The sequence below is a fragment of the Cavia porcellus genome, unplaced genomic scaffold (genome assembly GCF_034190915.1).
Source record: "Cavia porcellus strain 051 isolate PalLab524CR breed Dunkin Hartley unplaced genomic scaffold, mCavPor4.1 scaffold_8, whole genome shotgun sequence".
In the NCBI taxonomy this organism is placed as follows: domain Eukaryota; kingdom Metazoa; phylum Chordata; class Mammalia; order Rodentia; family Caviidae; genus Cavia; species Cavia porcellus.
Genome location: NW_026947491.1, coordinates 21,640,746 through 21,712,834, shown reverse-complemented (window position 1 = coordinate 21,712,834; position 72,089 = coordinate 21,640,746). Strand labels below are relative to the sequence as shown.

At 41.9% G+C, this 72,089-nt stretch overlaps 2 long non-coding RNA genes, 2 pseudogenes and 2 gene segments (V, D, J or C); 2 read left to right on the top strand and 4 right to left on the bottom strand.

Annotated features, from left to right (window-relative positions):
• Positions 1-1,310: 1,310 nt before the first annotated feature.
• Positions 1,311-2,866, bottom strand: LOC134477258 (uncharacterized). The gene is made up of 2 exons (XR_010049180.1): positions 2,704-2,866; positions 1,311-1,946 (listed from the first exon to the last, which is right to left on the bottom strand). It is a non-coding gene; the product is annotated as an uncharacterized LOC134477258 (long non-coding RNA).
• A 1,537-nt stretch (positions 2,867-4,403) lies between these two features.
• Positions 4,404-4,808, bottom strand: LOC134477257 (uncharacterized). The gene is made up of 2 exons (XR_010049179.1): positions 4,692-4,808; positions 4,404-4,593 (listed from the first exon to the last, which is right to left on the bottom strand). It is a non-coding gene; the product is annotated as an uncharacterized LOC134477257 (long non-coding RNA).
• Positions 4,809-5,205: 397 nt separating this feature from the next.
• Positions 5,206-6,777, top strand: LOC100731370 (UDP-N-acetylhexosamine pyrophosphorylase-like; annotated as a pseudogene).
• Positions 6,778-43,118: 36,341 nt separating this feature from the next.
• On the bottom strand, positions 43,119-44,899 carry LOC134477454 (immunoglobulin heavy variable 3-49-like). The segment is given in 3 exon segments: positions 43,119-43,175; positions 44,156-44,661; positions 44,760-44,899. Coding segments are annotated over 3 exon segments (609 nt in total).
• Positions 44,900-45,527: 628 nt separating this feature from the next.
• Positions 45,528-71,180, top strand: LOC101787923 (UDP-N-acetylhexosamine pyrophosphorylase-like; annotated as a pseudogene).
• Positions 54,780-69,233, bottom strand: LOC134477189 (immunoglobulin heavy variable 3-72-like). The segment is given in 3 exon segments: positions 54,780-54,835; positions 68,635-68,997; positions 69,096-69,233. Coding segments are annotated over 3 exon segments (465 nt in total).
• Positions 71,181-72,089: the final 909 nt, after the last annotated feature.

Below are 72,089 nucleotides of genomic sequence, written 5' to 3'. Positions count from 1 at the left end.
CAAGTGATTTCGTGCTCTTCACTATGTTACGGGTCACAGGAAACTGTAACAATAAGTGTGATATTAGTAACCATGAGGTATATTTGGTTGTTTTAGAAAAATTTACAAATACATGTGTGACTGTTAAATACAGAAATTATTGAAATAAAATAAAATACATCATGGTAGAATCACACGAATCCACTTAGGAAAAACCATGCCCATTGGGAGAATAGAGATTTTCACCTCATTTATTTTCCATTGTTTTCCCAATAGACTGAAAACTGAGAAATGAGTAAAAAAGAGACAACACTTACAGGAGAATGGAGAAGCCGTGAGCAGCAGAGGAAGATCCTCTGCTTCTCATCTGCTGTCCATACTCGGGGCTACAGCAACATGAGGGAGAGCAGGATGACAGAGGTGGGGCCCACAGACACGGGAAGGGTCGGACCCTTGGGTTGAAATCCAGAGAATTCAGGAACCCAGCAAGAATAAGAGAGCCGGGTTGGTGGTGTGGTTGGATGAGGAAAATAGCACGAAGCATTGTAGTCGCCACACCATATGTGTTGGCAAGGCCCTGTCAGGTGGGGAGAAGCAGCAAGGTAGCTGTGCAGCCTCCCCCTTCTCCCACCAGTAACACACACACACATAAGCAATGGGACGGAGTGCAGGCTAAGATGTTACTAACTAAATTAAGGCAGCAACATTTAAATTATTTGATCAACTTTGCAAGCCTGGGACAGGGAGCCTGAGCAACTAATTAGAGGATGAGATTATCTAATACAGTAACAACAGTGAATTGCCCAGTGTCCTAACACTGTTTTATTTTGTTTCACTTTAATGTTCTATTTTTCTTTTTTAAAATAAAATTAAAAAAAAAAACCAAAAAGTTAAGAGAGAGAGAGAGAAATGGAGATTTAGAGGATGGTTTTGTTGTATTTTATACATTTTTTAATTTGTAAGGTGCAAAAGAGAGGCACAGGACCAAGTCCTACTCAGCCCTCTTGTCTAGAAAGAGCACATCTAGGTCCACAGACACTGCCCTGAGTCCAGTCAGGCTGCCCCTCTCCCTCCTCCCCTGAGCTCAGGGTTCCTCATGGTGCTGGGGCTGAGCCTGGGGACCAGGTCTCCTGAGGTGACCAAAGAGGGGAGGGAGCTGTGTGATCTGAGACCCCACAGAGAGAGATGAGAAGGATTTAATTTCCTAATCTGAAGCATTTATTACTGCGTGAGACAGTTCCTCATCACCCTACCTAAACCAGCAGACCCACTTTAGATGGTGAGGATTTGACACTGAAAACAAAATTAACTTCACAAAATGCACAAGTTACTTTGAGATGGGTGCAAGTTTTGTTTACCCATAAGTACAATTCATACACAGGAAATGAAAAAAATCAGTGTTTCTTATGTACTCATGCAATTACATTTAACAGAGAATTTTTCCTTGAACTTTGGTACTTCAATGTGGGTTGGTTCAGGACCTAAAATGTTAAAACAGAAGAGAACCTCAGAATCCCCAGGAAGAGCTCCCTCCCCTGCTTTCTTCTCAGCTCCTGCTTCTGGGCCCTGCACATGATTTTGTCATCTTACACCGACTTCTGCTGGGCATAAGCGCTGCTTCCAGGAGGTTTTGTCTGGGCTCACACTAATGTTCCTTCACTGTGTGTCATGGACAGTAATACAGGGCTGTGTTCTCCCGTTTCAGGCTGCTCATCTACGGATACAGCATGTTCTTGCCGTTGTCTCTGGAGATGATGGATCAGCCCTTCACAGAGTATGCATAGTATGTGCTACCACGAGTACCTATGTATGAGATCCACTGTAGCCCCTTCCCTGGAGCCTTTGGATCCAGCTTATGGCACAGCTTCTGACAGTGAATCCTGAAGTCATGCAGGAGAGTTTCAGGGATGCCCCAGGCTGCACCAAGCATCTCCCAGGCTCCACCAGCTGCTTGTCAGTCTGGACACCTGCAAACACAGGAACATTCTTTTGCTCTACAAAATAAAGTTTAAAGCCAACCTAAGATGCAGAATGAAACCCTGTCTCAAAAAGACACAAGAATAGATAAATAAATAAAATTTAAGAGTCAAACGAAAGAAAATACAAGTTATCTAACGTTTCTCTAAAATCCCATTTTCTTTTTAACAGTGCATGCTGAGGAAATGGGTGAGAGAGCCTGAGTTCAAAGTAGTTGTTTTAAATCCACAGAGCCCTCGGTGATAGGTGGTCACTAAACAGCTGAATATTTCCCGGGCTCTGCTTATTCATAATTAGCCCTGGCTATGGGGCAACTCACTTGGGACACTTCCAGAATCAGCGCGCTATTATTCTTCCTACTTCCAATAAACTCTCTGCTAACATTTTTCCTTTGGTTGCAACCTCATTCTTCAATGCTGTGAGACCAAAAACCTTGTTCCTTCAGTAACATCACTGCAAGTGGAGGAATCACGTGAAAAACTACAGTGATGGTTTGCCCAAATCTCTTGCTCCCTGCCCAGTGGTGCAGACACAGCTGCGCCAGGGCCAACCAAGACATCCTAGGTTAGCAGTGTGCGAGCTAGCACTGTGCACTGGGGACCCAGCACTGTCCCTGCCCGAGCAAAGGAGGAAGTGTTAAGAATGACGACGTAGCACCAAGGACCAGGGAGACCTCGGCGTCTGGAGCTGAGCAGGGAGGCTGTGCACTGCCACAGCTGTTTCCGACCACTTCCCTCCAGAACACACCTGATTTCGTCCCATCCCCGGCTCCCGTCCTACAACGTCACCATTGTGTGGCTTGAGGGTCTCTCGGGAGCCTTCGAATGCAGCGCGCAACCAGGCGATAGTACACAAAACCCGGTCTAGCCAGCAGGGACTCTCAGCAACACCAATGAAGCCCACTGTACGCCATGACACAGGAAGTGCCCGTCCCCTCGGCCCACCTGATTGGGTAGCTCATCCAGGCGCCGCCTTCCTTGCTGATTGGCTCCTGCTCTATTGTCTGACAGCTGAGCTGCCAGAGAAGCAATTCTCTTCTGGACTATGCTCTCCTGTGTAACTGTCATCTCCCCTGACCATATTAGCATTTAAGGGCTTTACTCCTGGCTTTTCAAAGCTTCCCTGGTTTTCTTAATGGACGCGGCGAATTCTTCCGGCAAATTGGTCGTAAACGCTCTCAGAAGATTCCAGAGTCGCTGTCCTATAGAATAATCACTCCCTCATTGCAATAATTTAGATTCCCTCCAATGATGCACTAGGGTTTCATTTCTTCAACATACTTTATTACACTTGCTATTATTCATCTTGTTATTAGTTTAATTATTCGTTGAAATAAACACGTCTAGTCAACTACTGTCTTACGCTGTAAAAATAAATTGCACAGGTGTGGATGGGTCTGTTTCTAGTTATGGGAGAGTAGTGAAGGTATTCTACACATGGTATTAGAGTCAGTGGTTCTTGGTTTACTTTGTCAAGATCATTTTCTTAGATGAAGGAGACGTATTTGATATATTGATACGAAAATTTCAAAAGATGAAGTTCTGTGGTGGATGCACCTTCAGTTCCTGTCAAATATTTCCTGGCAGCTCTTTCTGATGTCCTGCTCTCCGTGCCTTGGATACCACTGGTCTCCTAGCTCCCTTCCTGAGGGACCAGGGCACACATGGGTGGACACTGGTGAGTCCATGGGAGATTTTGTAGGAAGGTCTTGTCTTTCATTCTAAGAAAGTAGATTTAAAAAAACAGATTGGAGAATAAAAACTAGGTGAAAAATACATTATTTAAAAAGATAATTAAATGAGCTCTGAGTTTGATTTATGCAGTTATACAGCACAAGGAATGTAAGATGTAAGTTTTCCAAAGTTTTATCCATTATTAATCTCGGGTTATCTCTCTTCTGCCTCTAATCTAAATACCAAAACTGGTGGTGAAAGAGAACATCAACAAGGTCCTTTTCAATGGAAAAAAGTTTGAATTACTGCCTGTGTGTCCTCAAGTTCCAGTCCTGTGATCACAGAAGACTGATTTGTACCTTCAACAAATACACTTGAACATTTGTACAGATGAGAATATATCTTACTATTGAGTTAAATTTTTACTTCAGGAGCATGAAAGATAAGCACAGACTCATGAATGCAGAATCTCCCGGGAAATACGTCACGTGGACCAAAGCCTCACATCTCCACAGGAAATAATTCTGCTCCATCCTGTGCTCCTGCCCTGCTAGGTGCTGAACTCCGTGTGTCCTGTGCGCCCCCTGCTGGTCCAGAGTACCACAGCAGGGAGGTTTGTGTCAGGGCTCACATTGATGTCCTCTCACTGTGTCTCCTGCACAGTAGTAAACAGCGGTGTCCTCGGGTTTCAGTTTGGTCATTTGAAGATACAGTGTGCTTTTGGAGTCATCCCTGGAGAGGGTGAATCTGCCTTTCACGGATGCAGCGTACTCCGTAGTGTGACTCTTAGCCGCGTTTCTGATTAAACCAACCCACTCTAGGCCCTTTCCTGGAGCCTGGCAGATCCAGTGCATGTAGTAATTGCTAAAGGTGAATCCCGAGGTCACGCAGGAGAGTCTCAGGGACCCCTCAGGTTGCACCAAGCCTCCCCCAGACTCCACCAGCTGCACCTCAGCCTGGACACCTGCAAACACAGAGACATCTTGCTCAGGAAACTGTCACATATGTCTACCATTTATCCCACTCTCTCCCACTAAATATCTCTTGTTCTTCACTGATTACCTTTTAAAACAGCAACAAGGAAAACCCATCTCAGCGCAAGCTCCATTGTGGGCTGTCTGTGCTCAGTCCCGATCCCCGAAAGGAAACACCTGGGACTCCAGGGCTGGGCTCCTCTGCAGAGCTGCAGAGTGAGGGCTGGGCTCCTTTACATTAGGACAGGGAGGCCCTATTTGCATGGCCTCCTGCTATATAGAGAGCTCTGAGGCCGGGAAGTAGAAATCTTCAGTAGCAGATTACATGTAAGTCTGCGGATCAAGTTTGGTGAAAATAATATCATTATGTAAAACAAGAATTTCATGTAATTTTTATGACACTCAAGTCTAATTCATAGCCTTAATTCATTTTTACACATTTAAATACATTATACAGGTGTCAGTTTTTGCTCCATTGTACAAATGTTGAATTCATTACAGAAACACAAGTGAGTGATTCAGTGTGACCAAGTGTTGATACATGGTGTGAGAAGTCCAGGGGAACCAGGTCCTCCCTTGTGATCTGCAGAATAGAGCTGGGCATGTGCAGTGAGATTCACAGAGCCTCTTTCCTGTAGTTAAAATTTGCTCCTATTTCTCTACCTGTAGACTTAATCTGTGCTTCAGGGATGCATCCCCCTGTGCACATCCAGGTCAAGCAGCATTGAGGAAGGCTGTAGGTTGCCTGGGAGGCAGCCTTGATTCAGATCAGGTGAAGCAGGTATGTGCAAATGTATCAAACACCAACCTAAGGATTTAACTAGTTCTATTAGCATGAGAGAGCAGATGCACCAATGAAAACTGCCCCTGGAGAGGCGGTGGCGGTCCTACCAAGACCAAGATCAGTGCCAGGCCTGGGACAGTGACTTTTCCAGATTTCTCAGAACAAAGGAGCAGTTCCCCTGCTAGCAGATGGACAGAGGGCAACAGTTGAAATGGCAAATCCCTGAAGGAAGTGTGATGTGGGTTCACTATCCCATAAGACATTTTCAGATTCCAGCAGAGCATGTCCTGAAGCTACAGCTGTTAGCTAAAGCTATCATGGCTTCAGATGGATCAGTCCATGGTAAATAGGGGCCAGTGGCAGAAAAATAGAAGAGACAAAGGAGTTCTTCATAAAGCACAAGCACTTGGTTGAAAAAAGAATATGTAATCTATTTTTATGAGGGCATGCTGCCTGCTATGAGTTTTAATGGGAAAATTACTTTGGAAGAAAAGCACAAAATTTCTAGGGCCCCAGATGGAAATGTGGTTTTTTTTCAGGCTTTTGCAGCCCAGAATGTGGTGGAGGATGTCGAACAAAAAGGCACCTGGTGCACTTGCATCTGCTATGTGGATGATGTATTGGTTAAAGTGAAGCCAATGGTTATTGAATTCCACGTTGAGAAAGGGCAGACTGTGGAGCAAAGGTGATAGAGGAGAGAACACTACAGAACCAGGTGGAGTGGTTCGTGCGGTGAATGGTGAATAATGGGTGGTAGAATACAGCAAAATTTCCCTGGCAACATCTCAGGTACGGAGCTCAGATGGACAAGTGCTGTTCTGTGTGGGCTGCATCACCAATCACATCTCATTGTCCCATGTCTGAGAGATGCTGTTGGTGTTGATGAACCTCAGCTTCAGCGCCATCTGGCTCACAGGAAGATTCCATCTGTGAAGTACTGGGGTGAGTTAATTATGCCAGACAAGTCATGTGGAATGAATTGCCAAAAGTAGCTTCTGACATCTTCCAGGTTGCAGAGAAGCTTGCGGTGTATGAAGGTTTATTGGAGGATGGATTTTCCCTGCTAAAGGATGCAGACAGTCACAGTGGGAAGGACAACCCAAGTGCTTTGTTGCCCTACACCACTGCTGGGTATGCAGTGCTCACAGGTGGAAATGGTTCTCCCCTTCCAGCGATTCCCCACTTGAATGATGCCAGTGATGCACAGATCCAATGTGAAACCTCTCCTCTTATTTCCTATGCTGGAGAAGAACTGGAAAGTGATGTGGCAGGTAAGGAATTCCATACAGCTTTAATCACTGATGGTGATGGAATCCATGAGCTGATAAAGAATGGCTTACGAGTCACTTACCACGTTCTGACACAACAGGTCACAGCTTTTGATTATTAATAGACCAACTGGGAACCTACAGGACCTGTCCCAGCAGACTAGAGGGAAAACAGTCACAAGGTATTATGCTGCTTGATGAACTCTTGTATCTACTGCAGACACCCAAGGTCCAGATGACTGAGCTTCTGACAGCATTTTCATGGTTCTCAGCTCCCTGAGAGTTTGATTTATGTTTTTTATTGTCTGATTTATTTCCAAGTCAAGGAAAACATTGGCCATCAAGGAAATTTCTTATAGCTTCCATCAAGCTTAGTGAGGACGTTCAAGAACACTTTCCTTGGAAGTGGAAGCCTTTGTTTTGAAATTGTACATAGTAACAATATATTATTGTACTACTTAGAAGGTACTTATGGTAAAAACAGTTCGTTTTATTTTATCAAGCATTAAACTTTCTTTTTCTTCTTCTTCTTCTTGTTTTTTTTTTTTTTTTTTGGCTTTTTCGTTTTTACCAGTACCAGGGATCGAACTCGAGACTGCCTGCTTTCGAGGCAGGTGCCTATGCCGCTGAGCTAAATCCCCAGCCCCATATTAAACTTTCTTAAGAAAATAATTGGACAACAAAATAAACACCTTAAAAAAACTAAGGGGACTGCAGTCAGGTGAGTTGTAATCAATAGTCTTTAAAAAAATTAGTGTGCAACAGACTGTGATATAAAAATTTGAAAAGAAAAAAGAAAGAAACCTCATTCCATGTAAGCATGACACTGCCTCACCAGGGATATAGGAGACTTTTGGGAGCTCTGTGCCTGGGACCACTGAAGGGCATGCAAATCAAACGAAGGGAAAAACCTCTCAACTTTTTCTCCTTATTTGCTGGGAAGGTGCTTCCTTACATCAATGTGTTCTGCATGCCCCCTGCTGTTCCTTGTTTTCCCTGCAGGGAGGTTTATGTCAGGGCTCATGTTTGCATCAAAGCACTGTGTCTCTTGCACAGTAATAGGTGGCTGTGTCTTCCTTGGTGACAGAGTTCAGCTGCAGGGAGAACTGGTTTTTTGCCTGTGTCTCTGGAAATATAGATGCGGCTCTTGAAGGAAGGGCTGTAATCAGTGCCACCACTGATACTTATGTACCCCATCCACTCCAGGCTCTTTCCTGGAGGCTGATGGATCCAGCTCCAGTGATAACCTCTGGTTGTGATGGAGAACCCAGAGACTGAGCAGGTGATTGACAGGATCTTTGAGGGATTCACCAGGCTAGGCCCTTACTCCTGAAGCTGCACCTGAGACAGGACACCTGGAAGCAAGGGTAAAATTCCTATCAGCCACCTGATTTTCTAATCTTCCCATTGACCCATGTCTGACACTGAGCACACTCACCATGTGGACCTGTCACAGGCACAGGGGAAGACCCAGAAGTTTCATATTCTAGGCCACACCTCTACTTTCTGCAGAGATTTTAGAGGTGTCTGAGGAAGGAGCTGTCCATTCCACCAGTTCAAGAGGGGAATTTGAGTCTAGATTTGGGAGACAAATTTGCATTAGGGAGGCTCCTTTTCTTTATGATGGTAACGTACAGGTCAGGATGTCTCTGGTCCTTGTGATGCAGAAAGGAATCTCCTCCCCTGCACTCATGTGGTGTCCACATCTGTGAGAGGTGGGAAGCTGCCTTCCCTGCAGTGGTGGAAGCATGGCCATGACCCCTCCTTCCTAATCCTACACCAGCTTCCTTCAGTCCTGCTCCCTTTTTGTTTCCATACTGACTGTGCCCTCGTACAGGAGCTCTGGTGCTGCTTCCACAGGATGAAGACGAGCATAACTCCCTCCACCTTTCCCCGACCTCTCGCCTCTGTTGTGGTCTGTGTTGCTGGAGAGCTCACTTCACCACCATTAACTTTGTCAGGAGAGGTCTTCCTGCCTCCTGCTCTGAGACACCAGGTCTCACTGATCAGAGCCCACAGAGACTTGAGATGAGGATGTGTGTCCTGTGCCTTCCTCACAGAGAGCCTCACTGGGGGAGGGAAGGAGGTTATCTGTGCTAAGTGTCCCTTCCCTACCTGATCTTGTGTAGGTGCTGGCTATCTTTTCCTTTCTAGCTTCCCCTTCATCTCTTGTTTAGTGATTCCTAAATTCCAAATGCTTATCTAATTACAGTTGTCCCTTTTTGAACAATTATCCAGTAGAAACACTATGCTCATCATGACAATGTACCTAAAATTAAAACTTACCTCTGACTTTCCAATCTTTTTCAGCCAGAAGCCTGCAGTACTTGGTCACTGTTGGTACACTGGGGATTCGGTGAAATGTTTTCCAGTGCAGTGCAGCAAGCACTCTACTGATTTCTTGCCACTCAGTTCCATAGCAAACAGTTTATAAATTTTCTAAGGTTACCACAAAGAGATGGAATCTACCAATGTCATTAATTAGATCTCCCAAATTTATTCCTGTGTGACCTCACATCCTTATCAATTCATCTGTGAGTCAGGAAAGTGGGGCTGAGGATTCCTGAGTGAGTCATGATGGAGATGTGAGCCCAGCTCCATCCCACCTAACTGGGAGACCCTGAGCATGGGGACTGTGCATTCTGACCTCCAGTGTGCAGAGGAGCAGATTCTGGATGAAGGGGTCACTCTGTGTGTCGGACCTCTTCAGCAGGGAGACACAAATGTCCAACATCATCACCACTGCCTTGAGTACTATTTGTCTACTTTGGAAAAGGAAAAGCCCCATGGAAATCTTACCTGTGATCTACAAGACACTTGGTCTGCTGTGCTATTATGTAAAACCTGTGACTGGGATGGGACCCTGCCCTTCAGTGCACTGTCCTTTCAATGCATTGACTGATCTCTATCCATGTCCTCTGAAAATCTTATTTCATCATGTCACTCCCTGGATAGAGACCTCAATCTAGCTTATACACTCTGTTTACATTTATCATTTTTAAAGATATTTTTCATTAGTACATATTTTCAGGATATAATGATTATATTCATCAGGGTTAGTTAGGCAATACAGTATGCTTTTTACCCTTTTTATCTCCTTCCCCAAATCTACTCAATTCAGGTAGCCTGCATGCAGGTAACAGTCCAGTCAATAATAATAAGGAGAAGTAGATTAGCAGGCTGTACATGGACTCTCAGGGTAGGATCAGGTCAAGCAGGTGGAGTTGTTCTGAGTCCTAGTAAGAGAGCACTGACCCTGACATCTAGAAGTAAGTGTGTCTGTACCTCTCTGGGTAGGAACTGGTTCTGATCTTTGATACCAGACCCCTCTACCTCCCTGCTCTGAGGTCATGCTTAGAGTTACTCCTGCATCCACGGTTTTGATCTCTGTTCTGAATTACACGACTTTGATGGATTTGTAGGAAGACAAATATATGCCACAGAGAGAAGAATAAACATTTAGTTATGCATAAGCTCTCATGGTGGGGAGGGGAGGTCACAGGCTCTGGTAAATCCTTGGGAGGCCAGTGAGCATTTGTTCACTAAGGTTAGGAAAGTGCCTTTTTCACTTGTGGGTTTTTAAACTGACAAGCATTGCCTGTAATCTACATTGTGTTACAGTTCTGGTGGGAAGATCCAACAATTAACAGACACTGACACAGGAAGAGGAAGAGGAAAACCCCTGGAAGGTAGCAGTGAGGAGGAAGTTGATATCCAGGGACTAAGGCAGTGGTGGATTTCATAAGTAGGAAGTGAGGATGGCTCACTGATGGATTTCCCTCCATGATGACATGAGAGCATAAACTAAGGGTGGGAGGTGAACTTTGTGAAACACATCTGAGAAGAAATGAGGCTGTTCATAACTGTCAGATCAGGAATTTAGAGACACAGTGATACAGAGGAGCAGCAGTATTGCTGAATAAAGCCCAGCTGAGGTGTGTGGCGAGATGAACACCCAGGAGCTCCATGTTCCTCCTGGTTCCATTCACTACTTTTCTTTTTACAACATTAATGCTAAATTTAAACTCTTACCCGAGCCAGATTTCTAAGCTCTTAATTTGAAAATGGTATCTGCACAATCATGACTCAGAGCAACAGAGATGAATGAAACAGAGGGAAACTCATAAAATATTTCAGATTTTCAGGAATCTCCAGGAAGCTGTAATACAGAAGGTGTAGGGGCGAGGATCAGACACCATCTCGGGGAAGGTCATATTCTCAAAGATGGGGAGGTCCTGGGTAGGAAACAACAGATGCCCCAGAGACATCACATCAAGAAAATGAATTCTCAGTCCTTAACCACAGGACACATCAGTGAGGATGCTGCACCAGATGAGGAACAGAGCAGGGTAAGGAGGTGGAGGTGTGTTAGCTTCCGGGGATGAGTGTGCGGGTGAGGTCCTTGGTCACATCTGACAGATGGGGACTGTGTGTGCGAATGTCAGCTGTGCTCTGCCTTCAGGAGCTATGGATGTGCATGTAAGTGATTTAGTGCTGTTCACTAGGGACCTGGTCACAGAAAGCTGTAATGATAAGAGTGATATTAGTAACCATTGAAGTATATTTGATTGTTTTAGAAAAATTTCCAAATACATGTATGACTGTCAAATGCAGAATTAAATGAGAAAATAAAATGCATCAAGGCAGAATCATGAGAATCCATTTAGGAAAAACCATGAACTCTGTGAGACTGGAGGGTTTCATCGCATCTATTCTCCATTGTTTTCCTGATAGACTGAAAAGGAGAGATGAGTAAGAAACAGACAACACAGGAGAACGGAGGAGCAGTGAGCAGCAGAGGAGAACTGCTCCTTGCCTGCTATCCAGACCCTGGATCAAAGCAACATGAGGGAGATCAGGAAGACAGCAGTGAGGCCCATGGACACGGGAAGGGTCGCACTTGTGAGTTGAAATCCATGGAGAGAGAGAATTCAGGGACCAAACAAGAATAAGAGAGTCAGGGGTGCTGGTCTGGCTGGATGAGGAAAACAGCTGGAAGCAGCGCAGTCCCTTCACCTCATGTGCTGGTGGAGGCCCTGTCAAGTGGGGAGAAGCAGCAAGGAAGCCGTGCAGCCTATCCCTCTTGCCCCTCAGTGACACACACAGAAGCAATGGGACGCAGTGCAGGCTAGGATGTTACTGATTGAAGTAAGACAGCGACCTGGCACTTAAATTGTTTGATTGGCTTTGCATGCCTGGGGCCAGAGCCTGAGCAACTAATTAGAGGATGAGGTTATGCAGTATAGTAACAATGGTGAGTCTCCTACTGTCCTATCACTGTTTTGTTTTGTTTCACTTTACTGTTCTACTTTATTCCTGTAAAGTAAAACTGTAAAAAAACAGGAAAAGAAAGTGGTGCAAGAGAGACAAATGGAGATTACTATAGAGTAAGGTTTTGCTGTATTTTATAAATTTTTTAATTTGTAAGGTACAAAAGAAAGGCACAGGACCAAGCCCTACTCAGCCGTCTTGTCTAGGAAGAGCACATTTGGGCCCACAGATACTGCCCTGAGTCCAGTCAGGCTGCCCCTCTCCCTCCTCCCCTGAGCTCAGGGCTCCTCATGGTGCTGGGGCTGAGCCTGGGGACCAGGTCTCCTGAGGTGACCAAAGAGGGGAGGGAGCTGTGTGATCTGAGATCCCACAGAGAGAGATGGGAAGGATTTCATTTCCTAATCTGAAGCATTTATTACTGCGTGAAATAGTTCCTCATCACCCAAACTAAACCAGCAGATCCACTTTTAGATGATGAGAATATGACACTGAATAAAAAATTAACTATATAAAAGGCATAGGTTAGTTGAGATGGGTGCAAGTAAAATTCATACACAGAAAATGAAAAAAATATCAGTTCTTAAGTATTCACAGAATTCCATGTAACAGAGAATTTTCCCTTGATCTTGGGTACTTCATTGTGTGTCAATTCAGGACCTAAGGCCTTAAAGCAGAAGGGAACCCCAGAGGCCCCAGGAAGCCCTTTCTCTTCTGCTTCCTTCTCTGCACCTGCTCCTTAGGCCCTGCCTAGTTCTCTATAGCGACCTCTGCTGGGCATGTGCTCCATTGCAGTGAGGTTTTTGGGCTCACACTAATGTTCCCTCACTGTGTGTCTGGCACAATAATACACCGCTATGTCCTAGGTTTTCAGGCTGGTCATCTGCAAATACAGCGTGTTCTAGCTGTCGTGTCTGGAGATGGTGAATCGGCCCTTCACAGAATCTGCATAGTATGTGCTACCACCAGTACTGATGTATGAGATCCACTCCAGCCCCTTTCCTGGAGCCTGGGGGATCCAGCTCATGTCATTGCTACTGAAGGTGAATCCTGAGGTCACCCAGGTGAGTCTCAGGGTCTCCACTAGCTACTCCTCAGCCTGGACATCTGAAAACACAAGAACATTCTGTTCAGGAAACTGTCACACATGTCCACTGTTTATCCCAGACATGTCCATTTTCCCATTCGTATCCTTTGTTCTCAATAATTTACCTTTCAGAAGTGCAAACAGAAAAACCCAACTCAGCCCAAACTCCATAGTGATTGTCTGTGCTCAGTCTGGATCACCAAGTGGGAACAGCTGGGCATCGAGGGCTGGGTTCCTTTGCAGAGCTGCAGGATGAAGGCTGGGCTTGTTTTCATGAGCACAGGGAGGCCCTATTGGCATGGCCTCCTCCTATATAGACAGCTCTGGGCATGAAAAACTCCTAAAGCACAGAGCTCCCATTTGATGTTAATGTGCTGAGAATGTTTGGCTAAATGATGTCATTCAAGACAACATAAAAACTCATCATGAGATGAATTGTTGGTCTTTATCTCTTTGTCTATCTTTATTTTTCGTGTACTCATAACATGATTATTTATATTTTTCTGCCTTGGAAATTTGTAAATTTATCAAATTGTCAGGAACATTTTCCTTTCCTATAGGAGAGCTGATGTGCTGTAAATGTCCTCCCAATCTCTGGGCCTACGCTCTCCTAAGCTGTGAACAAACTGCTTCCTGTCCACGTCCTGGATAGATCACACACCCCTGGGATGACTGTCTTCCCCTCTTCCTACAGGGAGGACATGTGTGACTTTGCTGCATTCTTCTGTCTGCTGAGAGAAAACACAAGCTTTGTCCATGTGGATGCCTGCTACTGAGGCTCTTAGTTTCACCTCTCATGAACTCTCTCACTCTTTCTGTGTGTTGAGCCTTTGTGTGTCTGTGATAGCTTCATTAGACATAACACACAAACTTCCCATAGAAAAAGTGTGCACCTGAGAAGGATTTAAACAGGAACAGTTGTACCACAACCCATACAATCTCTGCAGTGAACTCATGGGTCATCCTCAGTGTATCCTGAGGCTCCTCTGCAATCCCTCCCTCCCCTACTCCCCTCCTGCATCCCATCTCCAGGCAGTTTGTGACCATCCTCAGGTTGCTTCACATTAACTTTCCTATTTCAACATATATGCTAAGAGCATACCCTCTATATTGCTGGTTATGTTTAACACAGAATATTTATTTGAGATATCTGTATATGACTATATGAACGAGCAGTCACAGATATTTAAGCTGATTCACTCACAAATATGTAAAAATAAAACTGGAGATACAGCTCAGTGCTAGGCTATTTACCTATTGATTCTGAGGACTTTTCTTCCCCAGTAAGGTAAAAATAATCAGTAAATTAATGGTTAAATGCTTCAGATTAATTCTTCAGGCAGTCTGTTAGTGTTCATTTAAGCTTCTGGTTATTACAAAGGCCTCTGATCATCATCTTGAAAATGTAGGCACACCAAAAAAGTTGTTTTTAAATAACAAACAGTACAACCATAAAAAACTGGATTAACTAAACCAATAATTTGTAACCACATAAAAGGAATGAAATTATAAGGCAAAAAATATACAGAATTTGGGGATACAAGCTTTACATAATAAATAGGATGAAACTTTATCTACCTAGGTCCCAGGTCATCCTAGGCCATGTGATCAGGTGATTAACCTGGAAGCAATTCCTGGATTACTAAAGGCTGCGTGTGCTGAAGCATCAGAGTGCTAACAGACAGGTGCAGAAACTTAGGGAGTGAGCATGTCTATGACAGCCCCTGTAAAAATACTCCACAAGAGCAACTTACATGAAGTATACGTTTTTTCTTACATTTCTGGTCCTGAAAGTTAAAGAGCAGGCAATGACGGAGCTGCTATCCGGCACGATTCAGCTGTGTGCTCTAACCCTTGTCTAGTTTCTGCACCCTTAGATAGTGGAAGAGATGCACACTGGGTCCCTCCATTGCAGGGAGGCAAAACAAGAGATCCAGTCAGGTCTCAACCGATTTTAACTAGGAACTCTGGTATCTTCCAGACAAATTTCTCAAAAAAGACTCCACGTGATAATGACGTCCTCCAGGTGGAGCATGACTCCCATATGGAAATCCTGGGAGCCTAGGCTCTCAGACCCTAGCTCTCCATCCTGTCCTCCATCCTCTTCTATCTCTTACTGAAGTCATTTTACTCTTTCTTAATGGCCCCAAAGCTTTCAGCCTGTCTAGTACCAAATTACAGGTGGAATGCAAATACCCTCCAAATAAATGAAGGGTGGCTGAAGCCTGAAGTATCCTTGACCGCTTTTTATGATGATGGCTCTGTAGGTCAAGGTCTTGCAACAAATGAGACCACAGACGTGCACTCTGTGGCTTCTCTGCCCCGGATCCAATCCCACTCTTGTGCTGGCGTCATTTTTCAGGAGGCTCTGCAGTTTCCTACCTTCTGCAGGGTTCACTTCCTGCACCTGAGGGGCTCTCGGTCTTTTTCTGACAGCAGATGGAGCAGTGAAGGATGAAGAGATAAGGGTTGTTTACTTTGACATGATGAGCTTGATGGTGAAGTCCATTGTGACTTGAGAGAGGCAGGGATTTCAGTGTCAGGACATCACTAGCTCTGCCTTCAGGAGTCATGAATGTGAAGGGGTCAGCAGTGTAGGTCATTTCCTTCAGGTCAGTGTATTCTTAACTCACAAGAAACTGATTATAGGAGGGAGACATTATTTAGTTTTCAGAAGTCATTTCCTATTTCATGCAACATCACATACAGATGAGTGATTGATAATTACACAAGTAATGAAGCACAATAAAGAAACTGAGAGCTCTGGCAAAGATAAATGAATTTTGTGAAAATGTGGGCATTCAATGTTTAAATATACTTTTCTTAAATGAAATGGGTATGTGTATGGAAATCCCTGTGTGTGTGCACGCACGCACGTGTGTGTGTGTGAGAGAGAGAGACAAAGAAGGAGAGAGAGAGAGAGAGAGAGAGAGAGAGAGAGAGAGAGAGAGAGAGAGAGAAAGGGTCTACAAATGCTTTCTAGTTTGTACTCCTGCTCCAAATTTAAAACTCATTTTTGCTATTTCTAGTTTTCAAAACACACAATTCACTAACTGTTTTGCAGGATTGCTTATAGCAGAATGACCATCAAATCTGATTCTGCTGTAGCAAATGCTCAGGACAGGGACTGCTATGTTTAGGGCAAGCATAATTTTTAAAGAAAAAATGTGGTCTTCTCCAGCATAGTTCTGCCACTTCTTTTTTTTTTTACAAAAGGAAGTAAATCATGGGAAACTGGTCTTATTGGTTGTACCATTTTTTCAGCTTCTTAGACAAATTTTCAATTACATCAATCTTTACAGACTACACAAGGACAGTTTTTTGTCTCCCCTATGTTAATAAACAGTTAAGGAGCAGATGATACAACCATCAATGATAGGTAGATGAGAGCTGATGAAATAGTTAAGATTTGCATGGAGGGAGTGAAACAAAATAGTTAAATTTTGGATGATACAGGCATAAAGACAGAAATAAGGCACACAGTTAAAAGATAGATTACAATTATGTGAATAAATAATACATTTACAGTAGAAAGAAATGAAAGGTGAATGCATAGTGAGTTGATGGGTCAATAGAAATATGACAGAGCATGGATGGATACAATGATGATAGATGGAAATATAGACAAATAGTTCAATAGATAGATGATACAAAAATGGATAGATAATTATATTAAAATGCTTGCCCAGATTCCCTTTGTAATACTTAATTTTGTTCATAATTTTGAAACTATGAATAAATGACTGTTATATATCTGAACCTGTAGAGATGCAACCATGATTTGCATCTTAGGGAATCAACTCAATGGCAATTTCCCATGTCCCCAAATCCCTATGATCCCAAATCTCTCTCCTAAACATTTTACATGAGAAGGAATCAGAATGAAGATTTCATCTAGTCTTGTCCTCAGGGACTCCGGAGAACACAGAGAGAACTGGAGTCCAGGATCCTATGTGGTCAGGCCCTGGACTTATATCTTGGTCTTGACTCTGCTGTGGGTACCTTGTTCTTCCATGGACCCTTGGTCAGGTTCCCAGGTCAACTGGTGCATAAGGAAAAAGTTGACAACATTGTTTCCAAACATGCTGATGCCAGCTTGCAGAAATGTCCAAATTTTATGGAAGGTAATGTAAATATACTAAATTCACTCTGCAAGACACACAAACATGATATTTAATATATTCAACAGAAATTTCTGAGACTCACTATTACTAACAATAGGACCTAATAAATACCCCTTGGGCACTGCCCTATGATTGCAAGGTGTGGGACAGTGTGATGGTCCTTACCAGTGAGATGCTGAGAGAGGCCCCTCCACAGTGGAATCTACCACAGCTCTCCAAGGCATCACCCTACATTGCCAAGTGTGGGGAAATCAACAGTTCCACTAACAGATGAACACTCAGATCAACACATAGAGATGTCCAGCCATTCAGAGCAAAAGTCTCTGCATGAACAGAATTGGAAAGTGCCTTTCAGGACGCGAGACCCTACAGGTGGAAGGCAGACTTGCATTCAACAGAGAAACAATATTCATAGTTAAATATTTCTACATCTAAATTTCTTGGGACAGTGTAATCATTGTGCTGTGAACAAGGGTTTCATTGAAAATGCATCGTGCATTGACAGGAAACTAACAAAAGCCCGATTCCATGAAAACATAGCTTTGTAGGATCAGCGACATAGAAGATCCCTAGAATCTCTCCCTGGATTACTGAAAAAACCCTCCAGGCTGTCAAGACAGGGCTGAGAAGTTGGTTCCCTAGAGCAGTGTGAACAGCGCGCCCCCTGCTGGTCCTGTGAATGCCTGCAGGTGTGTGTGTGTGTGTGGGCTCATCATACCTAAGGTGTGCACCTTGTTCTGCACCGTTTTTGGATTCACAGGAGCTTCATGGGTGACTGAGATAGGTAGCTCCAAAATATTTGTGATGACTCTTGAGGAAACCCCGAGAAACGAGACTTGAGGTCGCGTCTTCCATGTGTGACGCTCTAAAGCTTTCAAGTCCTCGCTCTGGTCTTGTGGTGGGAGTGGCATATTCTAAATCCACTTTGGATCATTTCTCTATTTTCTGTTGGGAAGTCTCTGGTTTCTCTCTGTCTACCTGGCTCTCCTTATCACAAACACCTTTTATGTGATCTCAGTGATCCCTCTAGTAAATCTGTGTCATTTATACCATGGCTACTGTAAGAAATCACCAAGTTACTAAGTTTCCTTTCCTTTGAGTTAATTTTCCCCCTTGCTATTCTGGTTTCCATCTCTGTGTCATTAGAGATGAGTTCTAATGTGCCATTTGTGCAGAACACTTCTTCCCCCTTTGTATTATTGCTGTTTGTTTTCTTGTTATTTTTAAGAAGTTTTTCATTTCATGCTCTCACCTTACAAATCTGTCCTCCAGTTCTGATAATCTGTCCTTAGTTTCTTTCAAGCTGTTATGCCAGCTTTCAATAGAGTTTTTAGCTTCCTGGTAATCTCTTTGAACCTGCTTCACATATTGTATGTTTTCTCTATTTTCTCCATCAAACAATTCTCCCCTTTTTTTCTGTTCTTCCATTCCACCATCTGTTTTTTCTTGGGTGGTGCTTAGCATTTCTCTAACTATTCTACTTATTTCTTGCTTTATTTCATTAAATACTTCACTTTTGAACTCGTCTATGAGGCTCCAGAGATACCACTTTATGTCTATTGGTGTCGTGTCTGATATTGCATGTTTTCTGTTCATTCTCTTTTGCATCTACCCTTCCTGGATCAGTGTTCTCAGGATTGGGGACTGAGGACCCTTTCTTGTTGCTCCCTTTCCCCATAATTTTTGTTCCTTCCATACAAGCCTATGTAGGAGGCCCAGTGTTTTTTTTTCTCTTTGTCTGGTATAGTTGGTTTGAATCCGCCGGCTAGGTGTTCCCACCCACTGCAGTGTACTAGGGAGACACAGACCTGGGCAGCCTCTGCTGGGCCCACCCCTCCAGATCAACCTAGTGAAGCCTTCACTGCTAGGGTGCACTGCCAGGTGCAGGGACCTGATATGTGCTAGCCTATTGGATCTTAGTCCATGGTGTCACCAGGCCAAGTGCTCCCAGGCAATCCCACTTGAGAAGGCAATATGCGACTAAAGTCACTGCAGGGCCCTGTTCCGACTAGTCTGCCCATTCCCAGAATGTCCTCTGTTGGAGCCTCCTAGTCTATGAAAGGGTCCCCATGTCTCTCACTCACTGCAGGTCAATGCAGGGCTCCCTGCCAGTCCAGCTCTCAACGCCATTTGGGTTGCTGATTCCCACTCTCAGAGCTTTAGCGTGTGTCTCTCCCTGCCGTGCTGATTGGTATGCAATAGCAGCAGCAGGAAATTCAAATCACAGCTTCCAATGGTACGGGATCCAGCTTCCATGCTGAGATTTTATCTGTTCCTGTTATAGCATCAGGACTGCATTTTCAGTTGGTTTCTCTCAGCTTAGTTCATTCCTGGGCCAGCAGGGTACATCTCCCCTCGCTTAGGACTCCTCACACGGCATCGCTCCTGGATTCTAATCTGGTAATCTCAGAGAGCCTCTGTGGCTGCTGCTATTTGTCCGCCATGTTCTCCCGGAAATCCCTTGTATTATTCTTATACATCTGTGCATGGTTTCCACATTAGTGTATTGCTAGAACTTTACAGTAGTTTTTGAACTTTAAATTTGTTTTCTGGACTGTTTGCTTACTTCAGAAATGTATTAGGTGTTAGCACTCTTGAGTTATCTTTTACAATGGCACTTTGCAGGAATTTTACCCACATACAGTGAGAGCAAATTGTAAGTACACAGCTGAGTGGGATTTTCAGCATTAATTTATTTGTGACTCTCTTCTAAGAGCACTTACTCTGTATGTTCATCACTGTAAGGAAATTCATGATATTTATTTAAAAAAATTTTTAAATTCATGATATTTCTATATTTGCCCTGTGTAATCCATGTCCTTGTATCACTGGAAGGTATAACTATTTTGTGGATGTAATGCTACAAAAAATGTGGATATTAAACATCTGTAGAGTCACATGGGAGGGATTTTTTATATCTATGAGTATGTTTTTGAAGGAACATTCATGCAATCACAAAGATATAAATTTCATTTCCTTTATGGATGAAGAATATCTCGCATGTGGACATAAGTTATTTGATTGCCCTCTCTGAATTGATGGACTTTTGGGTTGTTTTTAAGTTTGGTTTCCAAGAAGAATTTTTACAGGAATCTTAGCTTGCAAAATGTTGTATAAATATGCAGTTTCAATACTGTTGGCTAATTACCCAACTGTAAAGTCACATGAGGAATTCCTTGTGTTAATTTTAAAAGATACTAATCTACTAGATGAGCTAGGAAATCTGTTATTTTCACCAACATTTTTAAGGACTCTAATATTTCCACATCCACAGTAGTCTGTGTATTTCCTGTAATTTGTAGCCTAACTACAGAAAGTGGCATAAAATGCAAACAACTGAAATTGTTTTGCTAAGCATTGAATTTGGATAAAACCTTCCTTATTTTAGGAACCTTAAGAAAAATTTCCAGAAATGGGAAAATCATAAGGACAGAAATAATTTTGTTCTCATGTGGTGGAATTAGGTAGTGGGCTGTGCCAGAATGGACAGGACAGCGAAAAATGTGGTGTCCCTTTGAAATTTAGAAATATGATTTAAAAGGACTTTGTGTGGATGGTTGCATTTTCATACCATAAATTCACAAATAATGACCTTTATACTTCTAATTGGTGACATTTTTGATATACAAATTATTTTAATAAGTTTGTCAATGATTATCAGATTAATACTTATAAAATGTTACAATCCTAACATCTATGTAAAACATGTAATGAAAGACACACAGGGCCCATTATTACTCTACTTCCATAGAGGAAAGTGGGAAAGGAGGATGAGGAGTGAGGAGGAACAGGGTCTCAGCTGCTAATGGGTCTCCGTGCAGCTGCTCCTGTGCTGGGACTTGGGAGGGCTGACTCCTGGGAAACCTGATCCTACTGAGTGCTCCTTGGCTCCCTCTGAGGGGACTGCACACCCCTGGGCTGTGAGGTGCAGGGTCTGTGGGTCCTGATCCCTGTAGGGGTGAGGGTTGTGATTAGGCTCACACTGACTGCTCCTCACGGTGGATCCAGCTTCCATCCAGACTGTTACCAGGTTCGCTGAGCTTCACTGGGTCCTGTGCCAGATGAACACAGCAGAGTCATTTTGACCCACTATAATGTGAATTCTGCACAGCTGAGAACATGTTCTATCCAACCACTAGGCTGAGACTTCATGATGAGGATGGACATGTGAATTTGAAAGAATTGAGATAAATATTACATGGAGAGGCCCCAGATCCTGATAGGTAGCCACACTTTACCTCAGTTTCTTTATGTTATAATTTTATTGGTTTATATTTGCAGCTCATGCTCTCGACAATCATCCTGGGGAGTGGTTAGGTGCAGACCATTTTTTATAAAATTTTATTTAAAACGAAAAAGAGAAAAAAACAAAACAAAACAAAGCAGTGTAAGGCTACAAGTAATACAGAACTACAAAAAAAAGTAAGAAATCACCAGTTAATAGATTACATATTATCATCTTAGAGATAGTTGCTCAAATCACAGTATCAAAGCATACAAAGTGGGCATTCAAACAGTGAGACTGCAAACAGTTGTGTTCAATGATCCAACCAAAAACGTTAATATGGTCATCTATTTAACACCCCTAAAGACACTTGCTGTTGCATCCTTTAGAGCACTTTTTTCCCCTCTCTTTTTTACAACAAAATTTAAACATTTTGGGTTTTATTACTCCTTCTTATTACTTTGGGTTTTATTACTCCTTAGTTCTTATTACTTATTTTTTGGGAAAGAATAAAGTCAAATATGGCAAAACAAAGCTGTCAGTCAAAACCAAGAATAGACATAGCACATGATGTAAAACAGAGTACAAGGTTATCAACAATGGTTATCAACAATGTCTCTTGTTTCCTTAAAAAGAATTGTCTATCTCATTAGGTACTATAAAGTTGAACCAAACAGTAGAGAACAAGATCAATAAAACTTAAGCATTGTAAACATTACAGGATTTCCAAAGGAGACAATAGTCAAACCAGAATGGGCATCTTAGTGAATCTTATTGCCTTCAAATTAGTTGCCTATACCCTCAAACTTGATACTATCATACAGAATGGAACAGAGTCTAATCAGTCAAAAAAATCATGGGAGTATTACAGGACTTCAAAACAAGTTAATAGAAAATCAAAAAAAGTTACTATTATATATCCTGCTAATTTTTAAAATTTTCCCCCTTAATTAAAAACCATAAAAAATAATAATTTTTTTAAGGAATAAGGGAGAGAGTGAGATAAAAGAGGACATAACAATATAACAATACAGGTCAAAGCATGAGTGTTTCAGCAACCTAGTGCTTCACCACCAAATAACCTGACTTAATAGTAGTTACCATAGTGTCTGTCTTTTTCTTTGAAGTATTTGAATAAAACTTCATATACTATAGCTTCAATATTTCCATATCAAGAAGCCCAGAATAAAGCCTTTCCAATTAATAAGTGAAAACTTTATAAGGCTTCAAGGCCACATAAAGGGGAATCATGATTACCACATATTTTTATATATTTGAATCATTACTTACATTAGGGAAACTATTCGGTATTCACACATGTGAGATTGATTTATTTCACTTATGAATAAGGTCTCAAGATGCGCCCATTTATTAATAAATATCTCAATGTGATCCTTCTTTATAGCTGAATAATACTCCATTGTATAGAAATACCACAACTCTTTTATCCATTCCTCAGTTGATGGACACTTGGGTTGTTTCCAAGATCTGGCGATTAGAAATTGTGCTGCTATAAACATAGGTGCGCATATATCACTGTGGTATGATGCTTTCATTTCTTCTGGGAATATGCCTAGAAGTGGAATATCTGGAATAAATGGGATTTCCAATCCCAGCTTTTTGAGAAATCTCCAGACTGACCCCCACAAAGGCTGCACTAGTTTACACTCCCACCAACAGTGTAGGAGAGTTCCTTTTTCCCCACAGCCTCTCCAGCATTTGTTGTTGTTGGTTTTCTTGATCCTGGTCATTCTTTCAGGAGTGAGATGGTATCTCAGTGTGGTTTTAATTTGCATTTATCTAATGACCAATGATGATGAACATTTTTTCATGCATTTATTTTCCATTTGCATTTCTTCATCTGAGAAGTGCGTATTCACCTCACATGCCCATTTTTGGATTGGATCTTTGAATTTTGGGCGTGTGAGTTTTTTTTTTAATTCTTTATATGTTTTAGACAAGAGTCCCTTGTCTGAGAGAGAGTTCACTAAAATCTTCTCCCAGTTTGTGGGTTTTCTTTTCACTATGCTGGAGATTTCTTTTGACATGCAGAAACTTTTTAATAAGAAGTGGGAAGTATTCTGGGAAGTATTTCCCATGCGTTTTGAGTCCTGTTCATGAATTCTCTACCTACTCTTATGTCTTCAAGGTTTCTACTCAATTTGTTTTCCAATAGATTTAGTGTTTCTGTTTTAATATTCAGATCTTTGACCCATTTAGATTTTATTTTAGTACATGGTGATAGACACGGGTCTAGCTTTAGTTTTCAGCAAATGGAGAGCCAGTTTTTCCAGCACCATTTATTAAAGAGACAGTTGTTCTTCCAGTGACCTTGCTTGGCTCCTTTATCAAAGATAAGGTGGTTGAGTGTGTTTGTAGTTGTGGTTGTATCTTCTAATCTATTCCATTGATCTTAGGCTCTGTTTTGATTCCAATACCATGTTGATTTTACTACTGTTCCTTTGTAGTATAAGTTCAAGTCAGGGATTGTGATGCCTCCTGCTTTGCCTTTGCTGCTTAGAATTGCCTTTGCTATTCTAGGTCTCTTCTGGCTCCAGATGAATTTTAGGAGTGACTTCTCTAGATCTATAAGGTGTGTTGATGATATTTTTATTGGAATTGCTTTGCATTGTATAACAGTTTTGGGAGAATGGCCATTTTCACAATGTGTGTTCTTCCTATCCATGAGCAAGGGATGTCTTTCCATTTTCTGAGATCATCTTCAATTTCTTGTTTCAGTGTATTATAATTTTCACCATATAAGTCTCTCACTTCTTTCATAAGAGTAATTCCTAAATATTTCATTTTTTTGCTTGCTAATGTGAAGAGTGTAGTTTCTCTTATTTCCCTCTCTGTGATTTTGTTGTTCGTGTATAGGAATGCTATTGATTTCTGAGTATTGATTTTGTATCCAGCCACATTACCACATTATTTATTGTATCTAAGAGTCTTTCAATGGAGTTTAGTGGGTCTTCTATGTAGAGTATCATGTCATCTGCAAACAATGACAATTTAACTTCTTCGTTTCGTATCTTTACCCCTTTTATTACTCTCTCTTGCCTAATTGCTCTGGCTAGGACTTCCAGTACTATATTAAATAGGAGTGGTGATAAAGGACATCCTTGTCTTGTGCCTGATTTTAAAGTAAAGGCTTTGAATTTTTGGCCATTTAGTATGATGCTGGCTGTTGGTTTGTCACAAATGGCCTTTATTATATTGAGGTAAAGACCATCTATTCCAATTTTTCTGTAAAGTTCTTATCATGAATAAATGTTGGATCTTATCGGAGGCTTTTTCTGCATCTATAGAAATGATCATGTACTTTTGGTTTTATTGATGTGGTGGATTACATTTATTGATTTGCGTATGTTGAACCATCCTTGCATTCCTGGGATGAATCCCACCTGGTCATGGTGTATAATCTTCTTGATGATTTGCTGCATCCTATTTGCCAATATTTTATTGAGGATTTTTTCATCTGTGTTCATTAAGGAGATTGGCCTATAGTTCTCTTTTTTAGTTGTGTCTTTCTCAGGTTTTGGTACTAGCGTAATATTTGCTTCCAGGAATGGCTTAGGAAGGATTGTTTCCCTTTCAATTTCATTGAATAGTTTGAGGAGTGTCGGCATTAGGTCTTCTTTGTATTTCTTGTAGAATTCTGCAGTGAATCCATCTGGGCCTGGGCTCTTCTTGGTGGGTAAGGACTTAATTACATTTTCAATTTCATTAACCGAGATTGAGTTATTCAACAGTTTTACATCCTCTTAATCTAGCTTTGGTACTTCATATGCTTCTAAGATTCTGTCTATTTCTTCTGTGTTATCAAAGTTTTGAGAGTAGAGGTTTTCGAAATAGGTGTTGATGATCTTCTGTATTTCTATTGGGTCTGTAGTGATTTCACCTTTTTCCTTTCTTGTTGCATGAATTTGAGCTTTTTCTTCCCTTTTTTAATAAGGTTGGCTAGGTGCTTATCGATTTTATTTATTCTTTCAAAGAACCAACTCTTTGATTCATTGATTCTTTGGATTGTTTTCTTCGTCTCTATTGCATTGATTTCTGCTCTGATTTTTATAATTTCCTCTCTTCTTTTAGCTTTGGGCTTGATTTGATCTTCTTTTTCTAGCTGTGTGAGGTGTAGCATCAAGTTATTTATTTGTATTTGTTCTGTTTTCATGATGTGGGAACTCAGTGCAATAAATTTTCTCAGGACGGCTTTCATTGCATCCCACAAATTCCGGTAAGTTGTGTCTGCATTTTCATTTTCTTTTAGGTATTGTTTAATTTCTTCTTTAATTTCTTCTGTGACTCACTGATTACTCAAGAGTGTGTTATTCAGTTTCCATGTGTTTGTGGGATTTTTGCAGTATCTTTTATCATTAATTTCTAATTTCAGAGCGCTATGATCTGATAACATGCAAGGGATGATTTCAATTCTTTTGCATTTGTTTAAATATGTTCTGTGAGCTAATATATAGTCTATTTTAGAGAATGATCCATGTACTGCTGAGAAGAATGTGTATTCTGATGTTGTTGGTTGGAACATTTGTATATGTCTATCAAATCCATTTGTTCGCAGGTGTGATTCAATCTGTTATTTCTTTGCTCATTTTCTGTCTGGTTGATCTGTCCCTTGGTGTCAATGGCGTATTAAGGTCTCCTGTTACAATTGTGTTACTGATAATTTGAGTTTTCATTTCTGTTAATACTTGTTTTATATAACTGGGTGCTCTGGAGTTTGGTGCACATATATTTAAGATAGTTATCTCTTCCTCCTGGAGTTTTCCCCTTATGAGTATGTAGTGAACTTCTTTGTCCTTTATGGTCACTGTTGGTTTAAAGTTCACGCTGTCTGCAAACAGAATGGCTACTCCTGCTTTTTTTTGGATTCCTGCTGCATGAAGTATTGTTTTCCATCCTTTGACTTTCAGTCTGTGAGTATCCTTCTGGGTTAGATGGGTTTCCTGTAAACAGCATATGGTTGGATTTTGTTTCTTGATCCATTCTGCTAGTCTGTTTCTTTTGATTGGTGCATTGAGACCATTTACATTAATGGTTATTACTGTTAAATGCTGGTTTATTGTTGACATGTTATCCCTCTGCTGTTGCATCTTTATCTTTCTGTTCTGTTTAATTATTTGCTTTGCTTAGGGGTTTTTTCCTTTGTGTATCTAAACTGTCTTTCAATATTTTTTACAGGGTTGGTTTGGTGTTCATGAAGTTCTTCAGCTGTTCTTTGTCATGGAAATATTGTATTTCACCATCAATTTTGAATGATAGTTTTGCAGGATACATCAGTCTAGGATGGAAATCATTTTGCTTTAGGATCTGGAATATTTCACTCCATGCTCTTCTTGACTTTATTGTTTGTGCTGAGAAGTCTGCTGTGATTCTGATAGGTTTTCCTTTATAAGTGATCTGTCTTTTCTCTCTGATAGCTCTTAATAATCTATTCTTGTGTTGGATTTCTGGGATGCTGATTATTATATGTCTGGGTGTAGTTTTATTTTGGTTATGACTATTTGGATTTCTATGTGCTTCACTGATCCTGATGTCGATTTCTGATCTCATGCTTGAGAAATTTTCAGCTATTACTTCTCTAAATATCCTCTTGACATCCTTTATGTTGTCTCCTTCCTTTTCATTAATCCCTGTCTTTCTTATGTTATTTTTCTTTGCATCGTCTTGCAGTTGTTGAATTGTTGTTTCCTGATTCTTTGTTATTTTTAAAAGATATTTCCTTTCCTGTTCACTAGCTGCAATCGTGTCTTCAAGGTCTGAAATTCTATCTTCACTTTCATTAAGGCAGTTTTTACAATTTTCAGTGGAGTTTTTTATTTCCTGTATATCTCTTTGCATCTGCATTATGTATTCTGTTTGTTTCTTATATTGCTCATCTAGGGATTCTATCTTTTAGTTTAGTTCCTCCAATTTTTTAACTGTGTTTTCTTTAGATATATTCAGAATCCCTTTCATTTCTTCTATCATTTCTTCTTTTACCTAAGAGATTATTTTGTGTTTGAATTTCTTTAAAACTTCCTGGAGTTGCTTGTTAATGTCAGTAGCTATTGTGTCCGATATTTGAGGTGAATGGCATATATTTTCTTCTATATACATTGCTCCTACGGTTTCTTGAGATGGGCTGGAGGTTTGAGGTTGTAATTTGGTCTTTCATTTTTGTCATTTTCCTATATTTCTGTGTTTCAAGTGTTATTTGAAAGCTTCCTCATGGTCTGTTGGAAATCCCCATTTATGTTTGCAGCTCTGGAGACTCTGGCACCCCATTACCTCAAGCCACTGGGCCTGCAGATCCAATGGCCCTCATCTGCCTGTTGAGAACTCTGCAGTTCCAGATAAGCTGGGCCTCAGCGACACTGTGCCGCCCACCTGCCCATTGGAAGCTCCATAGCTCTCGAAGTGTAGCCAGGATGCAGAGGTGGATGTAGAGGCCTCAAACCCACCTCGCTACTTCACTGCACCCGGAAGCCTGGTGGGACCCGAACAGTCTAGGCTTTGGGCAGAGTGCGCTGAGCACTCACCACAGCCTGTGGGGCCTCTGGAACCTGCGATGCTCCACTGCCCCCTGAGACATCCAAATTCCTCCAGACACATGGGGAGGCTGATGCAGGCGCCCCAGATCTTTCCAGCCCCTCCTCTGCACACCCCTGGTGAGGTGCAGGAGTCCCAAACATGCTGCGCTGCAGGGATAGCGTGTGCCTGCCTACTTTTTGGAAGCTCCACAGTTCTCCAAGTGCAGCCCAGATGGGGAGGCGGATGTAGAGGTCTCAAACCCACTTCTCCACTTCACTGCATCCAGAAGCCTGGAGGGTCCGGAACACTCTGGGTTTTGGGCAGAGTGCGCTGAGCACTCACCACAGGCCACGGGTCCTCTGGAACCTGCCATGCTCCCCTGCCCGCTGAGACTTCCACAGTTCTCAAGACACTCGGGGAGGCGGATGCAGGTGCCCCAGATCTGCCCATCCCCTCCTCTGCACAACGATGGCGAGGTGTGGGAGTCCCAAACAGGCTGGGCTCTGGGGATAGCGTGCGCCCGCCCACCTGTTGGAAGCTCCACCATTCTCCAAGTGCAGCCAGGATGTGGAGGCAGATGTAGAGGTCTCCCAGGCCTGGCTTTCCTGAAACCAGACCCAGAGGACCAGTGCCAGCACTGCCAGTCCTCAGCGCAATCAAGGTGCAGAACTTAAAGCTTGGCTTCTTCTTTTAAATCCCATTCTGTGCCCTCATATCTAACTTCCCTCCTATAATTTCCACATTCCATTTTTCACTCCTTTGGATATTAATCTTATTTAGCTCATGTTACGGCATATAATGTTTACAGTAATTGAAGTTATTGGGCTCCTCTATACAAGAAAATTTTACTTATTTCCTTTTTCCCTCCACTTCACCACTTGCCTTTGTTTCTTTGGACTCCTTCCCTACTGCATGAAGGCCATCTCCTTGCCCTCCTCTACTCAGCCTTCAATATTTTGTTTCTTTGCCCAGTATTTTAGATGTCCTCTGGGGTAGACTCTGAGCTATGTGTCCCCTACTCCTCCTGCTGGTCCCAAGCGACCCTGCCTGGAGGTTTTTTATCTGGGGTCACACTGAATTCTCCTCACTGTGCACAGTAATATGCAGCAGTATCCTCGGGGCTCAGGCTGCTCATCTACAGATACAGCATGTTCTTGCCATTGTCCCTGGAGATGGTAAATTGGTCTTTCACCTAGAATGTGCTACCACTCCTACTAATGTGTGAGATCCATTCCAGCCCCTTCCCTGGAGCCTGGTGAATCCAGTGCATCCAGCAATCACTGAAGGTAAATCCTGAGGCCACACAGGAGAGTCTAAGTGACCCGCCAGGCTGTGCCAAGCCTCCCCTGGACTCCACCAGCTGCACTTTTGCCTGGACACCTCCAAATAGAAATATCCTACTCAGGATACTGTGACAGCTGTCCACTGTTTATCCCATTCATGTCCACTCAAACCATTAGTGTGTCTTGTTTTTCCCAAATTAGCTTTTAAAAGAGCAAGAAGGAAAACCCAGCTCGTTGTGAACACCATGGCAAGCCCTCTGTGCTCAGTGCTGAACACCAAGAGGGAACAGCTGGGCAGGAGGGCTGGTTTTCATCAACCCAGGGAGGCCCTATCTGCATTGCCTCCTGCCATCTAGACAGCTCTGAAATTGGATAACTCAGAGAGAGCATCACACACTGCAGGCATTAGTGTACTGATGTAGTTTGGTAACAAAGACAGCAGTGAAAATAATTATGAATGCAGCTATGTGATAGAGTCTTGTTCTATGTATATCAATGGTGCTCCCTTCACTATGGCCATGTACACAGATCATTGATTTTTCTTGATGTCGCATATTTTGTAATCATGCAAAACAATGACAGTATCACAAACCATTGCATTATCTACATTAGATCTCATGTCATAAGTTTGTACCCATTGTCTGGCTCTGTGCTCTCCTAGGCTGTGGAGAGCTTCCTGATCCGGGTCGTGGACAGAGAGGGACACAGCTGCTGAAGTTCATGTCCCCTCTTCCTGTGGTGAGAACTTGTGTGACTTTGCTGCATTCCACTGCCTGCTGAGGAGAAAACGAGTGGTGGTTGTGTTGGTGCCTGTTAGCAGCTCCCTCATAGTTGACTGTTGTTATCACTCTCACTCTTTTTCTGCTCTCACCTGTTGTTTATCTGTAAAAGCTTCACCAGACATAAGGCATGGGCTGCCCACACATAATGTGTGTCCCTGAGAAGCATTTCCACACATGGACACTTGCAGAGCCACACACATCCGAAGCAGGGAGCACAGGTGTCATCTTCAGTGTGTCCTGAGGTTGCTCTGCAATCCTTCCCTCCCTGTTTCCCTCCCGCATCCTGTCACCAGGCTGCTTCATGTTAACTTTCCTTCCTATGAACCCTGATACATTGTTGCTAGGGATGGAAACTAGTTCAGACATTTTAAATCAGTATGGATATTCTTCAAAGAATTGAAGTTAGACACTCCATAGGATCTGGCTCTTCCCATTCTACACATCTTCCCCAAAGAGCTATAAGCAAAAGCATCACAGTACAGCATTATATACATAGCAATCTCTATACAGCATGATTCATGATAGCTAATTCTTGGAATCAGCCTGTATATCATAAACTTATGAATGTATAAAGAAAATATAGTATTTGTACATCATGAACTATTACACAGCTATAAAGAAGAATAAATTCTAGACAAGTGACCATGTCTAACTGAGAGACTTCCGAGGTAAGGACAGACACATGACATTGGAGTATCCAGGGTAAGTATTATACAGAGAAATCCTGGATCCTGACAAGAAACCTTCTTTTACCTTCTTCTAAATCTTCTCTTGAGGTAGACTCTGTGCTCTGTCTGTGACCCGAATGCTGATTGCTAATCCTGGGTACCCTCTAGGAAGCTTTGTTTCTGGGTTCACACTGACATCCCTCACTGTGTGTCTTGCATGGTGACATATGTCTGTGTCCCTGGATATCAGGCTGTTCATTTGCAGATACAATGTGTTCTTTGTGTTCCCTCTGGAGATGGTAAATCAGCTCTTCACACATTTGAGGTACTATGTGCTACCATCACTTGAAACCCACTGTAGGCCCCGGAGCTACTTGACTGAGGTCCAGTAATCAGTGAAGCTGAATCCAGGGGCTGCACAGGAGAGTCTAAGGGACACTGAAAGCTGCACCAAGCCTTCCCTGAACCCCAACACCTGCTCCTTACACTGGACCCCTACAAATACAGAGACATCCTGATCAGGAAACTTTCACAGAGGTCCAGTGTTTATCCCATTCATGTTCACTCACACACTCAATATTGCTTTTTTTCCTTCCATGAATTACCTTTTAAAATGGCAAGAAGGAAAAGCCAACTCATTGTAAACTCCATGGCACCATCTCTTTTCAGTCCTGGTTCTGCAACAGGTGCACTTGACATTCAGGGCTGGGTTCTTCTGCAGATCTGCAGGCTCCAGGCTGGGCTGGGGCCCCTGCTACAGAGACTCCTCTATTGTGGAAGCCTCAGATACGAAAGGTACAGTGCACAAGAGAATGATCTGAGAGATACTTTGCAATATTCCTTATACTAATGGGGATATGATTCTTCATTATGTATTTGTGTTCTGAAAAACTTATTAGTTTTCTCACCATTATATATGTATGAGATTAAATGTTTTGGTCACTTTCTGTGTTTTGCAGATGTGATACATTACCAGAAACACAACAGACTTATGAGATGTGAGCTCATGTGTGATATGATCTTATGGATTTGGGTCTAACAAATCTTCCCGTGGTGATGAACTGGCCCTGAAAACTTACAAGACAGAGAAGTCATGCTCAGTGATGTTGTCAAACTCCTTCCTCAATGAGAGAACATGACACGATTTTTCTGCCCTTCAACTTCTCATAATAATTAGACTACCATGATTCTATCATACGTATGTTATAGAGTGTGCTGTAACTTGAATTATGATCTATCTCCAGCTTTATTATCCCAGATTAGTTATATATGGAATACATATTAATTTTAATTATGAATTAATGACATACATTTTAACACCATGTAATTTGTTTAATATTATTATATTCATTTTCGTGGTCAGGGAATGTAATGCATCCCCTGCATGCAACAGTGAGGGAGTGAACAGACAGGATCCAGTGAGGAGGTGGTACCCATAAGTTCTTTTATACTTTTCTACAAAGACATCTTTCCTATGTCTTGTTATGTGGTACATTTTTCTAAACTGAAATGTTTAGCCCTCCATGAGACAATATTTCCCCACAGAAATTAGCAGATGAATTGATGGTGATGATCATCATGACTGGAGTTATTTAAGCATTTAATTTCTTAAAATCATAGTTCCTTGCAATATAAAAAGTAATAATATCCCTGCTACCTATTTTCAGATAAAATTCATAAATAGATTTTAGTATATGGTGTGTGTGTGTGTGTTGTAACTGATCATCAACAAACCCTTACATTCTTTGCTTGGAGTTTGGAGTGTGGAAACCTCCTATGTGACCTAGAGTGGATGCATGATCGACTCTGCTCAGTTCGCATAATGCTAAGCCAACAAGGAAACTACAAAGGCTGACAGCAAGCCGGCTCCCCACTTCCCTCTCTGCACCTGTTCTTTTGACACTTCCTGGTTCTCTTTGGATCCCCAGGGCCCTCTGCTCCTCTACTGCTTTTTGCTTTTTCCCCGAGAACCCTCTGTCTGAGGTGATGTTAACTTCGTGAATCAGTGGTGAGTTATCAGCTGTGTGTCAGCTCTCACCATCCCACCCCCTCTGTTCAGTCTCCTTCTCTCTGTGCTGATGGATCCAGCCCCAGAAATATCAACAGTAAGGGAGTGAACAGACAGGATCCAGTGAGGAATAGGGTCTATGAAGGCTTCACTAGGTCAGGTCCAGACTCCTGAAGCATGTGCAGGAATACATATTGCTTTTATGGAAAATTTTTTGTCAGTCTATGGAGGATTTCTAGTTTGCACACCTGCTCCAACTTTAACTCATTTGTACTGATTTTAGTTTTAAACACACACATTGCATTAAGTGTGCTGCAGAACTGCTGGTTGCACAGTCAACATCAAATTTTACTCTGCTTTAGCAAATACTCAGGATAGTTTTGCGTTATGTGGAAGCTTAATTTTTTGAGAAAATGTAGTCTTCTCCAGTATAGAGCTGTTAGTTGATTGAGATGAGGAAGTAAATCATGAGAAAGTGGTTTTTGTGTTATACCCTATGTTCAGCCTCTTTAGACAATTTTCTAAAGTATATCAATCTTTACAATCACATCAACAGCTTTTTGTATCACCTATATTAATAAAGCACCTAAGAATAAAGCAGATAATATATGCATCACTGATAGGTAGATGAAAGATGATGAAATAGTTATGATGTGGAGGGGCAGAGTGATATAAACTACTTAAATTTTGAGTGATACATATATGAAGGGCAGATAATTACAAGGCAAAAAATTAAAAACAGATAGACGAACGTGTATAACTAATAAATTTATAATAGATACATAGATGAAAGGTGCATGCATAGAGTTGGTGGGTGAATAGAAATATGACAGAGCATAGATGGATAGAATGGTGATCATGGATACTAACACACATAGACCAATGTACAGATGATAACAGGAGGGATAGTTATATAAAATCCTTGCTCAGATTTTCTCTCTAGTATTTAATTTTGTTCAAAATTTCAAAACTATGAATAAATGACTGCTTATATATCTGAATGTATAGAGATAAAGCCACCATGATTTGCATCTGAACCAATCCTCTTGGTGACATTTTCCCAGGTACCCAAATCCCATTGATCCCAAATCTCTCTGTCAATGATTTCACACTTTCACACCAGGTAGGAGTCAGTGTCCAGGGCTGGCCAGCCTTGTCCTCAGGGACTCAGAAGTGCACAGAGAGAGCTGGAGCCCAGGTTCCTCTTTGGGAAGGCCCTGGTCTTCTCTATAGTCTTGACTCTACTGTGGGCACCTTGTTCTTTCAGGTCAGCTGGCAGAAGAGGACAGCAGTGTTTCCAGACACACTGATAGCAGTTTGCTGAGATGTCCAGATTTTATGGAGGGTAATGTAAATACAGCAAATTCACTTTGTGGTAAATATAGACACAATATTTAAGACATTGTATAAGAGTTTTTGGCTACTGACAGTACGTCCTAATAAACACTACTCAGGCAGTTCTCCATGACTGCAGGATGTGTGACAGTGTCATGTTCTCTACAAATGAGATCCTGAGAGAGACCCTGCACAGTCTAATCTACCACAGATCTCCAAGGTATCACCCTACATCACCAAGGGCGGGGAAATGAACAGCTCCAATAACAGGTGAACACTCAGATCAACACACAGTGATGTCCAGCTATTCAGAGTAAAAGTATGCATGAACAGAATTGGAAAATGTTCTTCAGGATGAGAGGTCTCATAGATGTATCTGAGGGTGGATGGCAGACTTCCAGTCAATAGATAAATAAGTATTAAACATTTTACACCTTAAAAACTATTGAGACATTGTAATCACTTGTGCTGTGAACGAAGACTTCATTGACAATTAGTTGTGCAATCAATAATAAAATGGGCAGGGAAACGAAAAAAAAGCTTGATTCCATTAAAACACAGCAGTGTAGGATCAGCGACATAGAAGATACCTAGAATCTCTATCCCTTGATTACTGAAAAATCCTCCAGGCTGCCACTACAGGCTTGAGAAGTTGGTTCCCTAGAGCAGTGTGAACAGCACGCCCCCACGCTGGTCCTGAGTTTCCCTGCAGGGAGGTTTATGTTTGGGCTCACTGTTGTAAGAAACTACTGTGCATCTTGCACAGTAATAGGTGGCTGTGTCTTCTGTGGTTACAGAATTCAGCTGCAGGGAGAACTGGTTCTTGCCTGTGTCTCTGGAGATGGAGATGCGACTCTGGAGAGTCAGGTTATACTTAGTATCACCATCGTACCAAACATGCCGTATCCACTGCAGACTCTTTCCTGGGGCTGATGGATCCAGTTCCAAACACTATCACTGGTGATGGAGTAGCCAGAGACTAAGCAGGTGAGGGTCAGGGTCTGTGAGGTCTTCACCAGGCCAGGTCCTGACTCCTGCACCTGCACCTAGCACAGGAAATCTGGGGAAAATAAAAACCAGTCAGTCACATGCTTTGTTAACCTTTCCATGGACCCATGTCTGACACTGAGGACACTCACCATGAGGGGCTGGCACCAGGCACAGGAGAAGACCCAGAAGTCTTGTCTTTGGACCACCCCTCTGCCCTCCTGTGAGACCTCAACCATGTCTTGGGATGGAGCTGTGAGTTCCACAAACTGTGAGCAGATTATGAATCTGAATTCAGAGCATATATTTGCATATAGGTTGCACACTTGCTATATGAAGGGGACGTTGATTCCATGCTATGTCTGCTCCTTTTGTGCTACTGAGAGGAACCTCCTGTTCTGAATTCCAGCTGGGTTTGAGTCTGTGATAAGTGGGAAGATAAATTCAGAGGAGTGGTGGAAGCAGGGCAATGATGACCACACCTTCCTGATCCCAGGAATGGATTCCTCCTGGCCCTTCTCCCTTACTGTACCGCAGTCCAACTTTCTTCCCACCCAGGCTCTGATGCTCATTGTCAGGACCAAATTGAGCACAGCTCCCCCTGTGTCTCCCTGGTCTCTCTCCTAGGCTTCCATCCATGCTGCTTGAGAGCTCGCTTCTCTGTATTTTGTTTTCAGGAGAGGTCCACCTGCCTCCTGCTCTAAGACATCCTGGGATCCGAGTCCCACCTGAGCAGAGGAGCAAAAAAATGGAAATAAGCATGTGAGTTCTGTGCTACCTCACAGGGAAATTTGTAATCTCACAGAATATATGATTTCCTGCACTCACATGACCATGTGTGTCTATTGAGTGTTCATTATCTTTCCAGATTCAGCTTCTCCTCTTGTTCTCTGGAGTTTATTCCTAAATCAAAAAATGTATCACATTGTAGTTTTCATTTTTTGAGCAATCATGTACTATGAGCATCACGCATAGGATAACAATGTCTCTGAACATAAACCTGAACAATTGCTAATCATATTGTTTCTACATTCTTTTTGCTGGTTGGATTTTGAAAGGAAATGTCACTCCACAGTACAGGCTATGAGACTGCCTTTCTATTCATTAGGTGGCAAAGGCTGGGCTCAAATGTGTGACAGTCTTCCTGTTTTGTCCTTCTGAGGGTCAGTATTACACGGTGGTGACACCATGCCTGCTGCATAACTTACATTTCTTTCTTTTGTTTTGTGAAAATTGGCTTATATTCCAAGTTCATCTTAGCCTTGATCTTGTGATTTTGTTTCCTAAGACTTCCCTTTTCTGGCAATATGCATACTTTCTAGCATTCTTGTTCTGTGGCTTCATTCATTTAGAAATTTAATTCCCGACTACAGTCACTTATCTTTATTGGTTCCCTATTTCTCCTCCAATTTTTATATTTTCAGAATTCATCGAAAACCTGACTGTTAGAATATTCTGGCAGAATAGAGACGCAAAAGTACAAAATGAACAGGTTTATTGAGTGGAGGATGTGGAAAGGAGCACGTGACCCATGACGGCTGGGCTGTTTCCTTCAACCAGATCCAGAGAGCCAGAAAGTTACATGACATCTGACTGAAGTGGCCCATGGGGCAGATACTGATGATGTGTGAGGAACCAATTGGAATTCTCCTTGTGTGTAACCAGGAAGAGGAGTTGCATTTAGGGCAGAAGAAGAAGCAGGAAGTGATAGGCATTTCTGCTTTTGCCTTCTGCCACATTAGACCACTGCCATAACTGTACAGAAATCTGTACTAGGGGAAAACTCTTTCACTGATGATAGAGATGTGGCTCTTGAGGGAAAGACTGTAACTAGTGCCACCACAGTTACTTATGGCCCCCATTCACTCCAGAGTCTTTCCTGGAGGCTGATGGACCCAGCTCCAGTCATAACCACTGGTTGTGATGGAGAATCCAGAGATCGTGCAGGTGAGAGACAGGGTCTGCAAAGGCTTCACCAGGCCAGGTCCTGACTCCTGTGGCTGCACCTGGGACAGGACACCTGGAAACATGAGTAACATTCCTATCAGTTACCTGCTTTCCTAATCTTCCCATGGACCCATGTCTGACATTGAGGATACTCACCATGCGGACCTGCCACCAGGCACAGGAGAAGACTCAGAAATTTCATATTCTAGGCCACACTTTTGCCTTCTCCAGAGATCTTAGGGGTATCTGAGGAAGGAGCTATGGGCTCCTTCAGCCCAGGAGGGAAGTTTGAGTCTAGATTTGGGAGACAAATTTGCATGAGAGTGGCCCCTTTACTTTAGGATGGTGAGACACAGCCCAGGATGTCTATGGTCCTTATCCTGCAGAGAATAATCTCTTCCCCTGCACTCAAGTGGTGTTCATGTCTGAGTTAGGCGGGAAGCTGCCTTCCTTGGAGTGGAGGAAGCATGGCCATGAGCCCTCCTTCCTATCCCCACTCCAGCGTCCTCCAGTCCTGCTCCCTTCCTGTTCTAACTCTGTACTCCCACACAGGCTCTGGTGCTGCTTCCACAGGATGAAGCAAGCACAGCTCCCTCCTCCTCTCCCTGATCTCTCCCTTCTGGTGCCATCTGTGCTGCTGTAGAGGTTGCTTCACTACCATTAACGTGGTCAGGAGAGGTCCTCCTGCCTCCTGCTCTGAGATGTCCTGTGATCTAGGTCCCACTGACCAGAGCTTGCAAAGACTGGAGATGAGGATTTGGGTCCTGTGCCTCCCTGTTAGAGAAGTCTCACTGGAGGAAGGAAGGAGGTTGTCTGTACTAAGTGGCCCTTCCCTAACTGAGCTAGTGCAGGTGCTGGGCAGCATGTTCTTACTGGGTTCTCCTCCTTTTGTTTCCTGGAGGTGATTCCTAAATTCTAAATGCTTACTTAATTACAGTTCTCCCTTTGTGATCAATTATTCATTATGAACACTATGCTCCTGAAGACAATGTCCTAAAATTAAACCTTCCCTCTTTCTTTCCAATCTTTTTCAGCCAGATGTGGGCATTTCTTGTTCACTATTGGTGCAGTGGGCATTCAGTGAAATATTTTCCAGTACAGTGTAGCAAGAACTCTCATGATGTTTTGCTACCCAGTTCCATAGCACATGCTGTACAGATTCATTAAGATCACCACAAACAAATGAAATCTATGAATTCCATTATTAAAATCTCTTTCAAGAATTCTTCTCTGAGCTGACATCCTTATCAAGGTGTCTATGAGTCAGGAAAGTGGGGCTGAGGATTCCTGAGTGAATCACGATGGAGAGCAGAGGCCAGCTCCATCACTGGGAGATGCTGAGGATGGGGACTGCATCTTATGATCTCCAATGTGAAGAGAGGCAAAGGCTGGAAGCAGGGGTCATTCTGGATGTGACCTCTTCAGCAGGGAGGCACAGTGTTCAGCATCATCACCACTGCCATGAGGACTACTTGTCAACTTTGGAAAAGGAAAAGCCCCATTGGAATCCTCACCTGTGATCCACAAGACCCCCAGGCTATTGTGTCACAGCTGTGACTGGGATGTGTCCCTGGCTTCAGTGCACTGTCCACTCAATACATTGACTGGACTGTATCCATGTCTTCTGAAGTTCTTATTTCTCCATGTCATTTCCTGGAGAGAGACTGAAATATAGCATATTGTACTCTGTACAATTATTACTTATTCATTAGTACAGATTTGCAGGATATAATGATTGCATTCCTCATGGTCAGTTAGATAATACAAGGTGCTTTTCTACCTTTTTCCTCCCCCTCCCCAAATCTAGTCACAATCATGTGGCCTGAACACAGGTAACAGTCGAGTCCACATTAGTAAGGAGAAATAGATTTGCAGGTTTTATATGGACCCTCAGGGTAGGCTCTGGACAAGGGTTTGAGCTGTTCTGAGTCTGAGCAAGAGAGCACTGACCCTGACATCCAGGAGTAGACACATCTGTTACTCTCTGGATGGGCAATGGTTCTGATCTTTGATACCACATCCCTCTACCTCCCTGCTCTGAGGTCATACACCCACGGTTCTGATCTCTGTTCTGAATTACACGACTTTGATGGATTTGTAGGAAGACTGACATGTATTCCACAGAGAGAAGAAGAAAGGTTCAGTTATGCCTAAGCTCTTGTGGTGGGGAGGATGTCACAGGCTCTACTAAATCCTTGGAAGGTCAGTGAGGATTTGGTCACTAGAGTTAGGAATGTGCATGTTTCCTTTGTGGGTTTTGTTATTGGCAAGTGTTGCCTGTACTCTACATCGTGTTACAGTTCTGGTGGGAAGATCCAACAATTAACCAATACTGACACATGAAGAGGAAGAAGAAAACACCTGGAATGTGTCAGTGAGGAGGAAGTTGATAATCAGGGACTAAGACGGTGATGGATTTCACGCTTAGGACGTGAGGATGGTTCACTGATGGATTTTCCTGTATGATGAGATGATAGTATAAACTAAGGGTGAGAGGTGAACTTTGTGAAACACATCTGAGAAGAAATGAGGCTCTTCATAACTATCAGGTCAAGAATTCGGAGACACAGTGACACAGAGGAGCAGCGGTATAGCTGAATAAAGCTCAGCTGAGATGCGTGGTGACATGAACACCCAGGAGTTCCATGTTCTTCCTGGTTTCATTCACTACTTTCTTTGACACACAAGTTACAACATTAATTCTAAATCTGAACTCTTACTTGAGGTGGGTTTCCAAGGTCTCAATTTGCAAATGATATCTACACAATCATGACTAAACTCTGAACAACAAAGACAAATGAAATGGAAGGGAACTCATAAAATATTTCAGATTTTCAGTGATCTGAAGGAAGCTGTAATTCAGAAGGTGCAATGGAGCAGATCAGACTCCATCTCAGGCAAGGGCATATTCCCAAAGATGTCCCTACCCTGAGGGAAAATAACAGATGCCCTTGAGACATCACATCAAGTACATGAATTTTCAGTCCTTAGACAAGGGACACATTAGTGGGGATGCTGGACTAGGTAAAGAGCAGAGCTGGAGGTGGAGGTGTGTTAGCCTCTGGGGATGAGTGTGAGGGTGAGGTCCTTGGTCGCATCTGAGAGATGGGGACCATGTGTGAGAATTTCAGCTCTTCTCTGCCTTCAGGAGCCATGGATGTGCATGCAAGTGATTTCCTGCTGTTCACTATGTTACTGGTCACAGGAAACTGTAACAATAAGTGTGATATTAGTAACCATAGAGGTATATTTGGTTGTTTTAGAAAAATTTACAAATACATGTGTGACTGTTAAATACAGAAATTATTGAAATAAAATAAAATACATCATGGTAGAATCATGGGAATCCATTTAGGAAAAACCATGCACATTGTGAGAATAGAGATTTTCACCTCATTTATTTACCATTGTATTCCGAATAGACTGAAAACTGAGAAATGAGTAAAAAAGAGACAACACTAACAGGAGAACGGAGAAGCCGTGAGCAGCAGAGGAAGGCCCTCTGCTTCTCATCTGCTGTCCATACCCTGGACTACAGCAACATGAGGGAGAGCAGGACGACAGAGGTGGGGCCCACAGACACGGGAAGGGTCGGACCCGTGGGTTGAAATCCAGAGAGGGAGAATTCAGGAACCCAGCAAGAACAAGAGAGCCGGGTTGGTGGTGTGGTTGGATGAGGAAAATAGCAGGAAGCATTGCAGTCACCACACCACATGTGTTGGCAAGGCCCTGTCAGGTGGGGAGAGGCAGCAAGGTAGCTATGCAGCCTCCCCCGTCTCCCACCAGTAACACACACATAAGCAATGCGACGGAGTGCAGGCTAAGATGTTACTAACTAAATTAAGGCAGCAACATTTAAATTATTTGATCGACTTTGCAAGCCTGGGACAGAGAGCCTGAGCAACTAATTAGAGGATGAGATTATCTAATACAGTAACAATAGTGAATCCAAAGTGTCCTAACACTGTTTTGTTTTGTTTCACTTTAATGTTCTATTTTTCTTGTTTAAAATAAAATTAAAAAAACCAAAAAGTTAAGAGAGAGAGAGAGAAATGGAGATTAAGATAGAGGATGGTTTTGCTGAATTTTATCAATTTTTTAATTTTTAAGGTGCAAAAAAAGGCACAGGACCAAGTCCTACTCAGGCCTCTTGTCTAGAAAGAGCACATCTAGGTCCACAGACACTGCCCTGAGTCCAGTCAGGCTGCCCCTCTCCCTCCTCCCCTGAGCTCAGGGTTCCTCATGGTGCTGGGGCTGAGCCTGGGGACCAGGTCTCCTGAGATGGCCAAAGAGGGGAGGGAGCTGTGTGATCTGAGACCCCACAGAGAGAGATGAGAAGGATTTAATTTCCTAATCTGAAGCATTTATTACTGCTTAGACAGTTCCTCATCACCCAAACTAAACCAGCAGACCCCCTTTAGATGGTGAGGATTTGACACTGAAAACAAAATTAACTTCACAAAATGCACAAGTTACTTTGAGATGGGTGCAAGTTTTGTTTACCCATAAGTACAATTTATACACAGAAAATGAAATAATCAGTGTTTCTTATGTACTCATGCTATTACTTTTAACAGAGAATTTTTCCTTGAACTTGGGTACTTCAATGTGGGTTGGTTCAGGACCTAAAATGTTAAAAAAGAAGAGAACCCCAGAATCCCCAGGAAGAGCTCCCTGCTCTGCTTTCTTCTCAGCTCCTGCTTCTGGGGCCAGCAAGTGATTTTGTCATCTTACACCGACTTCTGCTGGGCATAAGCGCTGCTTCCAGGAGGTTTTGTCTGGGCTCACACAAATGTTCCTTTACTGTGTGTCATGGACACTAATACAGGGCTGTGTTCTCCTGTTTCAGGCTGCTCATCTATGGATACCGCATGTTCTTGCCGTTTTCTCTAGAGATGGTGAATCCGCCCTTCACAGAGTCTGCGTAGTATGTGCTACCACCAGTACCTATGTATGAGATCCACTCTAGGCCCTTCCCTGGAGCCTTTGGATCCAGCTTATGGCACAGCTTCTGACAGTGAATCCTGAAGTCATGCAGGAGAGTTTCAGGGATGCCCCAGGCTGCACCAAGCGTCTCCCAGGCGCCACCAGCTGCTTGTCAGCCTGGACACCTGCAAACACAGGAACCTTCTTTTGCTCTACAAAATAAAGTTCAAAGCCAATCTAAGCTGCAGAATGAAACCCTGTCTCAAAAAGACACAAGAATAGATAAATAAATAAATAAAATTTAAAGTCAAACGAAAGAAAATACAAGTTATCTAACGTTTCTCTAAAATCCCATTTTCTTTTTAACAGTGCATGCTGAGGAAATGGGTGAGAGAGCCTGAGTTCAAAGTAGTTGTTTTAAATCCACAGAGCCATCGGTGATAGGTGGTCACTAAACAGCTGAGTATTTCCTGGGCTCTGCTTATTCATAATTAGCTCTGGCTATGGGGCAACTCACTTGGGACACTTCCAGAATCAGCGCGCTATTATTCTTCCTACTTCCAATAAACTCTCTGCTAACATTTTTCCTTTGGTTGCAACCTCATTCTTCAATGCTGTGAGACCAAGAACCTTGTTCCTTCAGTAACATCACTGCAAGTGGAGGAATCACGTGAAAAACTACAGTGATTGTTTGCCCAAAGCTCTTGCTCCCTGCCCAGTGGTGCAGACACAGCTGCGCAGGGGCCAACCAAGACATCCTAGGTTATCAGTGTGCGAGCTAGCACTGTGCACTGGGGACCCAGCACTGTCCTTGCCCGAGCAAAGGAGGAAGTGTTACGAATGACGACGTAGCACCAAGGACCAGGGAGACCTCGGAGTCTGGAGCTGAGCAGGGAGGCTGTGCACTGCCACAGCTGTTTCCGACCACTTCCCTCCAGAATACACCCGATTTCGTCCCATCCCCGGCTCCCGTCCTACAACGTCACCATTGTGTGGCTTGAGGGTCTCCCGGGAGCCTTCGAATGCAGCGCGCAGCCAGGCGATAGTACACAAAACCCGGTCTAGCCAGCAGGGACTCTCAGCAACACCGACGAAGCCCACTGTATGCCATGACACAGGAAGTGCCCGTCCCCTCAGCCCACCTGATTGGGTAACTCATCCAGGCGCCGCCTTCCTTGCTGATTGGCTCCTGCTCTATTGTCTAACAGCTGAGCTGCCAGAGAAGCAATTCTCTTCTGGACTAGGCTCTCCCGTGTAACTCTCATCTCGCCTGACCATATTAGCATTTAAGGGCTTTACTCCTGGCTTTTCAAAGCCTTCCTGGTTTTCTTAATGGACGCGGCGAATTTTTCCTGCAAATTGGTCATAAACGCGCTCAGGAGATTCCAGAGTCGCTGTCCTATAGAATAATCACTCCCCTCATTGCAATAATTTACATTCCCTCCAACAGTGCACTAGGGGTTAATTTCTTCAACGTACTTTATAACACTTGCTATTATTCATCTTGTTATTTGTTTAAATATTCGTTGAAATAAACATCTCTAGTCAACTACTGTGTTACCCTGTAAAAAATAAATTTTACATGTGTGGATGGGTCTGTTTCTAGTTATGGGAGAGCAGTGAAGGTATTCTACACATGGTATTGAGGCTGAGTGGTTCTTCGTTTACTTTGTCAAGATCATTTTCTTAGATGAAGGAGACGTATTTGATATATTGAAACGAAAATGTTAATAGATGAAGTTCTATGGTGGGTGCACCTTCAGTTCCTGTCAAATATTTCCTGGCGGCTCTTTCTGATGACCTGCTCTCCGTGCCTTGGATACCACTGGTCTCCTAGCTCCCTTCTTGAGGGACCAGGGCACACATGGGTGTACACTGGTGACTCCATTGGAGATTCTGCAGGAAGGTCTTGTGTTTCATTCTAAGAACGTAGATTTAAAAAAGGAGATTCGAGAATAAAAACTAAGTGAAAAATACATTATTTAAAAAGATAATTAAATGAGCTCTGAGTTTGATTTATGCAGTTATATATCACAAGGAATGTAAGATTTAAGTTTTCCAAAGTTTTATCCATTATTAATCTCGGGTTATCTCTCTACTGCCTCTAATCTAAGTATCAAAACTGGTGGTGAAAGGGAACATCAATAAGGTCCTTTTCAATGGAAAAAGGTATGAATTACTGCCTGTGCGTCCTCAAGTTCCAGTCCTGTGTTCACAGAAGACTCATTTTTACCTTCAACAATTACACTTGAACATGTGTACAGATGAGAATATATCTTACTATTGAGTTAAATTTTTACTCCAGGAGCATGAAAGATAAGCACAGACTCACGAATGCAGAGTCTCCCGGGAAATACGTCACGTGGACCGAAGCCTCACATCTCCACAGGAAATAATTCTGCTCCATCCTGTGCTCCTGTCCTGCACAGGGCTGAACTCCGTGTGTCCTGTGCGCCCCCTGCTGGTCCAGAGTACCACAGCAGGGAGGTTTGTGTAAGGGCTCACATTGATGTCCTCTCACTGTGTCTCTTGCACAGTAGTACACAGCGGTGTCCTCGGGTTTCAGTTTGGTCATTTGAAGATACACTGTGCTTTTGGCATTATCCCTGGAGATGGTGAATCTGCCTTTCACGGATGCAGCGTACTCTGTTGTGTGACTATAAGCTGCGTTTCTGATAAAACCAACCCACTCTAGGTCCTTTCCTGGAGCCTGGCGGATCCAGTGCATGTAGTAATCGCTAAAGGTGAATCCGGAGGTCACGCAGGACAGTCTCAAGGACCCCTCAGGTTGCACCAAGCCTCCTCCAGACTCTACCAGCTGCACCTCAGCCTGGACACCTGCAAACACAGAGATATCTTGCTCAGAAAACTGTCACATATGTCTACCATTTATCCCACTCTCTCCTACTAAATATCTCTTGTTCTTCACTAATTACCTTTTAAAACAGCAACAAGGAAAACCCATCTCAGCGCAAGCTCCATTGTGGGCTGTCTGTGCTCAGTCCCGATCCCTGAAAGGAAACACCTGGGACTCCAGGGCTGGGCTCCTCGGCAGAGCTGCAGAGTGAGGGGTGGACTGGTTTACATTGGGACGGGGAGGCCCCATTTGCATGGCCTCCTGCTATATAGAGAGCTCTGAGGCCGGGAAGTAGAAAAACTTCAGTAGCAGATTCATGTAAGTCTGCAGGTCAAGTTTGGTGAAAATAATATCATTATGTAAAACAAGAATTTCATGTAACTCTGTTATGACACTCAAGTCTAATTCATAGCATTATTTCATTTTTACATATTTAAATACATTATACAGGTGTCAGAGTTTGCTCCATTGTACAAATGTTGAATTCATTACAGAAACACAAATGAGTGATTCAGTGTGACCAAGTGTTGATATATGGTGTGAGAAGTCCAGGGGAACCAGGTCCTCCCTTGTGATGTTCAGAATAGAGCTGGGCATGTGCAGTGAGATTCACAGAGCCTCTTTCCGGTAGTTAAAATTTGCTCCAATTTCTCTACCTTTAGACTTAATCTGTGCTTCAGGGATGCATCCCCCTGTGCACATCCAGGTCGAGCAGCATTGAGGAAGGCTGTAGGTTGCCTGGGAGGCAGCCTAGATCCGGATCAGGTGAAGCAGGTATGCACAGATGTATCAAACACCAACTGTAGGATTTAACTGTTTTTTTTAGCAAGAGAAAGCACATGCACCAATGAAAACTGCCCCTGGAGAGGTGGTGAGCAGTGCTACTAGTACGAAGATCAGTGCCAGGCCTGGGACAGTGACTTTTCAAGATTTCTCAGAACAAAGGAGCAGTTCCCCTGCTAGCAGATGGACAGAGGGCAACAGTTGGAATGGCATATCCTGGAAGGAAGTGTGATGGGGGTTCAGTATCCCATAAGACATTTTCAGATTCCAGCAGAGCTTGTCCTGAAGATACAGCTGTTAGTTAAAGCTATCATGGCCTCAAGTGGATCAGTCCATGGTATATAGGGGCCAGTGGAAGAACAATGGAAGAGACAAGGAGTTCTTCATAAAACACAAGCACTTTGGTTGAAAAAAGAAAATGTAATCTATTTTGATCAGGGCATGCTGCCTGCTATGAGTTTTAATGGGAAAATTACTTTGGAAGAGAAGCACAAATTTTCTATGGCCCCAGATGGAAATGAGGGTTTTCTCGGGATTTTGCAGCCCAGAATATGGTGGAGGATGTTGGAACAAAGAGGTACCTGGTGCACTTGCATATGCTATGTGGATGATGCATTGGTTAAAGCGGTGCCAATGGTTATTGAATTCCACGTTGAGAAAGGGCAGACTGTGGAACAAAGGTGATAGAGGAGAGAACACTATAGAGCCAGGTGGAATGGTTTGCCCGGTGCATGGCGGATAATAGTTGGCTGTGTCTTCCTTGGTGACAGAGTTCAGCTGCAGGGAGAACTGGTTTTTGCCTGTGTCTCTGGAAATAGAGATGCGGCTCTTGAGGGAAGGGCTGTAATCAGTGCCACCACTGATAGTTATGTACCCCATCCACTCCAGAATCTTTCCTGGAGGCTGATGGATCCAGCTCCAGTCATGACCTCTGATTGTGATGGAGAATCCAGAGACTGAGCAGGTGAGGGACAGGGTCTGCTATGGCTTCACCAGACCAGGCCCTTACTCCTGAATCTGCTCCTGAGACAGGACACCTGGAAGCAAGGGTAAAATTCCTATCAGCCACCTGCTTTTCTAATCTTCCCATTGACCCATGTCTGACACTGAGGACATTCACCATGCGGACCTATCACCAGGCACAGGAGAAGACCCAGAAGTTTCATATTCTAGGTCACACCTTTACCTTCTGCAGAGATCTTAGGGTGTCTGAGTAAGGAGCTATCTGTTCCACTAGCTCAAGAGGGGAATTTGAGTCTAGATTTGGGAGACAAATTTGCATTAGGGAGGCTCCTTTTCTTTATGATGGTGACGTAGAGGTAAGGATGTTTCTGGTCCTTGTGATGCAGAAAGGAATCTCCTCCCCTGCACTCCTGTGGTGTCCACATCTGTGAGAGGTGGGAAGCTGCCTTCCCTGCAGTGGAGGAAGCATGGCCATGACCCCTCCTTCCTAATCCTACACCAGCTTCCTCCAGCCCTGCTCCCTTTTTGTTCCCATCCTGACTGTGCCCTCCTACAGGAGCTCTGGTGTTGCTTCCACAGGATAAAGACGAGCATAACTCCCTCCACCTTTCCCCGACCTCTCGCCTCTGGTGTGGTCCACATTGCTGGAAAGCTCACTTCACCACCATTAACTTTGTCAGGAGAGGTCTTCCTGCCTCCTGTTCTGAGACACCAGGTCTCACTGACCAGAGCCCACAAAGACTGGAGATGAGGATGTGAGTCCTGTGCCTTCCTCACAGAGAAGCCTCACTGGGGGAGGGAAGAAGGTTGTCTGTGCTAAGTGTCCCTTCCCTACCTGACCTTGTGTAGGTGCTGGCTATCTTTTCCCTTCTAGCTTCCCCTTCTTCTCATGTTTTGTGATTCCTAAATTCCAAATGCTTATCTAATTACAGTTGTCCCTTTTTGAGCAATTATCCACTATAAACACTATGCTCATCATGACAATGTACCTAAAATTAAAACTTAACTCTGACTTTCCAATCTTTTTCAGCCAGAAGCATGCAGTACTTGGTCACTGTTGGTACACTGGGGATTCAGTGAAATGTTTTCCAGTGCAGTGCAGTGCAGCAAAAACTCTCATGATTTCTTGCCACTCAGTTCCATAGCAAACACTTTATAAATTTTCTAAGGTTACCACAAAGAGATGGAATCTACCAATGTCATTAATTAGATCTCCCAAATTTATTCCTGTGTGAGCTCACATCCTTATCAATTCATCTGTGAGTCAGGAAAGTGGGGCTGAGGATTCCTGAGTGAGTCATGATGGAGATCTGAGCCCAGCTCCATCCCACCTAACTGGGAGACCCTGAGCATGGGGACTGTGCATTCTGACCTCCAGTGTGCAGAGGAGCAGATTCTGGATGAAGGGGTCACTCTGTGTGGGACCTCTTCAGCCGGGACCCACAAATGTCCAACATCATCACCACTGCCTTGAGTGCTATTTGTCTACTTTGGAAAAGGAAAAGCCCCATGGAAATCTTACCTGTGATCTACAAGACACTAGGTCTGCTGTGCTATTATGTCACACCTGTGACTGGGATGGGAACCTGCCCTTCAGTGCACTGTCCTTTCAATGCATTGACTGATCTCTATCCATGTCCTCTGAAATTCTTATTTCACCATGTCACTCCCTGGATCGAGACCTCAACCTAGCATATTGCACTCTGTGCACCATTATCATTTTAAAAGATATTTTTCATTAGTACATATTTTCAGGATATAATGATTACATTCATCAGGGTTAGTTAGACAATACGATGTGCTTTTTACCCTTTTTATCTCCTTCCACAAATCTACTCAAATCAGGTAGCCTGCATGCAGGTAACAATCCAGTAAATAATAATAAGGAGAAATAGATTAGCAGACTGTACATGGACTCTCAGGATAGGATCAGGTCAAGCAGGTGGAGCTGTTCTGAGTCCTAGTAAGAGAGCACTGACACTGACATCTAGAAGTAAGTGTGTCTGTACCTCTCTGGGTAGAAACTGGTTCTGATCTTTGATACCAGACCCCTTTACCTTCCTGCTCTGAGGTCATGCTTAGAGTTACTCCTGCATCCATGGTTCTGATCTCTGTTCTGAATTACATGACTTTAACAGATTTGTAGGAAGACAAAGATATTCCACAGAGAGAAGAATAAACATTCAGTTATGCATAAACTTTCATGGTGTGGAGGGCGGTCACAGGCTCTGCTAAATCCTTGTGAGGCCAGTGAGCATTTGTTCACTAAGGTTAGGGATGTGCCTGTTTCCTTTGTGGGTTTTTAAACTGACAACCATTGCATGTAATCTACATCGTGTTACAGTTCTGGAGGGAAGATCCAACAATTAACAGACACTGACACAGGAAGAGGAAGAGGAAAACCCCTGGAATGGAGCAGTGAGGAGGAAGTTGATAACCAGGGACTAAGGCAGTGGTGGATTTCATAAGTAGGAAGTGAGGATGGCTCACTGATGGCTTTCCCTCCATGATGACATGAGAGCATAAACTAAGGGTGGGAGGTGAACTTTGTGAAACACATCTGAGAAGAAAAGCGGCTGTTCATAACTGTCAGATCAGGAATGTAGAGACACCGTGACACAGGGGAGCAGCAGTGTTGCTGAATAAAGCTCAGCTGAGGTGCGTGGTGAGATGAACACCCAGGAGCTCCATGTTCCTCCTGGTTCCATTCACTACTTTTCTTTTTACAACATGAATGCTAAATTTGAGCTATTACCCGAGCCAGATTTCTAAGGTCTCAATTTGAAAATGGTATCTGCACAATCACGACTTAATTCAGAGCAATGGAGATGAATGAAACAGAGGAAAACTCATAAAATATTTCAGATTTTCAGGAATCTGCAGGAAGTTGTAATTCAGAAAGTGCAGTGGAGGGGATCAGACACCATACTGCGGAAGTGCATATTCTCAAAGATGGGGAGGTCCTGGGTAGGAAACAACAGATGCCCCAGAGACATCACATCAAGAAAATGAATTCTCAGTCCTTAACCACACGACACATCAGTGAGGATGCTGGCCAGATGAGAAACACAGCAGGGTGAGGAGGTGGGGGTGTGTTAGCCTCTGGGGATGAATGTGAGGGTGAGGTCTTGGTTACATCTGAGAGATGGGGACTGTGTGTGAGAATGTCAGCTCTGCTCTGCCTTCAGGAGCTATCCATGTGCATGCAAGTGATTTAGTGCTGTTCACTAGGGACCTGGTCACAGAACACTGTAATGATAAGAGTGATATTAGTAACCATTGGAGTATATTTGATAGTTTTAGAAAAATTTACAGATTCATGGATGATTGTCAAATGCAGAATTAAGTGAGATAAAATAAAATGCATCAAGGCAGAATCATGGGAATCCATTTAGGAAAAACCATGAACTCTGTGAGACTGGAGGGTTTCATCTCATCTATTCTCCATTGCTTTCCTGATAGACTGAAAAGGAGAGATGAGTAAGAAAGAGGCAACACAGGAGAACGGAGGAGCAGTGAGCAGCAGAGGAGAACTGCTCCTTGCCTGCTATCCAGACCCTGGATCAAAGCAACATGAGGGGGATTTGGAAGACAGAAGTGAGGCCCATGGACACGGGAAGGGTCAGACTTGTGAGTTGAAATCCATGGAGACCGAGAATTCAGGGACCAACCAAGAATAATAGAGTCAGGGGTGCTGGTCTGGCTGGATGAGAAAAACAGCTGGAAGCAGTGCAGTCCCTTCACCTCATGTGCTGGTGGAGGCCCTGTCAAGTGGGGAGAAGCAGCAAGGAAGCCGTGCAGCCTATCCCTCTTGCCCCTCAGTGACACACACATAAGCAATGGGGCGCAGTGCAGGCTAGGATGTTACTGATTGAAGTAAGGCAGCGACCTGACACTTAAATTGTTTGACTGACTTTGCAAGCCTGGGGCCAGAGCCTGAGCAACTAATTAGAGGATGAGGTTATGCAGTATAGTAACAATGGTGAGTCTCCTACTGTCCTATCACTGTTTTGTTTTGTTTCACTTTACTGTTCTATTTTATTCCTGTAAAGTAAAGCTGTAAAAAAAACAGGAAAAGAAAGTGGTGCAAGAGAGAGAAATGGAGATTAAGATAGAGAATGGTTTTGCTGTATTTTATAAATTTTTTAATTTGTAAGGTACAAAAGAAAGGCACAGGACCAAGTCCTACTCAGCCCTCTTGTCTAGGAAGAGCACATTTGGGCCCACAGATACTGCCCTGAGTCCAGTCAGGCTGCCCCTCTCCCTCCTCCCCTGAGCTCAGGGCTCCTCATGGTGCTGGGGCTGAGCCTGGGCACCAGGTCTCCTGAGGTGACCAAAGAGGGGAGGGAGCTGTGTGATCTGAGATCCCACAGAGAGAGATGGGAAGGATTTAATTTCCTAATCTGAAGCATTTATTACTGCATGAGATAGTTCCTCATCACCCAAACTAAACCAGCAGATCCATTTTTAGATGATGAGAATATGACACTGAATAAAAAATTAACTATATAAAAGGCACAGGTTAGTTGAGATGGGTGCAAGTAAAATTCATACACAGAAAATGAAAAAAATATCAGTTCTTAAGTATTCACACAATTCCATGTAACAGAGAATTCTCCCTTGATCTTGGGTACTTCATTGTGTGTCAATTCAGGACCTAAGGCCTTAAAGCAGAAGGGAACCCCAGAGGCCCCAGGAAGCCCTCTCTCCTCTGCTTCCTTCTCTGCACCTGCTCCTTAGGCCCTGCCTAGTTCTCCATATCGACCTCTGCTGGGCATGTTCTCCATTGCAGTGAGGTTTTTGGGTTCACCCTAATGTTCCCTCACTGTGTGTCTGGCACAATAATACACCGCCGTGTCCTCGGTTTTCAGGCTGGTCATCTGCAAATACAGCGTGTTCTAGCTGTCGTGTCTGGAGATGGTGAATCGGCCCTTCACAGAATCTGCATAGTATGTGCTACCACCAGTACTGATGTATGAGATCCACTCCAGCCCCTTTCCTGGAGCCTGGGGGATCCAGCTCATGTCATTGCTACTGAACGTGAATCCTGAGGTCACCCAGGTGAGTCTCAGGGACTCCACTAGCTACTCCTCAGCCTGGACACCTGAAAACACAAGAACATTCTGTTCAGGAAACTGTCACACATGTCCACTGTTTATCCCTGACATGTCCATTTTCCCATTCCGTATCCTTTGTTCTCAATAATTTACCTTTCAGAAGTGCAAACAGAAAAACCCAACTCAGCCCAAACTCCACAGTAATTGTCTGTGATCAGTCTGGATCACCAAGTGGGAACAGCTGGGCATCGAGGGCTGGGCTCCTTTGCAGAGCTGCAGGATGAAGGCTGGGCTTGTTTTCATGAGCACAGGGAGGCCCTATTTGCATGGCCTCCTGCTATACAGACAGCTCTGGGCATGAAAAACTCAGAAAGCACAGAGCTCCCATCTGATGTTAGTGTGCTGAGAATGTTTGGCTACAATGATGTCATTCAAGACAACATAAAAACTCATCATGAGATGAATTTTTGGTCTTTATCTCTTTGTCTCTTTATTTTTCATGTACTCATAACACGATTATTTGTATTTTTCTGCTTTGGAAATTTGTAAATTTATCAAATTGTCAGGAATATTTTCCTTTCCTATAGGAGAGCTGATGTGCTGTAAATGTCCTCCCAATCTCTGGGCCTACGCTCTTCTAAGCTGTGAACAAACTGCTTCTTGTTCCACATCCTGGATAGATCACACACACCTGGGATGACTGTCTTCCCCTCTTCCTACAGAGAGGACATGTGTGACTTTGCTACATTCTTCTGTCTGCTGAGAGAAAACACACGCTTTGTCCATGTGGATGCCTGCTACTGAGGCTCTTAGTTTCACCTCTCATTGACTCTCTCACTCTTTCTGTGTATTGAGACTTTGTGTGTCTGTGATAGCTTCATTAGACATAACACATATACTTCCCATAGAAAAAGTGTGCACCTGAGAAGTATTTAAACACAGGAACACTTGTACCACAACCCACACAATCTCAGCAGTGAACTCATGGGTCATCCTCAATGTATCCTGAGGCTCCTCTGCAATCCCTCCCTCCCCTACTCCCCTCCCGCATCCCATCTCCAGCAAGTTTGTGACCATCCTCAGGTTGCTTCACATTAACTTTCCTATTTCAACATATATACTAAGAGCATACCCTCTATAATGCTGAATATGTTTAACACAGAATATTTATTTGAGATATCTGTATATGACTATATGAATGAGCAGTCACAGATATTTAAGCTGATTCACTCACAAATATGTAAAAATAAAACAGGAAATACAGCTCAGTGCTAGGCTATTTACCTATTGATTCTGAGGACTTTTCTTCCCCAGTAAGGTAAAAATAATCAGTAAATTAATGGTTAAATGCTTCAGATTAATTCCTCAGGTAGTCTGTTAGTGTTTATTTAAATGTTCCAAGCTTCTGGTTATTACAAAGGCCTCTCATCATCATCTTCAAAATGTAGACCAAAAAAGTTGTTTTTAAATAACAAACAGTACAACCATAAAAAACTGGATTAACTAAATCAAATTTTGTAACCACATAAAAGGAATGAAATTATAAGGCAAAAAATATACAGAATTTGGGGATACAAGCTTTACATAATAAATAGGATGAAACTTTATCTACCTAGGTCCCAGGTCATCCTAGGCCATGTGATCAGGTGATTAACCTGGAAGCAATTTCTGGATTACTAAAGGCTGCGTGTGCTGAAACGTCAGAGTGTTAACAGACAGGTGCAGAAACTTAGGGGGTGAGCATGTCTATGACAGCCCCTGTAAAAATACTCCACAAGAGCAACTTACATGACATACATGTTTTTTCTTACATTTCTGGTCCTGAAAGTTCAAGAGCAGGCAATGACGGAGCTGCGATCCGGCAGGATTCAGCTGTGTGCTCTAACTCTTGTCTAGTTTCTGCACCCTCAGATAGTGGAAGAGATGCACACTGGGTCCCTCCATTGCAGGGAGGCAAAACAAGAGATCAGCTCATGTCTCAACTGATTTCAACTAGGAACTCTGCTCTCTTCCAGGCAAATCTCTCAAAAAAGACTCCACGTGGTAATGATGTCCTCCAGGGGACTCATGAGCTCCCCTATGGAAACACTGGAAGCCTAGGCTCTCAGACCTAGCTCTCCATCCTCTTCTCCATCCTCCTTCTATCTCTTACTGAAGTCATTTTACTCTTTCTTAATGGCCCCAAAGCTTTCAATCTGTCTAGTACCAAATTAAAGGTCGAATGCAAATATCCTCTAAATAAATGAAGGGTGGCTGAAGCCTGAAGTATCCTTGACCGCTTTTTATGATGATGACTCTGTAGGTCAAGGTTTTGCAACAAATGAGACCACAGACGTGCACTCTGTGGCTGCTCTGCCCCGGATCCAATCCCACTCTTGTGCTGGCGTCATTTTTCGGGAGGCTCTGCAGTTTCCTACCTTCTGCGCAGTTCACTTCCTGCACCTGAGTTGGTCTGGGTCTTGCTCTGACAGCCAGATGGAGCAGTGAAGGATGAAGAGATGAGGGTTGTTTAGTTTCACATGATGAGCTTGATGGTGAAGTCCATTGTGACTTGAGAGAGGCGGGTATTTCAGTGTCAGGACATCACTAGCTCTGCCTTCAGGAGTCATGAATGTGAAGGGGTCAGCAGTGTAGGTCATTTCCTTCAGGTCAGTGTATTCTTAACTCACAAGAAACTGATTATAGGAGGGAGACATTATTTAGTTTTCAGAAGTCATTTCCTATTTCATGCAACATCACATACAGATGAGTGATTGATAATTACACAAGTAATGAAGCACAATAAAGAAACTGAGAGCTCTGGCAAAGATAAATGAATTTTGTGAAAATGTGGGCATTCAAAGTTTAAATATACTTTTCTTAAATGAAATGGATATGTGTATCGAAATCCCTGTGTGTGTGTGTGTGTGTGTGTGTGTGAGAGAGAGAGAGAGAGAGAGAGAGAGAGAGAGAGAGTCTCCAAATGCTTTCTAGTTTGTACCCCTGCTCCATATTTAAAACTCATTTTTGCTATTTCTAGTTTTCAAAACACACAATGCACTAACTGTTTTGCAAGATTGCTTATAGCAGAATGATCATCAAATCTGATTCTGGTGTAGCAAATGCGTCACCAGGCCAAGCGCTCCCCACAAATCCCGCTTGAGAGGGGAAATGTGACTAAAGTCACTGCAGGGCCCAGTTCTGGCTAGTCTGCCTGTTCCCAGAATGTCCTCTGTTGGAGCCTCCTAGCCTATGAAAGGGTCCCCATTTCTCTCACTCACTGCAGGTTGATGCACGGCTCCCTGCCAGTCCCCCTCTCAACGCTCTTTGGTTTGTCGATTCCCACTCTCAAAGCTTTTGCGCATCTCTCTACCTGCGGTGCAGATTGGGACATAGTAGCAGCAGCAGCAGGAAATTCAAATCATGGCTTCCAATGGTGCAGGATCCAGCTTCCACGCTGAGATTTTATCTGTTCCTGTTATAGCCTGAGAATTGCATTTCCAGTTGGTTTCTCTCAGTTCAGTTCCTGGGTTGGCAGGGTACATCTCCCCTTGCTTAGGGCTCCTCACACGGCACCGCTCCTGGATTCTAAGCTGGTAATCTCAGAAAGCCTCCGTGGCTGCTGTCATTTGTCGCCATGTTCTCCCGGAAGTCCCTTGTATTATTCTTATACATCTGTGCATGGTTTCCACATTAGTGTATTGCTAGAACTTTACAGTAGTTTTTGAACTTTAAATTTGTTTTCTGGACTGTTTGCTTGCTTCAGAAATGTATTATGTGTTAGCTCTTTTGATTTATCTTTTACGATGGCACTTTGCAGGAATTTTACCCACATACAGTGAGAGCAAATTGTAAGTACACAGCTGAGTGGGATTTTCAGCATTAAGTTATTTGTGACTCTCTTCTAAGAGCACTTACTCTGCATGTTCAGCATTGTAAGGAAATTCATGATATTTATTTTTAAAAAAATTTTAAATTCATGATATTTCTATATTTTCCCTGTGTAATCCATGTCCTTACATCACTGGAAGGTACAACTATTTTCTGGATGTAATGCCACAAAAAATGTGGATATTACATATCTGTAGATTTTTTATATTTATGGGATTTTTTATATTTATGACTGTTTTTGAAGGAACATTATGCAATCATAAAGATATAAATTACATTTCCTTTATGGATGAAGGATATCTCGCATGTGGACATAAGTTATTTGATTGCCCTCTCTGAAGTGATGGTCTTTTGGGTAGTTTCTAAGTTTGATTACCAAGAAGAATTTTTACAGGAACCTTAGGTTGCAAAATGTTGTATAAATATGCAGTTTCAATACTGTTGGCTAATTACCCAACTGTAAAGTCACATAAGGAATTCCTTGTGTTAATTTTAAAAGATACTTATCTACTAGATGAGCTAGGAAATCTGTCACTTTCACCAACATTTTTAAGGACTCTAATATTTCCACATCCACAGTAGTCTGTGTATTTCCTGTAGTTCGTAGCCTAACCACAGAAAGTGGCATAAAATGCAAACAACTGAAATTGTTTTGCTAAGCATTGAATTTGGATAAAACCTTCCTTATTTTAGGAACCTTAAGAAAAATTTCCAGAAATGGGAAACCCATAACGACAGAAATAGTTTTGTTCTCATGTGGTGGAATTAGGTAGTGGGCTGTGCAAGAATGGACAGGACAGCGAAAAATGTGGTGTCCCTTTGGAATTTAGAAATATGATTTAAAAGGACTTTGTGTGGATGGTTGCAGTTTTCATAGCATAAATTCACAAATAATGACCTTTAAACTTTTAATTGGTGACATTTTTGATATACAAGTTATTTCAATAAGTTTGTCAATGATTATCAGATTAATGCTTATAAAATATTATTATCCTAACATCTATGTAGAACATGTAATGAAAGACACACAGGGCCCATTATTACTCTACTTCCATAGAGGAAAGTGGGAAAGGAGGATGAGGAGTGAGGAGGAACAGGGTCTCAGCTGCTAATGGGTCTCCGTGCAGCTGCTCCTGTGCTGGGACTTGGGAGGGCTGACTCCTGGGAAACCTGATCCTACTGAGTGCTCCTTGGCTCCCTCTGAGGGGACTGCACACCCCTGGGCTGTGAGGTGCAGGGTCTGTGGGTCCTGATCCCTGTGGGGGTGAGGGTTGTGATTAGGCTCACACTGACTGCTCCTCACGGTGGATCCAGCTTCCATCCAGACTGTTACCAGGTTCGCTGAGCTTCACTGGGTCCTGTGCCAGATGAACACAGCAGAGTCATTTTGACCCACTATAATGTGAATTCTGCACAGCTGAGAACATGTTCTATCCAACCACTAGGCTGAGACTTCATGATGAGGATGGACATGTGAATTTGAAAGAATTGAGATAAATATTACATGGAGAGGCCCCAGATCCTGATAGGAAGCCACACTTTACCTCAGTTTTTTTATGTTATAATTTTATTGGTTTATATTTGCAGCTCATGCTCTCGACAATCATCCTGGGGAGTGGTTAGGTGCAGACCATTTTTTATAAAATTTTATTTAAAACGAAAAAGAGGAAAAAACAAAACAAAACAAAGCGGGGTAAGGGTACAAGTAATACAGAACTACAAAAAAAAGTAAGAAATCACCAGTTAATAGATTACATATTATCATCTTAGAGATAGTTGCTCAAATCACAGTATCAAAGCATACAAAGTGGGCATTCAAACAGTGAGACTGCAAACAGTTGTGTTCAATGATCCAACCAAAAACGTTAATATGGTCATCTATTTAACACCCCTAAAGACACTTGCTGTTGCATCCTTTAGAGCACTTTTTTCCCCTCTCTTTTTTACAACAAAATTTAAACATTTTGGGTTTTATTACTCCTTCTTATTACTTTGGGTTTTATTACTCCTTAGTTATTATTACTTATTTTTTGGGAGAGAATAAAGTCAAATATGGCAAAACAAAGCTGTCAGTCAAAACCAAGAATAGACATAGCACATGATGTAAAACAGAGTGCAAGGTTATCAACAATGGTTATCAACAATGTCTCTTGTTTCCTTAAAAAGAATTGTCTATCTCATTAGGTATTATAAAGTTGAACCAAACAGTAGAGAACAAGATCAATAAAACTTAAGCATTGTAAACATTACAGGATTTCCAAAGGAGACAATAGTCAAACCAGAATGGGCATCTTAGTGAATCTTATTGCCTTCAAATTAGTTGCCTATACCCTCAAACTTGATACTATCATACAGAATGGAACAGAGTCTAATCAGTCAAAAAAATCATGGGAGTATCACAGGACTTCAAAACAAGTTAATAGAAAATCAAAAAAAAGTTACTATTATATATCCTGCTAATTTTTAAAATTTTCCCCCTTAATTAAAAACCATAAAAAATAATAATTTTTTTAAGGAATAAGGGAGAGAGTGAGATAAAAGAGGACATAACAATATAACAATACAGGTCAAAGCATGAGTGTTTCAGCAACCTAGTGCTTCACCACCAAATAACCTGACTTAATAGTAGTTACCATAGTGTCTGTCTTTTTCTTTGAAGTATTTGAATAAAACTTCATATACTATAGCTTCAATATTTCCATATCAAGAAGCCCAGAATAAAGCCTTTCCAATTAATAAGTGAAAACTTTATAAGGCTTCAAGGCCACATAAAGGGGAATCATGATTACCACATATTTTTATATATTTGAATCATTACTTACATTAGGGAAACTATTTGGTATTCACACATGCGAGATTGATTTATTTCACTTATGAATAAGGTCTCAAGATGCGCCCATTTATTAATAAATATCTCAATGTGATCCTTCTTTATAGCTGAATAATACTCCATTGTATAGAAATACCACAACTCTTTTATCCATTCCTCAGTTGATGGACACTTGGGTTGTTTCCAAGATCTGGCGATTAGAAATTGTGCTGGTATAAACATAGGTGTGCATATATCACTGTGGTATGATGCTTTCAGTTCTTCTGGGAATATGCCTAGAAGTGGAATATCTGGAATAAATGGGATTTCCAATCCCAGCTTTTTGAGAAATCTCCAGACTGACCCCCACAAAGGCTGTACTAGTTTACACTCCCACCAACAATGTAGGAGAGTTCCTTTTTCCCCACAGCCTCTCCAGCATTTGTTGTTGTTGGTTTTCTTGATCCTGGCCATTCTTTCAGGAGTGAGGTGGTATCTCAGTGTGGTTTTAATTTGCATTTCTCTAATGACCAATGATGATGAACATTTTTTCATGTATTTATTTGCCATTTGCATTTCTTCATCTGAGAAGTGCGTATTCATCTCAGATGCCCAGTTTTGGACTGGATCTTTAAATTTTGGAGGTCTGAGTTTTTTTAATTCTTTATATGTTTTAGACAAGAGTCCCTTGTCTGAGAGAGAGTTCACTAAAATCTTTTCCCAGTTTGTGGGTTTTCTTTTCACTATGCTGGAGATTTCTTTTGACATGCAGAAACTTTTTAATAAGAAGTGAGAAGTATTCTGGGAAGTATTTCCCATGCGTTTTGAGTCCTGTTCATGAATTTTCTACCTACTCTTATGTCTTCAAGGTTTCTACCCAATTTGTTTTCCAATAGATTTAGTGTTTCTGTTTTAATATTCAGATCTTTGACCCATTTAGATTTTATTTTAGTACATGGTGATAGACACGGGTCTAGCTTTAGTTTTCAGCAAATGGAGAGCCAGTTTTTCCAGCACCATTTATTAAAGAGACAGTTGTTCTTCCAGTGACCTTGCTTGGCTCCTTTATCAAAGATAAGGTGGTTGAGTGTGTTTGTAGTTGTGGTTGTATCTTCTAATCTATTCCATTGATCTTAGGCTCTGTTTTGATTCCAATACCATGTTGATTTTACTACTGTTCCTTTGTAGTATAAGTTCAAGTCAGGGATTGTGATGCCTCCTGCTTTGCCTTTGCTGCTTAGAATTGCCTTTGCTATTCTAGGTCTCTTCTGGCTCCAGATGAATTTTAGGAGTGACTTCTCTAGATCTATAAGGTGTGTTGATGATATTTTTATTGGGATTGCTTTGCATTGTATAACAGTTTTGGGAGAATGGCCATTTTCACAATGTGTGTTCTTCCTATCCATGAGCAAGGGATGTCTTTCCATTTTCTGAGATCATCTTCAATTTCTTGTTTCAGTGTATTATAATTTTCACCATATAAGTCTCTCACTTCTTTCATAAGAGTAATTCCTAAATATTTCATTTTTTTGTTTGCTAATGTGAAGAGTGTAGTTTCTCTTATTTCCCTCTCTGTGATTTTGTTGTTCGTGTATAGGAATGCTATTGATTTCTGAGTATTGATTTTGTATCCAGCCACATTACCACATTATTTATTGTATCTAAGAGTCTTTCAATGGAGTTTAGTGGGTCTTCTATGTAGAGTATCATGTCATCTGCAAAAAATGACAATTTAACTTCTTCATTTCGTATCTTTACCCCTTTTATTACTCTCTCTTGCCTAATTGCTCTGGCTAGGACTTCCAGTACTATATTAAATAGGAGTGGTGATAAAGGACATCCTTGTCTTGTGCCTGATTTTAAAGTAAAGGCTTTCAATTTTTGGCTATTTAGTATGATGCTGGCTATTGGTTTGTCATAAATGGCCTTTATTATATTGAGGTAAAGTCCATCTATTCCAATTTTTCTGTAAAGTTCTTATCATGAATAAATGTTGGACCTTATCGAAGGCTTTTTCTGCATCTATAGAAATGATCATGTACTTTTGGTTTTATTGATGTGGTGGATTACATTTATTGATTTACGTATGTTGAACCATCCTTGCATTCCTGGGATGAATCCCACTTGGTCATGGTGTATAATCTTCTTGATGATTTGCTGCATCCTATTTGCCAATATTTTATTGAGGATTTTTTCATCTGTGTTCATTAAGGAGATTGGCCTATAGTTCTCTTTTTTAGTTGTGTCTTTCTCAGGTTTTGGTACTAGCGTAATATTTGCTTCCAGGAATGACTTAGGAAGGATTGTTTCCCTTTCAATTTCATTGAATAGTTTGAGGAGTGTCGGCATTAGGTCTTCTTTGTATTTCTTGTAGAATTCTGCAGTGAGTCCATCTGGGCCTGGGCTCTTCTTGGTGGGTAAGGACTTAATTACATTTTCAATTTCATTAACCGAGATTGAGTTATTCAACAGTTTTACATCCTCTTAATCTAGCTTTGGTACTTCATATGCTTCTAAGAATCTGTCTATTTCTTCTGTGTTATCAAACTTTTGAGAGTAGAGGATTTCAAAATAGGTGTTGATGATCTTCTGTATTTCTATTGGGTCTGTAATGATTTCACCTTTTTCCTTTCTTGTTGCATGAATTTGAGCTTTTTCTTCCCTTTTTAAAATAAGGTTGGCTAGGGGGTTATCGATTTTATTTATTCTTTCAAAGAACCAACTCTTTGATTCATTGATTCTTTGGATTGTTTTCTTCGTCTCTATTGCATTGATTTCTGCTCTGATTTTTATAATTTCCTCTCTTATTTTAGCTTTGGGCTTGATTTGATCTTCTTTTTCTACCTGTGTGAGGTGTAGCATCAAGTTATTTATTTGTATTTGTTCTGCTTTCCTGATGTGGGAACTCAGTGCAATAAATTTTCTCAGGACGGCTTTCATTGCATCCCACAAATTCCGGTAAGTTGTATCTGCATTTTCATTTTCTTTTAGGTATTGTTTAATTTCTTCTTTAATTTCTTCTGTGACCCCCTGATTACTCAAGAGTGTGTTATTCAGTTTCCATGTGTTTGTGGGATTTTTTCAGTATCTTTTATCATTAATTTCTAATTTCAGAGCGGAATGATCCGATAACATGCAAGGGATGATTTCAATTCTTTTGCATTTGTTTAAAAATGTTCTGTGAGCTAATATATAGTCTATTTTAGAGAATGATCCATGTACTGCTGAGAAGAATGTGTATTCTGATGTTGTTGGGTGGAACATTCGTATATGTCTATCAAATCCATTTGTTCACAGGTGTGATTCAATCTGTTATTTCTTTGCTCATTTTCTGTCTGGTTGATCTGTGCCTTGTTGTCAATGGCGTATTAAGGTCTCCTGTTACAATTGTGTTACTGATAATTTGAGTTTTCATTTCTGTTAATACTTGTTTTATATAACTGGGTCCTCTGGAGTTTGGTGCACATATATTTAAGATAGTTATCTCTTCCTCCTGGAGTTTTCCCCTTACGAGTATGTAGTGACCTTCTTTGTCCTTTATGGTCACTGTTGGTTTAAAGTTCACGTTGTCTGCAAACAGAATGGCTACTCCTGCTTTTTTTTGGATTCCTGCTGCATGAAGTATTGTTTTCCATCCTTTGACTTTCAGTCTGTGAGTATCCTTCTGGGTTAGATGGGTTTCCTGTAAACAGCATATGGTTGGATTTTGTTTCTTGATCCATTCTGCTAGTCTGTTTCTTTTGATTGGTGCATTGAGACCATTTACATTAATGGTTATTACTGTTAAATGCTGGTTTATTGTTTTTATTTTTATTTTTTTTTTTATTTAAGAGGAAAAAGAGAAAAACACAAAACAAACCAAAGCGGTGTAAGGGTACACATAATACAGAACTACAAAAAAACAAAACAAAACAAAAAAAACAAAACAAACAAACAAACAAAAACATAACAGTAAGAAATCACCTGTTAGTATATTACATATTATCATCTTGAAAATAGTTCCTCAAATCACAGTATCAAAGAATACAAGGTGGACATTCAAACAGGTAGACTGCAAACAGCTGTGGTCAGTGATCCAAAAACATTGATACAGTCAGCTATTTAACACCCCTAAACACACTTGCTGTTATATCCGTTAGAGCTCTTTTTCTTTTTTTTTTTTTCGCCCCCTTTTTTACAACAAAATTCACGCACTTTGGATTTCATTACTCCTTAGTGCTTATTACTTTTTTTTGGGGGGGGGGGAAGAATACAGTCAAATATGGCAAAACAAAGCTGTCAGTCAATACCAAGGATAGACATAGCACATGATGTAGAACAGAGTACAAGGTTATCAACAATGGTTATCAACGTTGTCCCTTCATTCCTTAAAAAGAATTGTCTATGTCATTAGATATTATAAAGTTGGACAAAACAGTAGAGAACAAGACCAATAAAACTTAGGCATTGTAAACATTACAGGATTTCCAAAGAAGACAATAGTCAAACCAGAATGGGTATCTTAGTGAATCTTATTGTCTTCAAAGTAGTTGCCTATGTCTTCAAACTTGATACTACCATATAGAATGGAACAGAGTCTAATCAGTCAAAACAAGATCGTGGGAGTACTACAGGACTTCAAAACAAGTTAATAGGAAATCAAAAAGAGTTACTATTTATATATCCTAGTTTTTTGAATTTTTTCTTTAATTAAGACAAACATAAGAAATTACTAAATAATTTTTTTTAAAACAATAAGGGGGAGATTGAGATAAAGCAGGACATAACAATATAACAATAGAGGTCACAGCATGACTGTTTCAACAACCTAGTACTTCACCACCATATAACCTGACTTAATAGTAGTTACCATAGTGTCTTTTTCCTTGATATATTTGGATAAAACTTCATATACTCTAGCTTCAAATATTTTCAAATCAAGAAGCCCAGAATAAAGCCTTTCTAATTAATGAGTGAAAACTTTATAAGGTTTCAAGGCCACCTAATGGGGAATCATGATTACCACATATTTTTATATATTTGAATCATTACTTACATTAGGGAAACTATTCGGTATTCACACATGCGAGATTGATTTATTTCACTTATGAGTATGGTCTCAAGCTGCGCCCATTTATTGATAAATATCTCAATGTGATCCTTCTTTATAGCTGAATAATACTCCATTGTATAGAAATACCACAACTTTTTTATCCATTCCTCAGTTGATGGACACTTGGGTTGTTTCCAAGATCTGGCGATTACAAATTGTGCTGCTATAAACATAGGTGCACATATATCACTGTGGTATGATGCTTTCAGTTCTTCTGGGAATATGCCTAGAAGTGGAATATCTGGAATAAATGGGATTTCCAATCCCAGCTTTTTGAGAAATCTCCAGACAGATCTCCACAAAGGCTGTACCAGTCTACACTCCCACCAGCAGTGCAGGAGAGTTCCTTTTCCCCCACAGCCTCTCCAGCATTTGTTGTCGGTTTTCTTGATCCTGGCCATTCTTTCAGGAGTGAGATGGTATCTCAGTGTGGTTTTAATTTGCATTTCTCTAATGATCAATGATGATGAGCATGTTTTCATGTATTTATTTGCCATTTGCATTTCTTCATCTGAGAATTGCGTATTCATCTCAGATGCCCATTTTTGGACTGGATCTTTGAATTTTGGAGGTCTGAGTTTCTTTAATTCTTTATATGTTTTAGACAAGAGGCCCTTGTCTGAGAGAGAGTTCACTAAAATCTTTTCCCAGTTTGTGGGTTTTCTTTTCACTATGCTGGAGATTTCTTTTGACATGCAGAAACTTTTTAATAAGAAGTGAGAAGTATTCTGGGAAGTATTTCCCATGCGTTTTGAGTCCTGTTCATGAATTTTCTACCTACTCTTATGTCTTCAAGGTTTCTACCCAATTTGTTTTCCAATAGATTTAGTGTTTCTGTTTTAATATTCAGATCTTTGACCCATTTAGATTTTATTTTAGTACATGGTGATAGACACGGGTCTAGCTTTAGTTTTCAGCAAATGGAGAGCCAGTTTTTCCAGCACCATTTATTAAAGAGACAGTTGTTCTTCCAGTGACCTTGCTTGGCTCCTTTATCAAAGATAAGGTGGTTGAGTGTGTTTGTAGTTGTGGTTGTATCTTCTAATCTATTCCATTGATCTTAGGCTCTGTTTTGATTCCAATACCATGTTGATTTTACTACTGTTCCTTTGTAGTATAAGTTCAAGTCAGGGATTGTGATGCCTCCTGCTTTGCCTTTGCTGCTTAGAATTGCCTTTGCTATTCTAGGTCTCTTCTGGCTCCAGATGAATTTTAGGAGTGACTTCTCTAGATCTATAAGGTGTGTTGATGATATTTTTATTGGGATTGCTTTGCATTGTATAACAGTTTTGGGAGAATGGCCATTTTCACAATGTGTGTTCTTCCTATCCATGAGCAAGGGATGTCTTTCCATTTTCTGAGATCATCTTCAATTTCCTTTTTCAGTGTATTATAATTTTCACTGTATAAGACTTTCACTTCTTTCGTAAGAGTAATTCCTAAATATTTCATTTTTTTGCTTGCTAATGTGAATAGTCCAGTTTCTCTTATTTCCCTCTCTGTATTTTTTTGTTCGTGTATAGGAATGCTATTGATTTCTCAGTATTGATTTTGTATCCAGCCACATTACTGAATTTATTTATTGTATCTAAGAGTATTTCAATGGAGTTTAGGGGGTCTTCTATGTAGAGTATCATGTCATCTGCAAACAATGATAATTTAACTTCTTCTTTTCCTATCTTTACCCCTTTTATTTCTCTTTCTTGCCTAATTGCTCTGGCTAGTACTTCCCGTACTATATTAAATAGGAGTGGTGATAAAGGACATCCTTGTCTTGTGCCCGATTTTAAAGTAAAGGCTTTCAATTTTTGGCCATTTAGTATGATGCTGGCTGTTGGTTTGTCATAAATGGCCTTTATTATATTGAGGTAAAGACCATTTATTCCAATTTTCTGTAAAGTTCTTATCATGAATAAGTGTTGGACCTTATCGAAGGCTTTTTCTGCATCTATAGAGATGACCATGTGATTCTTATTTTTGGCTTTATTGATATGGTAGATTACATTTATTGATTTGCGTATGTTGAACCATCCTTGCATTCCTGGGATAAATCCCACTTGGTCATGGTGTATAATCTTCTTGATGATTTGCTGGATCCTATTTGCCAATATTTTATTGAGGATTTTTGCATCTGTGTTTATTAGGGAGATCGGTCTATAGTTCTCTTTTATAGTTGGGTCTTTCTCAGGTTTTGGTACTAGAGTAATATTTACTTCCAGGAATGACTTAGGAAGGATTGCTTCCCTTTCAATTTCATTGAATAGTTTGAGGAGTGTCGGCATTAGGTCTTCTTTATATTTCTTGTAGAATTCTGCAGTGAATCCATCTGGGCCTGGGCTCTTCTTGGTGGGTAAGGCCTTAATTACATTTTCAAGTTCATTAGCAGAGATTGGGTTATTCAACAGTTTTATATCCTCTTGATCTAGCTTTGGTACTTCATATGCTTCTAAGAATCTGTCTATTTCTTCTGTGTTATCAAACTTTTGAGAGTAGAGGTTTTCAAAATAGGTGTTGATGATCCTCTGTATTTCAATTGGGTCTGTAGTGATTTCTCCTTTATCATTTCTTATTGCATGAATTTGAGCTTTTTCTTCCCTTTTTAAAATAAGGTTGGCTAAGGGCTTATCGATTTTATTTATTCTTTCAAAGAACCAACTCTTTGATTCATTGATTCTTTGGATTGTTTTCTTAGTCTCTATTGCATTGATTTCTGCTCTGATTTTTATAATTTCCTCTCTTCTTTTGGCTTTGGGCTTGATTTGATCTTCTTTTTCTAGCTGTTTGAGGTGTAGCATCAAGTTATTTATTTGTATTCATTCTGTTTTCCTGATGTCGGAACTCAGTGCAATAAATTTTCCTCTCAGAACGGCTTTCATTGCATCCCACAGATTCCGGTAAGTTGTATCTGCATTTTCATTTTCTTTTAGGTATTGTTTAATTTCTTCTTTAATTTCTTCTGTGACCCACTGATTACTCAAGAGTGTGTTATTTAGTTTCCATGTGTTTGTGGAATTTTTGCAGTATCTTTTGTCATTAATTTCTAATTTCAGAGCGCTATGATCCGATAATATGCAAGGGATGATTTCAACTTTTTTGCATTTGCTTAAATATGTTCTGTGAGCTAATATATGGTCTATTTTAGAAAATGATCCATGTACTGCTGAGAAGAATGTGTATTCTGATGTTGTTGGGTGGATCATTCTGTACATGTCTATCAAACCCATTTGTTCACAGGTGTGATTCAGTTCTGTTATTTCTTTGCTCATTTTCTGTCTGGTTGATCTGTCCCTTGGTGTCAGTGGTGTATTAAGGTCTCCTGTTACAATTGTGTTACTGATAATTTGAGTTTTCATTTCTGTTAATAATTGTTTTATATAACTGGGTGCTCTGGAGTTTGGTGCATATATATTTAAGATAGTTATCTCTTCCTCTTGGAGTTTTCCCCTTACGAGTATGTAGTGACCTTCTTTGTCCTTTATGGTCATTGTTGGTTTAAAGTTCACGTTGTCTGCAAACAGAATGGCTACTCCTGCCTTTTTTTGGATTCCTGCTGCATGGAGAATTGTTTTCCATCCTTTGTCTTTCAGTCTGTGAGTATCCTTCTGGGTTAGATGGGTTTCCTGTAAACAGCATATGGTTGGATTTTGTTTCTTGATCCATTCTGCTAGTCTGTTTCTTTTGATTGGTGCATTGAGACCATTTACATTAATGGTTATTACTGTTAAATGCTGGTTAATTGTAGGAATGTTATCTCTCTGCTGTTGCATCTTTATCTTTCTGTTCTGTTTAATTATTTGCTTTGCTTAGTGGTTTTTTCCTTTGTGTATCTAAACTGTCTTTCAACATTTTTTGCAGGGTTGGTTTGGTGTTCCTGAAGTTCTTCAGCTGTTCTTTGTCATGGAAGTATCGTATTTCACCATCTATTTTGAATGATAGTTTTGCAGGATATATCAGTCTAGGTTGGAAATCATTTTGCTTTAGGATCTGGAATACTTCACTCCATGCTCTTCTTGACTTTATCGTTTGTGCTGAGAAGTCTGCTGTGATTCTGATATGTTTTCCTTTATAAGTGATCTGTCTTTTCTCTCTGACAGCTTTTAATAATCTATTCTTGTGTTGGATTTCTGGGATGGTGATTATTATATGTGTGGGTGTAGTTTTATTTTGGTTATGAATGTTTGGAGTTCTATATGCTTCACTGATCCTGATGTCAGTTTCTGATCTCATGCTTGGGAATTTTTCAGCTATTACTTCTCTAAATATCCTCCTGACATCCTTCATGTTGTCTCCCTCTCTTTCATTAATCCCTATCATTCTTATGTTATTCTTCTTTGCATCATCTTGCAGTTGTTGAATTGTTGTTTCCTGATTCCTTGTTATTTTCAAAAGAACTTTCCTTTCCTGTTCACTAGCTGCAATCCTGTCTTCAAGGTCTGAAATTCTATCTTCACTTTCATTAAGGCGGTTTTTACAACTTTCAGTGGAGTTTTTTATTTCCTGTATATCTCTGTGCATCTGCATTATGTATTCTGTTTGTTTCTTATATTGCTCGTCTAGGGATTCTATCTTTTTGTTTAGTTCCTCCAATTTTTAATCTTTGTTTTCTTTAGATATATTTAGAATCTCTTTCATTTCTTTTATCATTTCTTCTTTTATCTGGGAGATTATTTTGAGTTTGAATTTCTTTAAAGCTTCCTGGAGTTGCTTGTCAATTTCAGTGGCTATTGTGTCTGATATATGAGGTGGATGGGATATATTTTCTTCTATATACATCGCTCCTAGGGTTTCTTGAGATGGGCTGGAGGTTTGAGGTTGTAATTTGGTCTTTCATTTTGTCATTTTCCTATATTTCTGTGTTTCAAGTGTTATTTGAAAGCTTCCTCAGGATCTGTTGAAAATCCCCTTCTATGTTTGGAGCTACTGAGACTCTGGCACCACGCTACCCCAAGCCATTGGGCCTACAGAACCAGTGGCCCTCCTCTGCCTGCTCAGAACTCCACAGTTCCAGACAAGCTGGGCCTCAGGGACACTGTGTGCCCACCTGCCCCTTGGAAGCTCCACAGCTCTCCAATCGCACCCGGGATGTGGAGGCAGATGTAGACTCCTCTAACCCACCTCTCCACTTCACTGCACCTGTAAGCCTGGAGGGACCCAAACAGTCTGGGCTCTGGGCAGAGTGTGCTGAGCACTCACTACAGGCTGCAGGGCCTCCAGAACCCGTAATGGTCCACCACCCGCCGAGACATTCACAGTCCTCTAGACACACAGGGAGGCCGATGCAGGTGCCCCAGGTCTGCCCAGCCCCTCCTCTGCACACTGATCGCTAGGTGTGGCAGTCCAAAACAGGCTGGGCTCTGGGGATAGCGTGGGGATAGAGCACCACAGCAGGGAGGTTTGTGTCAGGGCTCACATTGATGTCCTCTCACTGTGTCTCCTGCACAGTAGTAAACAGCGGTGTCCTCGGGTTTCAGTTTGGTCATTTGAAGATACAGTGTGCTTTTGGAGTCATCCCTGGAGATGGTGAATCTGCCTTTCACGGATGCAGCGTACTCTGTAGTGTGACTCTTAGCCGCGTTTCTAATTAAACCAACCCACTCTAGGCCCTTTCCTGGAGCCTGGCGGATCCAGTGCATGTAGTAATTGCTAAAGGTGAATCCCGAGGTCACGCAGGAGAGTCTCAGGGACCCCTCAGGTTGCACCAAGCCTCCCCCAGACTCCACCAGCTGCACCTCAGCCTGGACACCTACAAACACAGAGACATCTTGCTCAGGAAACTGTCACATATGTCTACCATTTATCCCACTCTCTCCCACTAAATATCTGTTGTTCTTCACTGATTACCTTTTAAAACAGCAACAAGGAAAACCCATCTCAGCGCAAGCTCCATTGTGGGCTGTCTGTGCTCAGTCCCGATCCCCGAAAGGAAACACCTGGGACTCCAGGGCTGGGCTCCTCTGCAGAGCTGCAGAGTGAGGGCTGGGCTGGTTTACATTGGGACAGGGAGGCTCTATTTGCATGGCTTCCTGCTATATAGAGAGCTCTGAGGCCGGGAAGTAGAAAAACTTCAGTAGCAGATTCATGTAAGTCTGCAGGTCAAGTTTGGTGAAAATAATATCATTATGTAAAACAAGAATTTCATGTAACTCTGTTATGACACTCAAGTCTAATTCATAGCCTTATTTCATTTTTACATATTTAAATACATTATACAGGTGTCAGAGTTTGCTCCATTGTACAAATGTTGAATTCATTACAGAAACACAAATGAGTGATTCAGTGTGACCAAGTGTTGATATATGGTGTGAGAAGTCCAGGGGAACCAGGTCCTCCCTTGTGATCTGCAGATTAGAGTTGGGCATGCGCAGTGAGATTCACAGAGCCTCTTTCCTGTAGTTAAAATTTGCTCCTATTTCTCTACCTGTAGACTTAATCTGTGGTTCAGGGATGCATCCCCCTGTGCACATCCAGGTTGAGCAGCATTGAGGAAGGCTGTAGGTTGCCTGGGAGACAGCCTTGATTCAGATCAGGTGAAGCAGGTATGCACAGATGTATCAAACACCAACTGAAGGATTTAACTAGTTCTCTTAGCATGAGAAAGCAGATGCACCAATGAAAACTGCCCCTGGAGTGGTGGTGGCGGGGCTACTAGGGACCAAGATCAGTGCCAGGCCTGAGACAGTGACTTTTCCAGATTTTTTAGAACAAAGGAGCAGTTCCCCTGCTAGCAGATGGACAGAGGGCAACAGTTGGAATGGCATATCCCAGAAGGAAGTGTGATGTGGGTTCACTATCCCATAAGACATTTTCAGATTTAGCAGAGTATGTCCTGAAGCTACAGCTGTTAGCTAAAGCTATCATGGCCTCAAGTGGATCAGTCCATGCTAGATAGGGGCCAGTGGCAGAAAAACAGAAGTGTCAAAGGAGTTCTTCATAAAACACAAGCACTTTGGTTGAAAAAAGAAAATGTAATCTATTTTGATCAGGGCATGCTGCCTGCTATGAGTTTTAATGGGAAAATTCCTTTGGAAGAAAAGCACAAAATTTCTATGGCCCCAAATGGAAATGAGGTTTTTTTCAGGGTTTTGCAGCCCAGGATATGGTGGAGGATGTGGAACAAAAAGGCACCTGGTGCACTTGCATCTGCTACGTGGATGATGCATTGGTTAAAGTGAAGCCAATGGTTATTGAATTCCATGTTGAGAAAGGGCAGACTGTGGAGCAAAGATGATAGAGGAGATAACACTACAGAGCCAGGTGGAGTGGTTTGTTCCGTGAATGGCGGATAATGGGTGGTAGAATACAGCAAAATTTCCCTGGCAACATCTCAGGTACGGAGCTCGGATGGACAAGTGCTGTTCTGTGTGGGCTGCATCACCAATCACATCTCATTGTCCCATGTCTGAGAGATGCTGTTGATGTTGATGAACCTCAGCTTTAGCGCCATCTGGCTCACAGGAAGATTCCATATGTGGATTGCTGGGGTGAGTTAATTATGCCAGACAAGTCATGTGGAATAAATTGCCAAAAGTAGCTTCTGACATCTTCCAGATTGCAGAGAAGCTTGCTGTGTATGAAGGTTTATCGGAGGATGGATTTTCCCAGCTAAAGGATTCAGACAGTCACAGTGGGAAGGACAACCCAAGTGCTTTGTTGCCCTACACCACTGCTGGGTGTGCAGTGCTCACAGGTGGAAATGGTTCTCCCCTTCCAGCGATTCCCCACTTGAATGATGCCAGTGAGGCACAGATCCAATGTGAAATCTCTCCTCTTATTTCTTATGCTGGAGAAGAACTGGAAAGTAATGTGGCAGGTAAGGAATTCCATACAGCTTTAATCACTGATGGTGATGGAATCCATGAGCTGATAAAGAATGGCTTACGAGTCACTTACCAGGTTCTGACACAACAGGGCACAGCTTTTTATTAATAATAGACCAACTGGGAACCTACAGGACCTGTCCCAGCTGACTATAGGGAAAACAGTCACAAGGTATTATGCTGCTTGATGAACTCTTGTATCTACTGCAGACTCCCAAGGTCCAGATGACTGAGCTTCTGACAGCATTTTCATGGTTCTCAGCTCACTGAAAGTTTGACTTATGTTTCTTTATTATCTGATTTATTCCCAAGTCAAGGAAAACATTGGCCATCAAGGAAATTTCTTATAGCTTCCATCAAGCTTAGTGAGGACGTTCAGCAACACTTTCCTTGGAAGTGGAATCTTTTGTTTGAAATTGTACATAGTAACAATATATTATTGTACTACTTAGAAGGTACTTATGGTAAAAACAGTTCGTTTTATTTTATCAAGCATTAAGCTTTCTTCTTCTTCTTCTTCTTCTTCTTTTTTTTTTTTTTTTTGCTTTTTCGTTTTTACCAGTACCAGGGATCGAACTCGAGACTGCCTGCTTTCGAGGCAGGTGCTTATGCCGCTGAGCTAAATCCCCAGCCCCGCATTAAACTTTCTTATGAAAATAATTGGACAACAAAATAAACACCTGAAAAAAAACTAAGGAGACTCTGCAGTCAAGTGAGTTGTAATCAATAGTCTTTAAAAAAATTACTGTGCAACAGATTGTGATACAGAAGTTGGAAAAGAAAAAAGAAAGAAACCTCATTCCATGTAAGCATGACGCTGCCTCACCAGGGATATAGGAGATTTTTGGGAGCTCTGTGCCTGGGACCACTGAAGGGCATGCACATCAAATGAAGGGAAAACCTCTCAACTTTTTCTCCATATTTGCTGGGAAGGTGGTTGTTTTCATCAATATGTTCTGCATGCTCCCTGCTGTTCCTTGATTTCCCTGCAGGGAGGTTTATGTCAGGGCTCATGCTT